We start from the raw sequence: 72,089 nt of genomic DNA, 5'->3' as shown, positions 1-72,089 counted from the left end.
TATTGTCATCTGCTCTTAGTTAATGTGTAGATAACCAAATAAAGTCAGAGTGAATACAAATGAAGGTGTTCATATATGACCTAACTGACACACATGGAACAAACTTGGGGGAAAAAAATCTACAAATGCATTGTGGCGTTCCACAGGCTGCCACACTAGAACCAGTATTGTTTTATGTTTATCTTGAAACCTGTGACAGAATCATGGAGAAACACCAATTTCCTGCTGATCTAGAGTCATTTAAATGATGTATTGTGCTGGTTAAATAGCACTTCCTGTTAGCAGCGCGAGGACAGGCGTGTTGCGATACACAACAAAGCAAAGAGACCTGATATAGAGCGGCGGGCAAGCGCACAGCAGCTCAGCGGGAGCGACCAATGGAGCACATTGTCACCGGGGAGGTGATGACGACTTTTTGGCTGCGATGTGGTCCTCCGTCATGCCAATGTGCTGGCACGCCAACAAGAAGGGATCGTAAAAATAGAACGCAGCCAAGAACGTGGCGAGCGTTGAAGCTGAAACACAACACCGCTTTCTACCCCCGAAGCTTTAAAAGCGATAGTGTTATGATACTGAATCTGTGCGTACACTAAGTATGAAATTACATTTTTGCCAAATTGAGGGTTCAGGTGCCGGTCAGGTGCACGAGGAGCGGTTAAAGGTCAGGATGTAAGCCAGACAGGAGGTATCCAAGGTCGCCGTCCAAAAAGCCAGCGAGCACCTGCCGGCCATCAGGTTCTCTCACTGCCCTTTCAGCGCTGACAGCTCTGCTTATAGACGTGAAGACAGCAGCCAAACGTCCAACTCCTTCTTGAGGCCATCATTAGCCAACCGGCCCCAAACATGTTAACACTGTGTAGTACTTAACGACTCATTCACCAAGAAAAGAACTCTGTTCATTTTGAATGCGGTTACAGATTGTTATTTTTTTTAGTTACATTCGAAAGATGGCTGCAGTAGCTGAAGTCATAAGACAAATTAGTAAGTGTTCCCTTTTCGGAACTCCCATGAGTCCACATCACAAAAGTGTTCGGCGATTAAATGTCTATAGCAGGGGTGTCAAACGTACGGCCCGAGGGCCTGATCAGGCCCGCAAACCGGTTTTATCCGGCCCGCGGGATGAGTTTGCTAAGTATAAAAATGAGCCGAAATTTTTGAATGAAAGAAACCACTGTTCTATGTGTCCACTAGATGTCGCAATAGCAATTCTTTGTATCTTTGTATATTATGCTAGATTTGTAAAAAAAAAAAAAATAAACACAGGAAAATGAGCAAACATAAATAACATCCTGTAATTTGATTTTGATATTCATTTTTTATCTTGACAGATTGAAAATTAACACCATTGGGTTGACTGATGAACATTATCACAGAATTTATTCAGTAAGTATAAATCACGACAAATAAAGATAGAATACTATTAACCGCAAAATGTAAGTGTAAAAAAAAACCCAACAACATCATTATGATTTGTACATTTTCAGAATGTGCTTGTTCTATTTTTAAACAAAGAAAACAATCTGAAGTTGTCTTTATTTTTAAGTCATCGTGCCGTGATTTTACCAGTCCGGCCCACTTAGGAGTAGACTTCTCTCCATGTGGCCCCCGAACTAAAATGAGTTTGACACCCCTGGTTTATAGCAAAGCAAGAGTGATCATCTTTTGGCCGGTAGCTTTGACAGATCAAAACACTTTATTTTTATTTTATTTTATGAGCTGTAGAATTCTAGATTTCAACCTTTCGAAATGTTCCAATATTTTAGTACCGGTACCGAGACCAAAATGTGTTTTGATACTTTTATTAATAAGGGGGAGCACAAAAATGGCATTATGGGCTTTATTTTAACAAAAAATCTGAGGGTATATTAAACCAATGTTTATTATTGCAATCAAAGAACAATTTTGGCCTTAAATAAAATAGTGAACATACAAGACAACCTGTCTTTTAGTAGTAAGTAAACAAACAAAGGCTCCTAATTTGTCTGTTGACATATGCAGTAACATATTGTGTCATTTCTCATTCTAATATTTTGTCAAAATTATGAGGGACAAGCTGTAAAAATTGATTATTAATCAACTTGTTCATTTAATGTTAATATCTGCTTATTTTCCATTTCAACATGTTCTATCTACACTTCTGTTAAAATGTAATAATCACTTATTCTTCTGTTGTTTGGATACTTTACATTAGTTTTGGATGATACTACAAATTTAGGTATCTATCCGATACCATGTAGATACAGGGTCATACATTGTTCATATTCAAAGTCCTCATGGGTCCAGGGACGTATTTCCTGAGTTTATAAACATAACATGAATTTGAATAAAAGGAAAAAAGATTTTGTGACGATGAAAAATATCAATGTAATCATAGTACAAACGTTTGTAGTATTAACTAGATACGCTACTGTATTTGGTTTACTTGGTTTTATTAGAGTGGATGTTAGGTGTAGGCATTTGTTTACATTCAGGGGTGCTAGCTTGCAACACGCTTACTCATAGTGCACGCTATTTAATTTTTTTGCACACGCTGTTTAGCACATGGTATTTGGATCTTAGTAAATCAGTCCAAAAGTGATCGTTTAATCATGTTCGTAGTTTGTATTTCTTGTTTAGCACATAGCAATACTGCTACTTTCTGGATCTGCTTATCACTATTCACTTCTAAAACTTGTAGATCATCCTCCTTATATTCAGGCTTAAAAATGTAAGGTTCTGGATCATCGTTTGTTCAAAAGTAGTCGTTGTTGTCTCTCATGAAGTCCACCATGATTAGTAATGTCGTCGATGTCGAAGGAAATAGCAAACGTTGTGATATGCGTCTGTGAAATCACAAGTTTGGACTAGAGATGTTGCCGATAAATGCTTTAAAATGTAATATTGGAAATTATCGGTATCGTTTTTTTTATTATCTGTATCGGGGTTTTTTTTTTTGTTTTTTTAAAAATTAAATCAACATAAAAAACACGAGATACACTTACAATTAGTACACCAACCCAAAAAACCTCCCTCCCCCATTTACACTCATTCACACTCATTCACACAAAAGGGTTGTTTCTTTCTGTTATTAATATTCTGGTTCCTACATTATATATCAATATATATCAATACAGTCCGTAAGCACACATGATTGTGCGTGCTGCTGGTCCACTAATGGTACTAACCTTTAACAGTTAATTTTACTCATTTTCATCAATTACTAGTTTCTATGTAACTGTTTTTATATTGTTTTACTTTCTTTTTTATTCAAGAAAATGATTTTAATTTATTTATCTTATTTTCTTTAATGAATTAAAAAAAAAAAGACCATATCTTCACCATACCTGGTTGTCCAAATTAGGCATAATAATGTGTTAATTCCACGACTGTATATATCGGTATCGGTTGATATCGGTATCGGTAATTAAGAGTTGGACAATATCGGAATATCGGATATCGGCAAAAAAAGCCATTGTCGGAAATCCCTAGTTTGGACCCAAGTGTTCTATGTTTGCTAGCAAGGTTATAATGTCAATGCAAAGATCTGCCAATCAAACCAAAAAACAAAAAAAGAAAATTCCTCTGCGACGTGTCAGCACCAGTGGGAGGACGGCTTCCAAAGTAAGGTCCGAATTACCGACTTCGTTCATCCGACCCGAGTCATCACAAGCTTGCTTTGGAACTTTTAGCAGGAAGCATCATGAAGGTCTTTTTTGAGTGGTCCAAATTCGGTGTTTTTATGATTTTTTTTGCAAAATTGTACATATTTGGGGTTCTAGCGTCAAACTCCTGAATAAATAATATCTCTGGCAGTTCATTCATACAAACTGGAGAGTCTACTGTCTTTGAGTCCTCATTGTCATTCTGCGGCAGTGTGCACATGTGCAGATACAAGCACGTTATTGCATCACAGCCCGCGGTCTATAATTGCAATTTAGAATGCAGTCATTACCTCTGCCAGGGTGGGTTTGCTTCCTCTACTTGTCTACAATGTGTGATATTCGTTCAAACGGTTCCGGGTAGTTCTCGAGCATGTCAAATTTAACTCAGAACATGTCATCACCCGCCCGATGCCGCCTTACTGGAGTGGTCCTGAAGGTTACTCCTGCCTGCAGGCCTGTGAAAATGTCACAAGGGCCCACTTCATTTTCGTCTGCGTAAATAGACATTTCCCGCCAGAGCAAACCCAGTTTCTCCCCCACCCCCGTCGCCACGTCGCACATCACACTCCTACCTGAAGGTGACTGCGTGGGGGTGCGGGTCATGAGGCTCGCGGAGGACGTCTGCCATTGACCTTTGAGTGTGTTTGAATTCCAACGACTCAAGTTCTACCACATACGTTCACATAAATCCGCCATTTTCTCAAACACCGAGTCAAATCAGCTCTGTTATTTTCCGTTTTTTTCGACTGTTTTCCGTACCTTGGAGACATCATGCCTCGTCGGTGTGTTGTCGGAGGGTGTAACAACACGAACAGGGACGGATTCAAGTTGCACCAGTGGCCCAAAGATGCGAAAGTGGCAAGAAATTGGACGTTTGTTCCGCACACTTTACCGACGAAAGCTATGCTACGACAGAGATGGCAAGAATGTGTGGATATCCTGCGACACTCAAAGCAGATGCATTTCCAACGATAAAGTCAAAGAAATCTGCCGCCAGACCCCCATTGAATCTGCCGGAGTGAGCAATTCAGGGACAAAGGACCTCGGTAGCACGGCAAGCAATGGCGGCAGTTTGTTCCCGCAGACGAGCGAGCTAAACCCCCTGGATGTCTTGGCTCACACCGTCCCTTATGCCACCGAAGATGATCAAGAGAAGAATATCGACCCTAGCTTCCCTGGCCTGCTGACATCAACTCCAAAACTGGACAGATCAGCTTTCAGGAAAAGAGCGCAGATGAGGGTATGTCTACAGAATATATTAATTGATGAAAATTGGGCTGTCTGCACTCTCAAAGTGCATGTTGTTGCCAAATGTATTTAATATGCTGTAAACCTAGTTCATAGTTGTTAGTTTCCTTTAATGCCAAACAAACACATACCAATCGTTGGTTAGAAGGCGATCGCCGAATTCGTCCTCGCTTTCTCCCGTGTCGCTGGCTGTCGTGTCGTTCGTTTCGCTTGCATACGGTTCAAACCGATATGGCTCAATAGCTTCAGTTTCTTCTTCAATTTGGTTTTCGCTACCTGCCTCCACACTACAACCATCCGTTTCAATACATGCGTAATCTGTTGAATCGCTTAAGCCGCTGAAATCCGAGTCTGAATCCGAGCTAATGTCGCTATAGTTTGCTGTTCTTTCCGCCATGTTTGTTTGTGTTGGCTTCACTATGTGACGTCACAAGAAAATGGACGGGTGTATATAACGATGGTTAAAATCAGGCACTTTGAAGCTTTTTTTAGGGATATTGCGTGATGGGTAAAATTTTGAAAAAAACTTCGAAAAATATAATAAGCCACTGGGAACTGATTTTTAATGGTATTAACAATTCTGAAATTGTGATAATGTTCCCCTTTAAAAACTAAAGTTATAACACTGAAAACTCCTCAGGAAGAGGTGCTTTAAAACATGGCTAGATAGCTAGCGGCGAAAGTCCAGCCGCAGTCAGCAGTGTTTTAGCTACTTCTAAATCAGTAATCCTCGTCTCCATGGCGACAATTGAAGTAAGTTTCTTACAAGTATCTTCCCTGCAGGACGAGGAATAGCTAAACATGCTTCACTACACACCGTAGCTCACCGGCGTCACAATGTAAACAAACGCCATTGGTGGATCTACACCTGACATCCACTGTGATGATACAAAGTACAGGAGCGTATCTAGTCAATACTACTATTACATCGATATTTTTTAGCATCACAAAAATGTATTTCTTTTTTTTAAATGTATATTACATTACATTACATACAAATTCATGTTATGTTTATAAACTCAGGAAATATGTCCCTGGACACATGAGGACTTTGAATATGACCAATGTATGATCCTGTAACTACTTGGTATCGGATTGATACCCAAATTTGTGGTATCATCCAAAACTAATGTAAGCCGTCCAAACAACAGAAGAATAAGTGATTATTACATTTTAACAGAAGTGTAGATAGCAGTGACGTGCAGTCACTAGAGGCCCCGCCTCACCTGCCATCATGGAAAGAAAAAAAATGTAAAAAGAAAAAAATATATATTAAATTGTTAAATGTATCCAGTGATTATACTATAAAGTTATTTTCCATTTAACTTCACCCGTTTTAGATAATTTTTATTCAAAATCGCTGAATTTTCACATTTGCCGTTCAAATACTGAGAAGAGACGGTGCGGTGAACAGCAGCCAGTCGAGGCACGTCACTCAGTGCCTCAACATGGACGGACTCGGCTAACTGCTGGTCTGCTGTGCAGTGAGACTGTATTGCCATATGAATTATATTATACATTTCCATAGTTTAGTTAGCTGAGGTATATAATGTACAGTGTATTTTGTCAACAACTGTATGTGTGTAACGTATTTCTTGTGCTGAGCGATCATAAAACGGCTGCAAAAGACGCACTGGCTGAGGCTCGCCTCCTGTAGAATGCACGGCAACCCCTGACGGAAGTGTTATATCAACTAAAGCCCACACTTAAACTTTCCACGTGCAAGATTGAATCTATTTAAAAAAGTTATTTCATAAGAAGCCAAAATGTGCAAAAACAATAATGTTCGTGTTGGAGGAGTTGTGAATGACTGCAGGGCCACAACATTAGGTACACCTGCTTCACAACTCCTCCAACACGAACATTATTGTTTTTGCACTTTTTGGCTTCTTATTAAATAACTTTTGTAACCTATTTTTATGGGCTTTCCTCTTTGTGATGTTAAGTTCCTGTTAGCGCTGTTATACAGTATATGCCTTGAGCTCTTATTTTGAAGGCGCTAAGAGCGGAAGTGATGTCACGTTGCGGAGGTTTTTGAAAGAAGGTAAATAAAGTGGTCCTCGTGTAAACTGGAGCCTCCGTGTTTGTTATTTTGTAGTTTCATACAGTATAGGCGACATTTATAAACCCTCGGTTACACTTTTTTAAATAGATTCAATCTTGCACGTGGAAAGTTGAAGTGAGGGCTTTAGTTGATATAACACTCCCATCAGGGGGTTAATTAATCCAGCACAACAGCGGCGCATTTATAAGTAAAGGTAAGACCATAATAACGTTTTTTTATAAAATGTGCTTTTTTGTGTGCTACAGTTTGTATGTGTAAAGTTAAAGTTAAGTTAAAGTACCAATGATTGTCACACACACACTAGGTGTGGTGAAATTTGTCCTCTGCATTTGACCCATCCCCTTATTCACCCCCTGGGAGGTGAGGGGAGCAGTGGGCAGCAGCGGCGCCGCGCCCGGGAATCATTTTTGGTGATTTAACCCCCAATTCCAACCCTTGATGCTGAGTGCCAAGCAGGGAAGAATGCTGGTATGAGCTTCTAAACATAACCTGTTAACTGCTGCCAATCAAATGGTGAATAAGATACTCTTTAGGGTTCATATTTTTGTAAATCTGACTGTGATGAAGTCAGTGCCTCACCAGCCATCAACCTCACCGTACGTCACTGGTTTAGCGGTATAGCTCGGTTGGTAGAGCGGCCGTGCCAGCAACTTGAGGGTTCCAGGTTCGATTCCCGCTTTCGCCATCCTAGTCACTGCCGTTGTGTCCTTGGGCAAGACACTTTACCCACCTGCTCCCAGTGCCACCCACACTGGTTTAAATGTAACTTAGATATTGGGTTTCACTATGTAAAGCGCTTTGAGTCCACTAGAGAAAAGCGCTATATAAATATAATTCACTTCTCACTTCACTTCACTTTGTGTAATTTAGTTGATAAAAAAATCTATTTTCTGTCACTTCTGGCGTCTTACAAAACCAGGAAGTAAACAAATAAGTTCATCACTTAGTGAGAGAGTTTAAACGTTCATAAGCCGGGGGAACAAATAGAGTTCTTTTGTGTATTTTCTACAGGTGGAATCTTTCCATTTTACTTACTTTTCCATGTTTCCTCTGTCCAGGCTGGAAGGCAAGTTCACGCCAGGCTGGCTCATTTCCGCCAAGTCCCAGCACCGTCGTCTCCAGCCTGCCCTCCGCCGCTTCTCTCCGCTTCCCCTTCAATTTCCTGCGAGACAATGGCGATGCGCATCAAAGGCCTCGGAATGTAAGAAGAAAAAAAAAAACCTAATAAAAAAAAATCACCTTTAATCTTGCTTCTTTGTACAAGTCGCCGTCTTTCACGCCGGCAAGATTCGTCTTCTAGCGTTTCCGCAAAATTGTGAGCCCGACCCTAATAAAGTTACATCACGTGAGCAAAAGTATTGAGACACAACTTCGAGCCAATCCATCAACCAATCACACGTCCTTAAAACCTTTTTGAAATTTGTAAATACAAACATTTAAAAAGTAAATTTTTATCAGTACTACCTTTACTCACTATTGACATGTGTACCGCTCAAGGAAGAAACTCGGCGAGAACCTTCATAAACAAACCCGGTTTACCCTGAAATAGTCCACAGTCTCCACTTTGCTGCAGCAGTGCCCTCAGTCTCCACTTGAATGAGCATGCTTGACAAGATACGATGAAGCCAGCGTGGTTTTCTCACAAATGCTAAAGTTAGCTTACCATTTGTTTTTATATTCCGCCGTCTCTGCTTTTTGCAGTAGCGCCCTCAGTCTCCTTGTCAGGTTCAAACACTGATGACATCTATTAAACAAGACAAGAAGCAAGGAATTAAACAGAGACAGAATTAAATTTTGCTCAATTGAGGAGAGACGTCTGGACTGTACTCTTGCCACCATGCTCTGGCGAAAGATTGTACGCCTCCTCTTTTATTTGGACTTTCCCTGATTACATGGCAACAGCTGTTTCTAAGGGACGGGGGTCGTAAACAGCCATCGCCTTTGGTTACAGAACAGTTCAAAGAAAAGGTCGTAAACAGTTCACAGAAAAGGTCGTAAAACAGTTCACAGAAAAAGTCGTAAAACAGTTCAAAGAAGAGGTCCCTGTAGGGGAGTCAGGTCCTGCTTCCTCTTCGCTTTGTAGATCTCGGGTCAAGACAATATCTTTCTGTTGATTACAATACATGAAAGAAACAGAACCCCTTCATGTTGCTTCCCATCCTACACGGTGGAGTTTTACAAGCCTTCTGCTTGGTAGGATTAAAGACAGCTTTTGTCTACTCGCCGGGAACTCATTGAAACACAAAGTTTTGTGATAACTTAGATACAATTATTCTGACACTCCTCTTGAATGAACATGCATAGAAGTAGATACGTCTCATTCTGAATGATGTGTTCAATGCGACTTGGTTTTCGAAGATTCATAAAAATGCTAAGCTACCGTGTGTTTTTATAGTCCACAGTCTCCGCTTTGCTGCAGTGGTGCCCTCAGTATCCTCTTGAATAAATATGCAGAGGAGTAAATACATTGTTGTTGACTGATGTGTTCAACGTAGCATGGTTTTTGCCGATTCCTACCAATGCTAAGGTTAGTTCATCCATATACCCAATTGTGTACCCTTTGCTGCAGTGGTGCCCTCAGTCTCCTATAGATACAATAACTATCTGCCATTATTGTTCAATTTGTCATGGTTTTCGCTGATTCCTACACATTCTAACATTAGCTTGCCATGCTTTGTTTTTATACTCCACAGTCTCTACTTTGCTGCAGCAATGCCCATAGTCTCCTTTGGAATAAAACATGTCGCCTTACTGTGATAGATAAGTGAATATAGTAGACTCAATCCGGCATTGTTGTTCAATTGTGCATGGCTATCGATTTCGTCCTCAAACCAGCTAACATTGGCTTACCCTGTAGCCTTAGCCCTGGGTGCTAATTAGTATTATTATTAGTAGTACTAGTTAGTTGGGTTGGTAGGTAGGCTGCTAGCTAACAAACAGAAAGACAAACAAACACACACTCCAATATTTCTTACATTTTAAACAAAAGCTTACGATGTTGGTGTTTTAGAGATTGGCCTTGGCGGAGGTACTTTGTCAGATGCCCTTTCGTCGCTACTTGAGTGACACAACTTGTCCCCGGGGGGCTTTTCTGGATGAGCTGCAGGACATTTTCCCAAGGAGGCCGTCCCCTATAATTGGATGTGTCAAAAGAGTCCGCCTGTTAATGTAGTGCTTCAATTTGTCTAACGATGCAGCTTGTGAGCCCGCAGCCCACCTCTCCATGTATGATCTATGACTCCCATTTCTCATGCTCATGATGAAATACCCCCTGGTGTCATTTCTTAAACACTCCACAAGATGGCAGTAGCTGCTATTGAAGCACGTTATTTAGCTCTGATTGCACTTGAAACCAAGGAGGGGCAATTAGGGCTGAAAACTGTATTTGATATAAATGTTTTGTATCGGTCGATATCGGTAATTATTGATATTTTTTATGACCTTTTGAAAAATAAGGACCAAGAGAAAAATATATTAAACATTTTCATTTCAATTGTTACTGGAGATGTCCGATAATATCGGACAGCCGATATTATCGGCCGATAAATGCTTTAAAATGTAATATCGGAAATTATCGGTATCGGTTTCAAAAAGTAAAATTGATGACTTTTTAAAACGCCGCTGTGTACACGGACGTAAGGAGAAGTACAGAGCAGTTGTGTCTCCCAGTCACACTTGCCAACCCTCCCTATTTTCCCGGGAGACTCCCGAATTTCAGTGCCCCTCCCGACAATCTCCCGGGGCAACCATTCTCCCGAATTTCTCCCGATTTCCACTCAGACAACAATATTGGAGGCGTGCCTTAAAGGCACTGCCTTTGCGTGCCGGCCCAATCACATAATATCTATGGCTTTTCACACACACAAATGAATGCAAAGCATACTTGGTCAACAGCCATACAGGTCACACTGAGGTTGGCCGTATAAACAACTTTAACACTGTTACAAATATGCGCCACACTGTGAACCCACACCAAACAAGAATGACAAACACATTTCGGGAGAACATCCGCACCGTAACACAACATAAACACAACAGAATAAATACCCAGAACCCCTTGCAGCACTAACTCTTCCAGGACGCTACAATATACACCCCCTGCTACCCTCTACCCTCCCCCCCACCTCAACCTCGCCCACCTCAACCTGCTCATGCTCTCTCAGGGAGAACATGTCCCAAATTCCAAGCTGCTGTTTTGAGGCATGTTAAAAAAAAAAAAATGCACTTTGTGACTTCAATAATAAATATGGCAGTGCCATGTTGGCATTTTTTTCCATAACTTGAGTTGATTTATTTTGGAAAACCTTGTTACATTTACCATGAATTGATTAACGTGGACCCCGACTTAAAAAAGTTGAAAAACTTAATTCGGGTGTTACCATTTAGTGGTCAATTGTACGGAATATGTACTGCACTGTGCAATCTACTAATAAAAGTCTCAATCAATCAAAACAATGTTTAATGCATCCAGCTGGGCATCACAACAAAATTCACGACTGTATATATCGGTATCGGTTGATATCGGAATCGGTAATATCGGAATATCGGATATTGGCAAAAAAGCCATTATCGGACATCATAATCTTGATATAAATGTTTTGTATCGGTCGATATCGGTAATTATTTATATTTTTATGACCTTTCGAAAAATAAGTAATAATAATAATAATAAGTACTAGTAGAAAAATATAGTAATGGATGGATGGATTTCAATTGCTACCTTCCTCTGATTAAAATCCCCTTTGCTATCAAGGTAGAAAAGAAAAGGAAATGTCAACACAAGCATGGAAAACACTCAAACAATGTCAACAAAATGATAAAATCACATCGAACACTTAACAATAACCTCTTTAGATGCTTTTTTGACAACACTTCCGACTTTAAAAGCATCGATTAAACGTATTTACAATCCATTTTTTCAACTACCCCCTGAGTCTAAGGAGAACAGGACAGAGATTTCAAGCAGAGTTCATAAGTATTCTATTTGTGCAAGCTAATACATCGTACTTATCATACCAAACAAAGTCTGGCTGGCAAAGTATGACAAAATATCGGTTTTATGTCAACAATCTCCAGCTAACTTAATACATACGTTTTGGCTTTTTGCATCCCTGTACGGTTTGTTATTGGACTGAATTTTTAATACTTTGTCTTGGCTATTTGGCCAAAAAATTGAATCAAATTCTCTAAGCCAAGGGTGTCACCCGCGAAGAGGTTTAATCCGGCCCGCAAAATGACTTTGCTAAGTATAAAAATGAGCTGCAATTTTTTTTTATTGAATAAATTGCTGTTCTAAATGTGTCCACTTGATGTCGCAATAACAATTCCAGTGGAACCCACGTCACACTGTTTAAAGATGACATGTCCGCTGACATTCAAGCGCCGCCGCTACTCCAATCAGCGCAGGTGCAAGCAGTCAGCTGCTCCTGTTGGGGCTGGCAGCAGATGGCGGCAGACTTATGCTGTAGCAACGCACTATACCTTTTTTTTTTTTATTGTAAAATATCCACTCAACTGCTAAAATAATGAAACGGTGAGAGGCATTTTATTTTATTTTTAAGGCCAAGGTACACATATTTTGTATATATTCGTATATATGTTAGATTTTTTTTATCGCTATATTAGTCTATTTATACCTGCATTGTCCTTTCCATCCTTACACTTTCCATCATTGTAACTGAGCTACTGTGTTGAACAATTTCCCTTGTGGATCATTAAAGTTTGTCTAAGTCTACGTCTAAAAACAGATATTCACTTAGTATTACTTTCTTTAAAACATTTATTCAGTATTTTTTAACTTTAGAAAGTTATATGGTTGAAAACGATGATGCCAAAAAACATAAAAAAAAGATGGGAAGTCCTCAAAGGCTTATTTTGAAAATGTAATTTTGTTTATAGATTATATGCAATCGGTTGTTGTGTTCCCTAATTTGAGTGTACATAAATGAAGGTGTGTGTTGCTGAGCCCGACCTGGACATAATCTGGACTGTACATAAATGCTTATTTTGAAAATGTAATTTTGTTTATAGATAATATGCAATATGTTGTGTTCCCTAATTTTCTGTGTACATAAATGAAGGTGTGTGTTGCTGACATAATCTGGACTGGATCTGGTTTTAAGAACCCTTTTAAACAATCTAATTTCATTGACAACCTGGTCTGGTGAAGTTAAGGTCCTTTTTAAAAAAATAAAATAAAATAAGATAAATAAATAAACTTTTTGTTGAATAAAAAAGAAAGTAAAACAATATAAAAACAATTACATAAAAAATAGTAATTAATGAAAATGTTAGTGGACCAACAGCACACACAATCATGTGTGCTTCAAGGACTGTATCCCTTGCAGACTGTATTGATGTATACCGTATTGTAGGAACCAGAAATTTAATAACAGAAAGAAACAACCCATTTTGTGTGAATGAGGGGGAGAAAAAAAAAAAGGCAAAGAGGCAAAGACTTAAGTCAACACGACCATCATCGTTTTTGTTAAAATTCCGTGCACCGCTAGCAATTGGTTAACGGCACGATGTGCACTCTGAACTCCATTGTAAAAATGTGTGTGTTCTACATTTGTTGCATTTTATTTTATGCTTAAATCTACCATGTTCACATTGGTTAAGTTTGTAGTTATGTTAGCTTTAATTCGGCTATTATGAAGTCATTTTGGATAACTGATTTGATTATAATTGTAATATTTGAATGATGATAAATGAATGTGTTGTGGCAGTTGTGGAGGTCACGAATGCGGCGGTTTGAGGAAACACGTCTTTAATGCTGAACTGCCAACATGAGAATGCTAAACAGGAAGTGCTTAAAGTTGAATGGCTTTGTAAATACACTGAGACAAAGTCTACATTCATTGTGTTCTTCATGGTGTTGGCACCATTTTTTTCCTTCAGAATTTTCAACTAACTTGAATTGTTTTGGCAAGAGGATTATTTGCAATATGTACATTTTAATAAATGTGCTTGTTCTAACCTATCTAAAGTTATCTTTATTTTTAAGTTATCATGCCATGATTTTACCAGTCCGGCCCGCGTCGGAATACATTTTGGCCCCTGAGCTAAAATGAGTTTGACACTCGTGCCCTAAGGCAGTGATTTTCAACCACTGTGCCGCGGCACACTAGTGTGCCGTGAGATACAGTCTGGTGTGCCGTGGGAGATTATCTAATGTCACCTATTTGGGGTAAAAAAAGTATTTTTTGCAAACCAGTAAAGTCTGCAAATGATGTGTTGTTGTTGAGTGTCGGTGCTGTCTACAGCTCGGCAGAGTAACCGTGTAATACTCTTCCGTATCAGTAAGTGGCAACAGGTAGCTAATTACTTTGTAGATGTCAAAAACAGCGGGAGGCAGTGTGCAGGTAAAAAGGTTTCTAATGCTTAAACCAAAAATAAACAAAAGGTGAGTGCCCCTAAGAAAGGGCATTGAAGCTTAGGGAAGGCTATGCAGAACGAGACTAAAACTGAACTGGCTACAAAGTAAACAAAAACAGAATGCTGGACGACAGCAAAGACTTACTGTGGAGCAAAGATGGCGTCCGCAATGTACATCCGAACATGACATGACAATCAACAATGTCCACGCAAAGAAGGATAAAAACAACTGAAATATCCTTGATTGCTAAAACAAAGTAGATGCGGGAAATATCGCTCAAAGGAAGACATGAAACTGCTACAGGAAAATACCAAAAAAAGAGAAAAAGCCACCAAAATAGGAGCGCAAGACAAGAACTAAAACACTACACACAGGAAAACAGCAAAAAAATCCAAATAAGTCAGGGGGTGATGTGACAGGTGGTGACAGTACACCTACTTTGAGACAAGAGCTATAGTGATGCATGCTTGGTTATGGTTTAAATTCATATCCAACAAATGCGACAACAACTTTTTTCTGTCAACCGAGTTTCGTTGTTTAATGATTTCTGCTGGTGGTGTGCCTCCAGATTTTGTCAACAAAAAAAATGTGCCTTGGCTCAAAAAAGGTTGAAAATCACTGCCCTAAGGGGACTATTTGGGGTAGCCCCTCTTTCATCTTCTATTAACAGATCCAAAAAGACATTCACTACTTTGTTGGCTGGAAGACTCGTTGTTGGAAGGCTGCGGTGCCACCTTGCCACACCCGCTTGATTAGAGATATTCTTTATTTCCTTAAATTGGAGAAAATGAGGCTGACATTGTTCGGTAGTTCTGTCAAATCTCAGGAAGGATGGGGTGATTTCCTAAAATATGTAAAAGAGACTGATGTCAAATTTAACCCTGGTGGAAAAGTAATTGAATGGTAGATAATTGATGAGCCTTTTGTCTGATTTTGTGTATTGTTGGGGACTTTTACATACCTGCCAACTTTTGAAATCAGAAAAACCTAGTAGCCAGGGTCCAGGGGCCGCAGGCCCCGGTAGGTCCAGGACAAAGTCCTGGTGGGGGGTTCAGGTTCGCCCCCCGACGCAAAATGATTATTAACATTCAGACAGGTTAAAATGTTGCTAAAACCATCACTTTTCTATCAGTCACAGTGACTTTTCAAAACAAAAATATTACAGCAAAAATCATATGGGTTGATTGACATGTTTATTCTGTAAACTAACTTCAATAGTTTGAAATTATTTTGACAGTTAATGCCAGTTATCCTGTCAACCTTTCACAAGACTTCAATTTCCATCCATCCATTTTCTACCGCTTATTCCCTTTTGGGGTCGCGGGGGGCGCTGGAGCCTATCTCAGCTACAATCGGGCGGAAGGCGGGGTACACCCTTCAATTTGTTAATTGAAAGTATAAACAGTATAAACACTTTTTACAGTAAACAAATGGTAAAACAGTACTAAACAATTCCATAAAAAAAAAAAATTGGTGTCATTATTAACTTTCTGTCCAAGCTTGTATAATCTACTGCCTTGTTCAATTGTAAAAAATATTCTGTGCCTAAAATTCACATTTCTATCACAATTATCATACTGTAAACATGGTAAGCTAACTTCATTAAAATTAATAGTCCTGTCAATAGCATGGAATTACAATTCAAATGTAGTTTTTTTGTAAGCTTTTCAAAAGAATTCAAAATATGAAAAATTAATGAAAATTAATTTAACCCATCAGACTCTTGAAAAGTGGCACATCACATCTCTAATGTAATCATTTTAACTTTTCAACAGAAATAGCACTGCAAAAATATTAAGGACATACTTCTGTATTTTGGTAGTTATGCATGTAGTTAAACATTTTCCGAAATAACTGTCCCATGTGATCAGCCAGTGCGATTGGAAGTCCATGCTCAATTATTGCCTCCGTAAATAAAACTTCGGCATTTATCACATCCAAAGAATCTGTTTGGGCGACGAAAAACGTTGAAAGTTTTCCACTTGTATCGCTAGCAACGGCATTAGACTTGTGTTTTTTTGTCCCAACGTGGTCTTTTACATCGCTAATTCCTCCGTGTCCGATCGAAAAATCTTGTCTGCACAAGGTGCAATTCGCGTAGTTTTCACCCTTTTTGGAACGGATAATTACGGATAGGCTTTTGAATATTCTTCACGGAATGACTGCAGTTTTCTTTTCGGTTTAAGACTCGTTTGCGATTTTTCTCCGGCTGATTCCATGATCGTTCGCTCGTTTGGAAACAATGGCAACTGGTGCCTCGTGCTTGGCAGCGGTGCTATAAATAGCCTCGCGCATGGCATTCGGAATGGCTCGATAGGAAGTTACGGGAAGCAGTGTTGATTGTCATTGTTGTTACGCGATTTCGTGAATAAAACTTAAAAAAAATAAATAAAATTAATTAATGAAAAAACGTATTTTTTATCACTGCAACCGTAACCCGGATATGTTGATGAAAACCGTACTAATTACGGGAAAACCGGAGTAGTTGGCAGGTATGCTTTTAGGAGTGCAGTTGTCTGTGGCTTTTGTTATGATCCGTTGTCATGTCTTGATTTATCTTGAGTAGCTTTTTATGTTTTAGTCGGTTTCCGTTCTCTACCCTTTTTCCTTTCGTTTACTTTTGGTTGCCATGGACGCTAATTCTCCACACCTGCCCGTGTTTAGTAATTCTTGCTCCCACCAGCTGTTTTGGTTAATCAGTCCTCTTTATATGTCTCAGTCACCCAGCACAAGTCGCTGGGTCAATGCTGGCTCTCCGCGACATTTACGTTTCTCCTCGTTTTCATTAGGCTTGAGTGGTTTTTCTTCCTTTAAGACTTTCTCGCTGTTCGCCCTTGGCGACTATTTTGGCTTTTTGGCTCCACGCTTTACCAGTGTCTGAGTTTTTGTATTTCTGCATCTTGCATCCAAGAGAACACAAGCATCGCAGCAATGTGTCCAGAACGTAAAAGCTTCATCTGTACTTGTTTTGACTGATGCTTGTTTTATCTTATTTTATATATACACCGGTAATTTTGGGGGGTTTCTTCTTTGGGGGAGAGAGAGAAAAAACATTTGACATGTTTTTGATTGTATTTCGGGACTGTACACGTCAAAAATCCAATAAACAAATGTTTAAAAAAAAAACAATAACCTCCTAAAAATGAAAGTGCAAAAGTAAGGAATATGCAAGAAATGGTTAATAAGGTTTAACAAGATAGTTTAAAAGGTTTAAAAAAAAACCCAATAACTTCCTAAAAATGAAAGTGCAAAAGTTAGGAATATGTAAGAAATGGTTGATAAGGTATAACAAAATAGTTTAAAATGTTTAAAAAAAAAAAAAAAAACTTCCTAAAAATTAAAGTGCAAAAGTAAGGAAAATGTAAGAAATAGTTAATAAGGTTTAACAAAATAGTTTAAAATGTTAAAAAATAAATAAAAATAACTTACTTAAAATGAAAGTGCAAAAGTAAGGAATATGTAAGAAATAGTTAAGGTTTAACAAAATAGTTTAAAATGTTAAAAAAAACAATAACTTTCTTAAAATGAAAGTGCAAAAGTAAGGAATATGTAACAAAGGCTTAATAAGGTTTAACAAATTAGTTAAAAATGTTTTTTTTTTTAAGTTAAAAAAAAACAATAACCTCCTAAAAATGAAAGTGCAAAGGTAAGGAATATGTAAGAAATGGTCAATAAGGTTGAACAAAATAGTTTAAGATGATTTAAAAAAAAAAAAAAAATCCTAAAAATGAAAGTGCAAAAGTGAGGAATATGTCAGAAATGGTTGATAAGGTATAAGAAAATAGTTTAAAAAATAAATAAATAAAATAACTTCCTAAAAATGAAAGTGCAAAAGTAAGGAATATGTAAGAAATGGTTGATAAGGTATAACAAAATAGTTAAAAAAAATTCCAAAAAAAAAAATAAAAAAAAATAACTTCCTAAAAATTAAAGTGCAAAAGTAAGGAATATGTAAGAAATAGTTAATAAGGTTGAACAAAATAGTTTAAAATGTTAAAAAAAACAATAACTTTCTTAAAATTGAAAGTGCAAAAGTAAGGATTATTCAAATGTAGTTTTTTTGTAAGCTTTTCAAAAGAATTCAAAATATGAAAAATTAATGAAAATTAATTTAACCCATCAGACTCTTGAAAAGTGGCACATCACATCTCTAATGTAATCATTTTAACTTTTCAACAGAAATAGCACTGCAAAAATATTAAGGACATACTTCTGTATTTTGGTAGTTATGCATGTAGTTAAACATTTTCCGAAATAACTGTCCCATGTGATCAGCCAGTGCGATTGGAAGTCCATGCTCAATTATTGCCTCCGTAAATAAAACTTTGGCATTTATCACATCCAAAGAATCTGTTTGGGCGACGAAAAACGTTGAAAGTTTTCCACTTGTATCGCTAGCAACGGCATTAGACTTGTGTTTTTTTGTCCCAACGTGGTCTTTTACATCGCTAATTCCTCCGTGTCCGATCGAAAAATCTTGTCTGCACAAGGTGCAATTCGCGTAGTTTTCACCCTTTTTGGAACGGATAATTACGGATAGGCTTTTGAATATTCTTCACGGAATGACTGCAGTTTTCTTTTCGGTTTAAGACTCGTTTGCGATTTTTCTCCGGCTGATTCCATGATCGTTCGCTCGTTTGGAAACAATGGCAACTGGTGCCTCGTGCTTGGCAGCGGTGCTATAAATAGCCTCGCGCATGGCATTCGGAATGGCTCGATAGGAAGTTACGGGAAGCAGTGTTGATTGTCATTGTTGTTACGCGATTTCGTGAATAAAACTTAAAAAAAATAAATAAAATTAATTAATGAAAAAACGTATTTTTTATAAAAGTAAGGAATATGTAAGAAATAGTTAAGGTTTAACAAAATAGTTTAAAATGTTAAAAAAAACAATAACTTTCTTAAAATGAAAGTGCAAAAGTAAGGAATATGTAACAAAGGCTTAATAAGGTTTAACAAATTAGTTAAAAATGTTTTTTTTTTTAAGTTAAAAAAAAACAATAACCTCCTAAAAATGAAAGTGCAAAGGTAAGGAATATGTAAGAAATGGTCAATAAGGTTGAACAAAATAGTTTAAGATGATTTAAAAAAAAAAAAAAATCCTAAAAATGAAAGTGCAAAAGTGAGGAATATGTCAGAAATGGTTGATAAGGTATAAGAAAATAGTTTAAAAAATAAATAAATAAAATAACTTCCTAAAAATGAAAGTGCAAAAGTAAGGAATATGTAAGAAATGGTTGATAAGGTATAACAAAATAGTTAAAAAAAATTCCAAAAAAAAATAAAATAAAAAATAACTTCCTAAAAATTAAAGTGCAAAAGTAAGGAATATGTAAGAAATAGTTAATAAGGTTGAACAAAATAGTTTAAAATGTTAAAAAAAACAATAACTTTCTTAAAATTGAAAGTGCAAAAGTAAGGATTATGTAAGAAAGGGTTAATAAGGTTTAACAAAACAGTTTAAAATGTTTTTAAAAAAAAGTTTAAAAAAACAACAATAACTTCCTAAAAATGAAAGTGCAAAAGTAAGGAATATGTAAGAAGTGGTTAATAAGGTTTAACAAGATAGTTAAACATGTTTATAAAAATAGAAAATAAATAACCTTCCTAAAAATAAAAGTGCAAAAGTAAAGAATATGTAAGAAATAGTAAATAAGGTTTAACAAAATAGTTTAAAATGTTAAAAAAAAAAAAAAAAAACCTTCCTAAAAATGAAAGTGCAAAAGTAAGGAATATGTAAGAAATGGTTAATAAGGTTTAACAAAATAGTGAAAATGTAAACATAGACAAACCTGAGAAGAACTATTTTCTGCAGGTTTAGTGCCAGGAAGTTACAGCTGTGCTCTAAAAGGTGAGCGCGGCTAAGGTAGCGTGATATTACCGGTCTTGGTGGGGACGAGCGCCTTGCATCATTTACAGACCACATTGGTCTGACCATGGTCTGTTTGAAAAGAAAAACAAAAAAAACCGCCTTATCGTCAAGGTGACTTTTCCTGTTTTATCCACAATTTTTACTTTCACTTCTCACTCCATGCAAATAATTAACCGTGAGACAACAAGAGGGCGCAACTAAACGTGATAGTTGATACTGTTACCTGATTGGCTGTTAGCGTGTCACTACCACCGGTCAGTGATCACTTCTGTGTGTTGCTAGGTTACCAGAGAGCGAGTGCCTTTGTTCATGTGACTTCCGGGTTTTTCCGACAAAGAAAAATCCAAATGTTTTTTCGAACACATTTTTATTGATATCGATTACGTGTCCGTCGCGATATGTTGATATTGTTTTATCTGCCAGCCGTACATCTCAGTGGCCTCGTGGTTAGAGTGTCCGCCCTGAGATCGGTAGGTCGTGAGTTCAAACCCCGGCCGAGTCAGACCAAAGACTATAAAAATGGGACCCATTACCATCAGCATCGAGGGTTGGAATTGGGGGTTAAATCACCAAAATGATTCCCGAACGTGGACCCCACTGCTGCTCACTGCTCCCCTCACCTCCCAGGAGGTGGAACAAGGGGATGGGTCAAATGCAGAGGGTAATTTTACCACACCTCGTGTAGGTGTGACTATCAGTGGTACTTTAACAACTTTAAACTGTTGCTTTTCACCATTTGGTACAAAACTTACCTTTTTTACTGTTCTTGACAGTCGCCTCATCAGCGCTATTAATGCTGACCGAGCAGTTTGTGCCTCTGCTTTGTTGAGCAACATTCTTGTTAATCCTTGACACTTTCTCATGCACCCCAAATCATTATTTCATTCTAAAAAATAAAAATAAAAAAAAATAAAAAATGTGTTTTAGATCATCCTGAGAACCAATGTCCTCTGCGGTGGACATAATTTTCCGAAATGTCCAATACTGATTAAAGGAAGAGACCAAAAGCAAAAGGTCCACCGCAGAGGACGCTGCTTCCAACTGTTCAACGTTAAAATGTGACTTCAAACATCAACTGGATAATTAATAAAGGCTTTTGTTGAAGCTGGAACAGATGATTTGGTGGTCCCTTCATTTGCTGGAGGAGAAATAGCTTTTAGTGGCACCGCACAGACTGATGCTGTTGATGCGTGCATGTACATGCTACACACACACACACACACACACACACACACACACACACACACACACACACACACACACACACACACACACACACACACACACACACAGCTAATTGCAATCAGCAAGCACCGCATGTGGAAAAAGGAAATAATCAGCGTTGGTTAGAGACGCTGTGAGTCAGATCACAGTCAATCATACTCCTTTCCTCAAACCAAGTCAGGCAAGGCTTTTTTTGTGTGTGATTGCTGCATGTGTGTGTGTGTGTGTGTGTTAACCTTCATCACGAGAATGTGATCTTATATTCTGTTTGCAGATTTGATGCTCCTCTCATGGTGTTTGAGGTTAATAAGCTGGACTGAAAGAGAGAAAAGAAAACCCCATTATTGATCCATTCATGCATCATAATTAATATTACACATCAGCTTCACAAAGGCTGCCAAATGTCATCAAATACCAGTATTATTTCTCCCCATTGACAGTTTTAAATGTTACAAGGATTAAATACATGCGAATACTGCGTATATTCCATGTGCAATGACCGCGCCGACGTCATCAATAATAGTTTGAATTATACATCATTTAAAAATGTTCATTCCATTTGATTTTTTTTTTTTTTAATGTTTTTATATTTCAGTTGCCAAGAGTCCAATGTGGACATTGCCTCACTAAGAGTGCCCTCTAGTGGCCCAGGAAGGAAAGACACTCAAACAGCAACAAGCGCTAAAGGGGAACTGCACTTTTTTTTTTTTTTTTTTGGAATATCCATCCATCCATTTCCTACTGCTTGTCCCGTTCGGGGTCGCGGAGGCCGGTGTTGGAACCTATCTCAGCTGCATTCGGGTGGAAGGCAGAGTACACCCTGGACAAGTCGCCACTTCATCACAGGGCCAACACAGATAGACAACATTCACACTCACATTCACACTCTCGGGTCAATTTATATCATTTACAATCATTATGTGAGACAAGAACACATTTTCTTTTTTTTAATGCAATCCAATGCAAATAAATAAACACTAGCAAAATTCACCTTACAAATGGAGTCGCTCTATTCTGCCTATAAAGCACTCTAAAAAAAACATCCAAACCCCCTCCAAGGTTTTATATACCCACTGTAAGTATATAAGTAATGTAGTATCATGAATATACAATAATAGCATTCATTTCACAGTTGAATCACAACGTTTGCTATTTCCTTCATGAGAGACATAAAAAAAACCCCCAAAAAAACACTTACTGAACAATGTCTGCTGTCACTGGGATGTTTGTATCTTCCCGTTTAGATGAAGAATGAATCGTTCCTCAACAAAGGGTTAAATAAAAAGGTGGGTGCAAAGAAGCGTTTTTCCTGGTCTTTCTCGCCATCTCCGGTTCTAAGTTGTATGTCAAAGTGTGCCAGCTTGTCGGAATACATCCACGTCCTTCTACTATCCAGGGTTAAACAAAAAGGTGGGTGCAAACAAGCATTTGTCCTGGTCTTTCTCGCCATCTCTGGGTCTAAGTTGTATATCAATGTGTGCCAGCTTGTCGGAATACATCCACGTCCTTCTACTATCCAGGGTTAAACAAAAAAGTGGGTGCAAACAAGCGTTTTTCCTTGTCTTTCTCGCCATCTCCGGGTCTAAGTTGTATGTCAAAGTGTGCCAGCTTGTCGGAATACATCCGCGTCCTTCTACTATCCAGGTGAGAGGCACGATTTACAATGTAGAATTCACTTTAACCAACCCGATGGCTTCTCCTTTTCAGACTTGACTCGGATACCTATTATGCAAAACTAACTTTTCTTACCTGTTGCTACCTGTTTTTGTGTATTTGGTGCTGCTTAAGTCCCAAAAGTGTTAAATCAAACCATGGCGGTGGTATTTAAAAAACACACTTCCTCTTAACGAGCCGTTTGGAATTTGCAGAATTTGTGACATTAGGGTGAAGTGAAGTGAATTATATTTATATAGCGCTTTTCTCTAGTGACTCAAAGCGCTTTACATAGTGAAAACCCAATATCTAAGCTACATTTAAACCAGTGTGGGTGGCACTGGGAGCAGGTGGGTAAAGTGTCTTGCCCGAGGACAAAACGGCAGTGACGAGGATGGCGGAAGCGGGGATCGAACCTGCAACCCTCAAGTTGATGGCACGGCCACTCTACCAACCGAGCTATACCGCCCCATTAGCGGATTATTCACATATGGTAGAGATTTACCCAAAGGGCTTATTGTAGTCAATAAGCTCCTTATTTTTCTCTTTCCTCTAGTTGTGGGGCAGACTGGCTCGTACATGCACATGCATCCTCATATCCCATACATATCTGTCAGCGGACTCGCTATGGAAGTGCTAAAAAACTACCATTAGCATCACATGTTATGTAGACCCCTTTATTTTGCAGAATGGACAAGGCAATAAAATTTGAATTGATAAGAACCAGTTAGTTTGTCTATAAATACTTAATTACCGGTACATAAAATACATGTCATTATTACAGTTCACAAAATGGTCCACTTTGTGTTGTGTGACTTAAGTGACACAAAAATGGGCATAAAAAAAGACGCCACGCTCGTTTCGTTTCCGGCCTGCTAGCGTGTGTGGAAGGTACCGTGTGGCGCAAGCAAGCTGGCCTCAGTCGATAAGGCCCGGGTGGTGAATCTGGCAGTACTCGGTTAGGCTGAAGTCGTCCACGGCGAAAGGAATGTCCTTCCACTTTTTCACCGTGGTCCTGCCGTCGGGCGTCTCCAGGGTGAAGTGTTTGATGGCCACGTTGGGCAGCAGGGCCACCTTCTTGTATAGGACCTCGTGACCCCACGCATTTCTGCAGCTGCCGTTGTTACACGTCATCATGCAGCCGAACTCCCAGTCTTCGAAAGTCCGATCCAGAACCAGCTTTTGGCCGATGTTGTACTTCTCCCTAAGACCAGAGCCTGGATGTCAACTCATAGAACGAGACAGAAACGCAATAAAACTGCATCCTTTTGAGAGACATTACTGGTAAAAGCAGCAAATGCAATGCAATTATGCCCCCTTGTGGCTCTGAGGAGTACTGGTATATGATCTTCTAGATTAGGGGTGTCAAACTCATTTTCATTGAGGGCCACATCGCAGTAATAGTTGCCTTCATAGGGCCACTTTTTAAAAAATTAATTAAATTTATGCATGCCTGTGATCAATCATCAAAAAAACAACAATCATTTGACAGCATTGATATAAATGTGTACCAATAATCAATCTCCTCATATTTTTACATTATTGCCTATGAATTTGGTTATTAGATTTTATCATGTACAAATTAATGGATACATCATACGTAAAGGTGACAAGCAAATATTCAACTGTTTATTTTTATCTTTACTAACCTATTTTTGTAATACACTATGTAATAATGTAATATTTGGCATGATTAGATAATAACGAGAGATGTCCGATAATGGCTTTTTTGCCAATATCTGATATTCCGATATTGTCCAACTCTTAATTACCGATCTCGATATCAACCGATATTGATATATACAGTCGTGGAATTAACACATTATTATGCCTAATTTAGTTGTGATGCCCCGCTGGATGCATTAAACAATGTAACAAGGTTTTCCAAAATAAATCAACTCAAGTTATGGAAAAAAATGCCAACATGGCACTGTCATATTTATTATTGAAGTCACAAAGTGCATTATTTTTTTTAATATGCCTCAAAACAGCAGCTTAGAATTTGGGACATGCTCTCCCTGAGAGACCATAAGGAGGTTGAGGTGGGCGGGTTTGAGGGGGGTGTATATTGTAGCGTCCCGGAAGAGTTAGTGCTGCTAGGGGTTCTGGGTATTTGTTCTGTTGTGTTTATGTTGTGTTACGGTGCGGATGTTCTCCCAAAATGTGTTTGTCATTCTTGTTTGGTGTGGGTCCACAGTGTGGCGCATATTTGTAACAGTGTTAAAGTTGTTTATACGGCCACCCTCAGTGTGACCTGTATGGCTATTGACCAATTTTGCCTCGCATTCACTTGTGTGTGTGAAAAGCCGTAGATATTATGTGATTGGGCCGGCACGCAAAGGCAGTGCCTTTAAGGCACGCCCCCAATATTCTGGGTGGAAATCGGGAGAAATTCGGGAGAATGGTTGCCCCGGGAGATTTTCGGGAGGGGCACTGAAATTCGGGAGTCTCCCGGGAAAATCGGGAGGGTTGGCAAGTATGACAGGGAGACGCAACTGCTCTGTACTTCTCCCTACGTCCGTGTACCACTCCGTACAGCGGCGTTTTAAAAAGTCATACATTTTACTTTTTGAAACCGATACCGATAATTTCCGATATTACATTTTAAAGCATTTATCGACCGATAATATCGGACATCTCTAATAATAAAGTTTAAAAGATGCATTTTTTTCCTGTCAAAATCGAAATAATTATTTTCATTTAGTAAAAAAATGAAGTATTTTATTAAAACATACTTTTACAATGATGTGGCGGGCCAGATCTGGCCCCCGGGCCTTGAGTTTGACATGTGTTCTAGTTGAAAAATCATAAAACAATTTGAATACTAATAATATTTAGGGAGTGACACACATGTAAGTTAAATTGAATGTTAGAAATGGTGACGTTTAATAATGTTCTGAAAGTAATATGTCTCTAGAGCAACTAAGGGTGTCTAAAGTGCAGATGGGGATTGTTTGTGATCCGTGGCACATTTTAAAAATACAATCGCAAAAAAAAAGAAGAATGTAACGAGAATAAGTTGCAATGTTGACTAATAACACAAAGATGCCATGGAAGCTGATTTTTCATTGCTCAAAAGATAATAATGAATCAAAATCAATGTTGTTATGAATTATTGACCTACTCAAGGCTCCAATTAAATCAAATATTCCGCTGTGAAATATTTTTCTGGCAAAATATTGTATATTTTGTTTGCTTAATAAAAACCAAGGGTTTTCTTTGACAAACAGGGCATGACACAAACAATTATAAAAACGTATCATCTAAAAATTGAACTTGGAATTCAAGCATTGAAAGTAAAAAAAAAATCATATATGAATTATTATTATTATTTTTTTTTTTTTTTAACAGTTTTATGAGTAAGAACCCTTTTTGGATCTCAAAGACCTTAGTGTGAATTTTTTAAATACAATTTTTTAACTTCCGTCTATCTTCTTCCGCTTACCCGAGGACGAGTCAAGGGGGCAACAGACTAAGCATAGAAGCCCAGACTTCCCTCTCCCCAGCTACTTTGTCCAGCTCCTTACGGGGGATCCCGAGGCACTTTGAAATATTGTTTTGAGAAAGTATTGCATATTTTATGTTTGTCATATAAAAACAAAGGTTATCTTTGACAAAATGGTATAAAACATAAAAATAATAAAAACTTATATTATGAAAATTGAACTAGAAATTCAAGCACTGAAAGTAAAAAAAAATATGACAGTTTTAACACTATAAAACCGAAATAATAAAAACTTGTATTCTGAAAGTTGAACAAGAAATTCAGGCACTGAAAGTGAATATATATATATATATATATATATATATATATATATATATATATATATATATATATATATATATATATATATATATATATATATATATGTATATATATATGACTTTTAACACATTTATGAGTGGGCCCTTTCTGGATCCCTGAAACAATGTGATTTTTTCTTTTTTCTTTAAAACCTGTCATAGCTCAAAAAATAATAACGAATCAAAATCAATGTTGTTATGAATGATTGACCTATTCAAGGGCCAAATTATTAAATCACTTAAAATTTTCTACTATGATTTTTTTAGGGGGGAAATGTGTTTTTTTGCCATATAAAACAGGGTTTTCCTGACAAAAAGAGCATAAAAAATATATTGAAAATGAAAAAAAAAAAACATATCGACAGATGGATCTGAAGTTGGTGAAGATATTCAAGCGTTAAAAGGAGGTCAAGGCATTTTGGATTTATGGACACAGTGTTATGTTTTCCAAATATGATTGGAAGCATAACAGTGTAGGTTGAGATGTTGATAAAAGGATATAATAATTTACGGTATCAAACGCTTTTAGCAGATCCAATAATATGGGACCTCTTTATCCAACTGAAATCATAGCTGCATCTGGTGAGCGATGTCGCCTTAAGCCAAATTGCATTGGATTTATAAGGTGGTGTCTGTCATCCATTATTTCCTGCCACCTTAGCGAGTACTGCTAGGATGCTAACTGGTCTGCGATTGGCTAAGTCAGCACTTTGAAACCTTCAACCAACTTACTTGAAGTCAGGGTTGACGTTGACGTAATGTTGATCCTCCACTAGTTGAATGTCGCTGCCGCACGCTACTGGTGCCAAACAGTTCCGACACAGGAGCTGGACGCTGGAGGCGGGGGGGAGACCGTTCTTCTTCTTACTTTGTGCAGTGCGGCTGCGACAAACCGCCTCGCTCTGAAGCTCGGCTAACTGGAGACAGAAGAAGAATTAGCAGGATTGATGGAGGAGGAGGTCAGGCGGAGGAGAAGCGGTCTCACCTTGGCCCTAAACTGCTGGGGGTCCATCTGTTGGACTTCAGCGATGGCCTTGGTGGTCAGCTCCTCCAGGTAGATGTTGAGGTGCTCGCGGCGTACTTCCGGCCCGTCTCGCTGGGCTACCAGGGAGTACTTGCTGTCTTTGGCCCGAGCGCGCCCGTTCGCCTGCTGCTGCGCGATCTCATTGGTCAGCAGGCCGTAGCGCACCACCAGGTTGCATTCCGGGATGTCCAGGCCCTCCTCGGCCACGCTGGTTGCAATGAGGAGGTTGACCTCGCCCAGGCGGAACTTCTTGATGTTGTTCTGCTGATCGTACTGCAGAAAAAAAAGTGACAACAGTAACTTTTACGAAATAGCACACGTTGAGTTTATTAAGACGATAAATCCTCTAAATTAGTCTCGGATGTTTCCGAAAAACATATATGGTAGTTTGTTTAAAAAATGTAATTGTCTTTTACATTTACAAAATAATGGACCTCAGGATCATTGAGAGCATGTACTTTTCTTTGACTTTTCTGAAAACAGGTACGTTAGTTTGTTGAAAACTTAGAATTATTTGTGAAATAGGGCAAGTGTTAGGTCTGTTTAAGAATTTTATTTGGACGTACGCTCAGTTGGCGTTCACGGACAGCATGTTCGTTTGAGCTGGGGTAGCGGGGGTGTATATTGTAGCGTCCCGGAAGAGTTAATTCTGCAAGGGGTTCTGGGTATTTGTTCTGTTGTGTCTATGTTGTGTTACGGTGCGGATGTTCTCCCGAAATGTATTTGTCATTCTTGTTTGGTGTGGGTTCACAGTGTGGCGCATATTTGTAACGGTGTTAAAGTTGTTTATACGGCCACCCTCAGTGTGACCTGTATGGCTGTTGACCAAGTATGCATGGCATTCACTTGTGTGTGTGAAAAGCCGTAAATATTATGTGACTGGGCCGGCACGCAAAGGCAGTGCCTTTAAGGTTTATTAGCGCTCTGTACTTCTCCCTACGTCCGTGTACACAGCGGCGTTTTAGAAAGTCATAAATTTTACTTTTTGAAACCGATAACGATAATTTTGAAACCGATACCGATAATTTCCGATATTAAATTTTAAAGCATTTATCGGCTGATAATAACGGCAGTCCGATATTATCGGACATCTCTATTCTCAACGTTTCCGAAATGGCTCTCATCAGTTTATTCTTTTATGTTTACGAAATGTGTTCATTGATAGTTGCTAGGTTTCTTCTTTAAGAAATAGCAAAATCAGTTTGTTGAAGACGTTGCTTTAACACTTAAATATGTTTTCACGAAAAACGTATATGTTAGGTCTGTTTAGGAATTTTCTTTGGACGTACCCTCGGTTGGCGTTCACGCACAGCATGTTCGTTTGAGCTGTAGTTGTCTTCAACTTTTACGTTAAATTCGTTAAAGACTTAAAACTAGTTTACTAAACATAGGTTTATATCACGCCTACTGAAAACTCGAAATTGTATTTGCTATTTACGGAAAAAACTAACGTAAAGTTACTAAATCAAAAAAATTTGTTGAAAACGTTAAATTGTTCTCAATGTTTCTGAAATAGCTCTCATCAGTTTATTCTTTTATGTTTATGAAATTGGTTTATTGATAGTTACTAGGTTTCTTCTTTAAGAAATAGCAAAATCAGTTTGTTGAAGACGTTGCTTTAACACTTAAATATGTTTTCACGAAAAACGTATACCGTTAGGTCTGTTTAGGAATTTTCTTTGGACGTACGCTTGGTTGGCGTTCACAGACAACATGTTGTGTTTGAGCTGTAGTCGTCTCCAACTTTTACATTAAATTAGTTAAAGACTCAAACTAGTTTACTAAACATAAGTTTATATCACATCTACTTAAAACTCAAAATTGTATTTGCTGTTTACGGAAAAAACTAACGTAAAGTTACTAAATCAAAAAAAATTGTTGAAAACGTTAAATTGTTCTCAACGTTTCTGAAATGGCTCTCATCAGTTTATTTTTTTATATTTACGAAATGTGTTCATTGAAAGTTGCTTGGTTTCTTCTCTAACAAATAACAAAATCAGTTTGTTGAAGACGTTGCACGAAAAAAGCGTACGCTAAGTTTGTTTAAGAATTTTCTTTGGACGTACGCCTGGTTGGTGTTTATAGACAGCATGTTCGTTTGAGCCCTAGTTGTCTTCAAATTTTACGTTAAATTTGTTAAAGACTTAAACTAGTTCACTAAACATAAGTTTATATAACGTCTACTGAAAACTCGAAATTGTATTTGCTGTTTACGGAAAAAACTAACGTAAAGTTACTAAATCGAAAACGTTTGTTGAAGACGTTAAATTGTTCTCAACGTATCCGAAATCAGTTTATTTTTTTATGTTTACAAAATTGGTTTATTGATAGTTGCTAGGTTTCTTCTTTAACAAATAACAAAATCATTGCTTTAACACTTAAATATGTTTTCACGAAAAAAGTGTACGTTAAGTTTGTTTAAGAATTTTCTTTGGACGTACGCTTGGTTGGTGTTTACAGACAGCATGTTTGTTTGAGCCCTCGTTGTCTTCAACTTTTACGTAAAATTTGTTAAAGACTCAAACTAGTTTACTAAACATAAGTTTATATAACGTCTACTGAAAACTCAAAATTGTATTTGTAGTTTACGGAAAAAACAAATGTAAAGTTACTAAATCAAAAACGTTTGTTAAAAACGTTAAATTGTTCTCAACGTATCTGAAATGAGTTAATTTTTTTATGTTTACGAAATTGGTTTATTGATAGTTGCTAGGTTTCTTCTTTATGAAATAGCAAAATCAGTTTGTTGAAGACGTTGCTTTAACACTTAAATATGTTTTCACGAAAAACGTATACCGTATTTTTCGGACTATAAGTCGCAGTTTTTTTCATAGTTTGGCCGGGGGTGCGACTTATACTCAGGAGCGACTTATGTGTGAAATTATTAACACATTACCGTAAAATATCAAATAATATTATTTAGATCATTCACGTAAGAGACTAGACATATAAGATTTCATGGGATTTAACGATTAGGAGTGACAGATTGTTTGGTAAGCATGTTCTATATGTTATAGTTATTTGAATGACTCTTACCATAATATGTTACGTTAACATACCAGGCACGTTCTCAGTTGGTTATTTATGCCTCATATAACGTACACTTATTCAGCCTGTTGTTCACTATTCTTTATTTATTTTAAATTGCCTTTCAAATGTCTATTCTTGGTGTTGGGTTTTATCAAATAAATTTCCCCCAAAAATGCGACTTATACTCCAGTGCGACTTATATATGTTTTCTTCCTTCTTTATTGTGCATTTTCGGCAGGTGCTACTTATACTCCAGTGCGACTTATACTCCGAAAAATACGGTACGTTAGGTCTGTTTAGGAATTTTCTTTGGACGTACGCTTGGTTGGCGTTCACAGACAACATGTTTGTTTGAGCTGTAGTCGTCTCCAACTTTTACATTAAATTCCTTAAAGACTCAAACTAGTTTACTAAACATAAGTTTATATCACGTTTACTTAAAACTCAAAATTGTATTTGTTGTTTACAGAAAAAACTAACGTAAAGTTACTAAAAAGTTTATTAAAAACGTAAAATTGTTCTCAACGTATCCGAAATCAGTTTATTTTTGTATGTTTACGAAATTGGTTTATTGATAGTTGCTAGGTTTCTTCTTTGACAAATAACAAAATAATTTCTTTAACACTTAAATATGTTTTCACGAAAAAAAGCGTACATTAAGTTTGTTTAAGAATTTTCTTTGGACGTACGCTTGGTTGGTGTTTACAGACAGCATGTTTGTTTGAGCACTAGTTGTCTTCAACTTTTACGAAGCCCAAACTGCTCCATGATGCTTCAGTGAAGACGTGTTGAAAACGTTAAATTGTTCTCAACGTTTCTGAAATGGCTCTCATCAGTTTATTTTTTTAGGTTTACGAAATGTGTTCATTGATAGTTGCTAGGTTTCTTCTTTAACAAATAACAAATTCAGTTTGTTGAAGACGTTGCACGAAAAAAGCGTACGCTAAGTTTGTTTAAGAATTTTCTTTGGACGTACGCCTGGTTGGCGTTTACAGACAGCATGTTCGTTTGAGCCCTCGTTGTCGTCAACTTTTACGTTAAATTTGTTAAAGACTCAAACTAGTTTACTAAACATAAGTTTATATCACGTCTACTGAAAACTCAAAATTGTATTTGCTGTTTACGGAAAAAACAAACGTAAAGTTACTAAATCGAAAACGTTTGTTGAAGACGTTGAATTGTTCTCAACTAGCCGAAATCAGTTTATTTTTTTATGTTTACGAAATTGGTTTATTGATAGTTGCTAGGTTTCTTCTTTAACAAATAACAAAATCATTGCTTTTACACTTAAATATGTTTTCACGAAAAAAGCGTACGTTAAGTTCGCTTAAGAATTTTCTTTGGACGTACGCTTGGTTGGTGTTTACAGACAGCATGTTTGTTTGAGCCCTAGTTGTCTTCAACTTTTACGTTAAATTTGTTAAAGACTCAAACTAGTTTACTAAACATAAGTTTACATCACGTCTACAGAAAACTCAAAATTGTATTTGCTGTGTACGGAAAAAACAAACGTAAAGTTGCTAAATCGAAAACGTTTGTTGAAGACGTTAAATTGTTCTCAACGTATCCGAAATCAGTTATTTTTGTATGTTTACGAAATTGGTTTATTGATAGTTGCTAGGTTTCTTCTTTAACAAATAACAAAATCATTGCTTTTACACCTAAATATGTTTTCACGAAAAAAGCGTACGTTAAGTTCGCTTAAGAATTTTCTTTGGACGTACGCTTGGTTGGTGTTTACAGACAGCATGTTTGTTTGAGCACTAGTTGTCTTCAACTTTTACGTTAAATTTGTTAAAGACTCAAACTAGCTAACTAAACATAAGTTTACATCACGTCTACAGAAAACTCAAAATTGTATTTGCTGTGTACGGAAAAAACAAACGTAAAGTTGCTAAATCGAAAACGTTTGTTGAAGACGTTAAATTGTTCTCAACTAGCCGAAATCAGTTATTTTTGTATGTTTACGAAATTGTTTTTTGATAGTTGCTAGGTTTCTTCTTTAACAAATAACAAAATCAGTTTGTTGAAGACGTTGCACGAAAAAAGCGTACGCTAAGTTGGTTTAATAATTTTCTTTGGACGTACGCCTGGTTGGTGTTTACAGACAGCATGTTTGTTTGAGCCCTAGTTGTCTTCAACTATTACGTTAAATTTGTTAAAGACTCAAACTCTACTGAAAACTCAAAATTGTATTTGCTGTTTACGGAAAAAACAAACGTAAAGTTGCTAAATCGAAAACGTTTGTTGAAGACGTTAAATTGTTCTCAACTAGCCGAAATCAGTTTATTTTTTATGTTTACGAAATTGGTTTATTGATAGTTGCTAAGTTTCTTCTTTGACAAATAACAAAATCATTGCTTTAACACTTAAATATGTTTTCACGAAAAAAGCGTACGCTAAGTTGGTTTGATAATTTTCTTTGGACGTACGCTTGGTTGGTGTTTACAGACAGCATGTTTGTTTGAGCCCTCGTCGTCAACTTTTACGTTAAATTTGTTAAAGACTCAAACTAATTTACTAAACATAAGTTTATATCACGTCTACTGAAAACTCAAAATTGTATTTGCTGTTTACGGAAAAAACAAATGTAAAGTTACTAAATCAAAAAAGTTTATTAAAAACGTAAAATTGTTCTCAACGTATCCGAAATCAGTTTATTTTTGTATGTTTACGAAATTGGTTTATTGATAGTTGCTAGGTTTCTTCTTTGACAAATAACAAAATAATTTCTTTAACACTTAAATATGTTTTCACGAAAAAAAGCGTACATTAAGTTCGTTTAAGAATTTTCTTTGGACGTACGCTTGGTTGGTGTTTACAGACAGCATGTTTGTTTGAGCACTAGTTGTCTTCAACTTTTACGAAGCCCAAACTGCTCCATGATGCTTCAGTGAAGACGTGAGCCCACCTGTGTCATAGAGGCGGTGCCAGTCACGAAGGCGGGCTTGACGCCAGCTTTCTGCAGGCTCTCACTGTCGAGCACCCAGTCGTTCAAACAGCCGGTGCTTCTACGCGTCTTGCTGAAGAGGATCGCTCTGGACTCCACGCTTTGACTAAAAAGCCTCAGCAGGGTTTCCTCCAGCTTGGCCATCTTGGGGTTTTCGTAGCGCGTGTCCTTCGCCAGCGTCTGCAGCTCGCCTTGGTTTTCTGCGGCGTGGGACGGCATTGACGGGTGAGGACAAGAAGCGACGAGGTGGAGGACAAAAACAGCCGACCTTTGAAGAGTTTCACCAGGAATCTGTCGGTGTCATCGATGACGGCGGTCATCTTGGCGCGGTAGAACTCCATCAAGAACATCAGAGCGTCTCTCATACGCAGCGTGTCGTTGATGAGCAGGGCGTCGTTGTATTTACGCAAGTGGACGGCGCATTGCTGCAGCACGCGGTTGTAATCCTTCACTCCTGCAGAACAACAATAGCATAGTAGATTGACCGATTGTGGGCCGGGCTGATTTTCGGCGCCGATATTTGGCATTTTCATGTATATTGGTATCAGCCTCTTTTTATCAGTATCTGCCTTTTTTCCAACTACATCAGCAGATACATGCAGCAGCCCTTTTGCCCTGCATGTAAAGAGTTACCTTTTTTTTCACGTGGCCACGCCCCCTCCCATGCTGGTTGCTTGTACAGTACGTCTCTTGTACGGAGCGTGGGTTCATTAAAGGAACGTTTCATGTTCCGTGCGTCATGGGTTGTACTTGTCAATCAAATAACGCGATAGAGATGGATGGACATGAAGATAACAGAAAAGATATCTCTGCCAAAAATCCAAACTTTGTGTGAATATTTTGACAAATAGGAGACATATTATAAGTAAAGAAGAGCAGCCAGCAGCTCATACATTCTCATACTTTCTGTAACATCCAGGAAGAAATTGTGTCAGCCAGCTTGAAAAATGTCTCAACTATAAATGTTGGCAATATTTCAGGGTTCCTCGCAAATAAACCTCACAATGTATCATATTCATAAACTGTTATAAAATTGAGTAGATGGAGAGTTTATGTGATATAGAAAAATACCATATTTTTACCAGGAGATTTCCTATATTTTGAAACCCAAATGTCGATGCTCCTCTTAGACACACGTAATAAATATGTTTGTGAACTCATTTGATGTCTTTTGGTGCTAAAGTGAAGTGAATTATATTTATATAGCGCTTTTCTCTAGTGACTCAAAGCGCTTTACATAGTGAAACCCAATATCTAAGTTACATTTAAAAGCCTACTGAAACCCACTACTACCGACCACGCAGTCTGATAATTTATATATCAATGATGAAATCTTAACATTGCAACACATGCCAATACGGCCGGGTTAGCTTACTAAAGTGCAATTTTAAATTTTGCGCGGAATATCCTGCTGAAAACGTCTCGGTATGATGACGCGCAGCGCGTGACGTCACGGATTGTAGAGTACATTTTGGGACAGCATGGTGGCCAGCTATTAAGTCGTCTGTTTTCATAGCAAAATTCCACAGTATTCTGGACATCTGTGTTGGTGAATCTTTTGCAATTTGTTCAATGAACAATGGAGACAGCAAAGAAGAAAGCTGTAGGTGGGAAGCGGTGTATTGCGGCAGGTGTAGAATGCACCCCTTGACAGCCGGTGTTTCATTGTTTACATTCCTGAAAGATGACAGTCAAGCTTTACCATTGGTCTGTGGAGAACTGGGACAACAGAGACTCTTACCAGGAGGACTTTGAGTTGGATACGCAGACGCGTAGAATTTCAGAATCTTTGATTCAATAAATAAAGGATTTGTGTGTTCTCTATATCCAACATTATGTATTATTCTAACTGATCTTTTTTGTAACACCGTTAATGAATGAAGTGTACTTTTGTAATTATTTCCCCATATTTCTGCACAATAACTCAGATATGGTAACACTAGTGAGCAGTAGAGAATATGAAGTGATTTTTTGTCTAGAACATGTTTTGCTTTATTCATTATTGACGTGTTTCTTGCTACTTTATGTTGTATATTTTTTACGTGAGATTTCCAGTTCAATTTATCATCAATCATTATACCTAGAAATTTGGTTTCATTTACTCTTTCAATTTCTATTCCGTCTATTTGTATTTGTGTTTGACTTTCTCTTCTACTGTTACCAAATAGCATTATTTTAGTTTTACTGAGATTCAACGATAGTCTGTTTTTGTCAAACCATCTTTTTAATTTGTTAATTTCTTCTGTTATTATTTGTAGTATCTTCTGTGTGTTCTCTCCTGAACAAAACGCTGTTGTATCATCCGCAAATAATACTAACTTTAAATCTTTTGTAACTTTACAAATGTCATTTATATATAGATTGAATAATTTAGGTCCTAGTATTGATCCCTGAGGTACACCACAGGATATATTTAGCGTTGTAGAGGTGTGTTCGCCTACCTTCACGAATTGTTTCCTGTTCATTAGATAACTTCTTATCCAGTTTAAGACTAACCCTCTGATGCCATGTCGTTCTAGTTTTTTGATTAAAATATTGTGATTAATTGTGTCAAATGCTTTAGTTAGATCCATAAAAACTGCTGCCGCACATTTTTTATTATCTATAGCATTGGTAATTTCTTCTGTAATTTCAATTAAAGCCATCGAAGTTGAAACATTAGCTCTGTATCCATATTGATTTTCTTCGAGTATTCTATTTTTATTTATGAAACTCTCTAATCTGTTATTGAACAGTTTTTCAATGATTTTAGAAAATTGTGGAAGTATGGAAACAGGTCTATAGTTTGTAAATTGATGTTTGTCGCCAGTCTTGTAAATTGCTGCAACTTTAGCTATTTTCATTTTGTTTGGAAATGTACCTGTTTGAAATGATAGGTTACTAATATACATTAATGGTCCAATATATATACTCTATATATATATATATATATATATATATATATATATATATATATATATATATATATATAAATATATATACTCTATTAGCCACAACACAACCAGGCTTATATTTAATATGCCACAAATTAATCCCGCATAACAAACACCTTCCCCCTCCCGTCCGTATAACCCGCCAATACAACTCAAACACCTGCACAACACACTCAATCCCACAGCCCAAAGTACCGTTCACCTCCCCAAAGTTCATACAGCACATATATTTCCCCAAAGTCCCCAAAGTTACGTACGTGACATGCACATAGCGGCAAGCACGTACGGGCAAGCGATCAAATGTTTGGAAGCCGCAGCTGCATGCGTACTCACGGTACCGTGTCTGCGTATCCAACTCAAGGTCCTCCTGGTAAGAGTCTCGGTTGTCCCAGTTCTCCACAGGCCAATGGTAAAGCTTGACTGTCATCTTCCGGGAATGTAAACAATGAAACACCGGCCGTGTTTGTGTTGCTGCAGTCGGCCGCAATACACCGCTTCCCACCTACAGCTTTCTTCTTTGCTGTCTCCATTGTTCATTGAACAAATTGCAAAAGATTCACCAACACAGATGTCCAGATTACTGTGGAATTTTGCGATGAAAACAGACGACTTAATAGCTGGCCACCACGCTCTCCCAAAATGTCCTCTACAATCCGTGACGTCACGCGCTGACGTCATCATACCGAGGCGTTTTCAGCAGGATATTTCGCGCAAAATGTAAAATTTCACTTTAGTAAGCTAACCCGGCCGTATTGGCATGTGTTGCAATGTTAAGATTTCATCATTGATGTATAAACTATCAGACTGCGTGGTCGATAGTAGTGGGTTTCAGTAGGCCTTTAAATAATGCCTCTGATTAGTGAGCGACCAAACACTTATCAGAGACAGGTGAACATAATGAGCAACCATGGCAACCAAAACAAACTCAGGAGGTGCACAAACAGGAACTAAAGGAGTCCAAAACTAACAGAAAACACAAAAACATGATCCGGACCAAGGATCATGACAACAGGAGTAAGCAGAAGGCCATAGATCAGATCTGGATATGGGGTCATCTGTTTCCTCTGCACAATAGGCACAAAAACCTTATTTATTGTGGTTATTTTTAGCATTATTTTCGGAAACAGGAAACAAACCAAAACAAAAACCGGTACAGACTTTGATTTACCTAAAATGCACGGATGGTTGCTTTGTCTATAGCGCAGGGTGACATAATTACTTCCAACAATAACTGCTTTGACAAACTCATTTATGAATAACACAAAATAGAAAGGCACTTGTTCCAGGACCTATTTCAATCATTTTCTGAAAACGTTATCAAAATCTGTCCATAGTATGTTGCTAATACAAACCCTGGCAAAAACATAAACTCATTTCCAGCAATGAGAAAGTTATTTAATATCCAAATCGGCACACCGGAAAAAAGTTACATTCTTCTTACTGGGTTGCGTAATTCAATAGACCTCATGATCGAGTTACGCAACCGGTTGCTTTTTTCGAGGAAGCTGCAAAATTTGACAACGCTCCCTTTGAATTTCTCTGGCTCTGGCTCGTCGCAATTACCGCTGTCTTGTTGTGTGTGACAGTGTCAGTAAGAGCGTGCAGTGAGACAATCTGACGGAGTGAGCCGGCCAATCATCATCCCCGCCCCTTCTCTCTGCATGCAGTGGAACATCCATCCATCCATCCATTTACTACCGCTCGTCCCTTTCGAATTGCGGGGGGTGCTGGAGCCTATCTCAACTGCATACGGGCGGAAGGCGGGGTACACCCTGGACAAGTCGCCACCTCATCACAGGGCCAACACAGATAGACAGACAACATTCACACTCACATTCACACACTAGGGCCAATTTAGTGTTGCCAATCAACCAGGTGCATGTTTTTGGAGGTGGGAGGAAGCCGGAGTACCCGGAGGGAACCCACGCAGTCACGGGGAGAACATGCAAACTCCACACAGAAAGATCTCGAGCGCAGGATCGAACCCAAGACCTTCGTAATGTAGAGGTCGAAATATGACACCTTGCACTTCATTCAACCCCACTGTGGTAACGAGCCACTTCACATTGTGAGTAACGGCAATGATGGGAACAGTAAATAATTGCATGACTCGTTACTGCAAAAAACAACGCAGTTACTACCAACACTGTTACTGACGTGTACTAGCCATGTTTGGCTAACTTTTACTGAAAATAAATATCGGCTCCAAATATCGGTGATCGGCCTCGGAAAAAACATATCCGTCGATATCAAAAACTAACCTCTCTTTTCCAGCTGGACCACGTCTGATTCGTATTCTTGCGTGCCCAATTTTCTCAGCAGGATGTCCGTGGGGGGATCCATGAAGATGTGGATCTGCTGCATGATCTCCTTCAGGTGATCTCCAAAGGGATCCTACGCAAGAAGTTAGACATGCAGTATATACATGGCGCTCTCTAAATGTATGGACATCCCGGAAGGCAATTTGTTTTCAATCCTACCTCGGGTCTTTTTTCCACAATGTCAAAGGTCCTTAAGGGTCTTGGTACTTTCATGTTAAGTTCCCAAGTGGACTTGTCGGCTGAAACGATGACAGAGTCCAAGTTGGCGCACAGCTGTGAGGGAAAGACATCATGGCTTCAACAACTAAATTCAAGCTTTATTGTCATATACTTAAGACACATTTATAGAGTCAGATACAACACTATACAATTATTTAAGTACATTAAAGGCCTACTGAAACCCACTACTACCGACCACGCAGTCTGATAGTTTATATATCAATGATGAAATCTTAACATTGCAACACATGCCAATACGGCCGGGTTAGCTTACTAAAGTGCAATTTTAAATTTTGCGCGAAATATCCTGCTGAAAACGTCTCGGTATGATGACGCCTACGCGTGACGTCACGGATTGTAGAGGACATTTTGGGACAGCATGGTGGCCAGCTATTAAGTCGTCTGTTTTCATCGCAAAATTCCACAGTATTCTGGACATCTGTGTTGGTGAATCTTTTGCAATTTGTTCAATGAACAATGGAGACAGCAAAGAAGAAAGCTGTAGGTGGGAAGCGGTGTATTGAGGCAGGTGTTGTGCCGGATGACGCACCCCCGCCGTAGAATGCACCCCCTGACTGTTGTGCCGGATAACACAGCCGGTGTTTCATTGTTTACATTCCTGAAAGATGACAGTCAAGCTTTACCATTGGCCTGTGGAGAACTGGGACAACAGAGACTCTTACCAGGAGAACTTTGAGTTGGATACGCAGACGCGGTAGCGTGAGTACGCATGCAGCTGCGGCTTCCAAACATTTGATCGCTTGCCCGTACGTGCGTGCCGCTATGTGCATGTCACGTACGTAACTATGGGGACTTTGGGGAAATATATGTGCTGTATGAACTTTGGGGAGGTGAACGGTACTTTGGGCTGTGGGATTGAGTGTGTTGTGCAGGTGTTTGAGTTGTATTGGCGGGTTATATGGATGGGAGGGGGGAGGTGTTTGTTATGCGGGATTCATTTGTGGCATATTAAATATAAACCTGGTTGTGTTGTGGCTAATAGAGTATATATATGTCTTGTGTATATTTACTGTTTTAGTCATTCCCAGCTGAATATCAGGTCCCACCCGCCTCTCACAGCAACTTCCCTATCTGAATCGCTCCCACTGCCCTCTAGTCCTTCACTCTCACTTTCCTCATCCACGAATCTTTCATCCTCGTTTAAATTAATGGGGAAATCGTCGCTTTCTCGGTCCAAATCGCTCTCGCTGCTGGTGGCCATGATTGTAAACAATGTGCAGATGTGAGGAGCTCCACAACCTGTGACGTCACGCGCATATCGTCTGCTACTTTCGGTACAGGCAAGGCTTTTTTATCAGCGACCAAAAGTTGCGAACTTTATCGTTGATGTTCTCTAATAAATCCTTTCAGCAAAAATATGGCAATATCGCGAAATGATCAAGTATGACACATAGAATGGACCTGCTATCCCCGTTTAAATAAGAAAATCGCATTTCAGTAGGCCTTTAAAAGACTTAATTATGTAAAAACTAAGGGTGTCTCAATCCAAGCTCTTTCTCTTTGGCACTCATCGAACGTGGACGCTTTCCCATTTCTCCTGCTTTCTTCTTTGTTTGGTCTTGTCTTAACTTTCTTGGAGTGAGAGGGGTTGGGATATTATAAGCATCTGCTTCATCCAACCCCTTTTCAAGCCTTGCATAAATGTCCCTGCCAAAATGTTTAAAAAAAAAAAGTGTGTGTTGTTATACTGTGCAGGTTTGAAATAAATAATTCAATCAAATCAAAAACTTTCTTGGAGCCTTTTTTGCACTGCTCTCCAAAATCTGAACAACGGAACTGATCAACTTACCTCTCAACGAAATTGACAAGATCTCGGGTTCAGGGGAACCTGCCTGTCCTGACGGAACGGTTGTTGCTGGACACACGACAGACTCTTGAGAGAAGTGGAGTGCTGTGTGCCTGGCGACCCTTTCAGTCCAGGACGATGAACATATGTATCTACCGTATTTTTCGGACTATAAGTCGCAGTTTTTTTCATAGTTTGGCCGGGCTCCAGTGCGATTTATATATGTTTTTTTCCTTCTTTGTTATGCATTTTCGGCAGGTGCGACTTATACTCCGGTGCGACTTACACTCCGAAAAATACGGTATTTATTTGGAACCATGATAACACGACATCTGCGTTGCTGTGGTGTTTGGACAAACTGGAAGATGCTGGTAGCCGTTCAAAGTACACTAAAGCTGCCACCAGTGATCGGAGGACGCGTGCAGAACTCTGGGCAGTCTATGACTTTTTGTGATTTTGAAATAAATCGCAAACTGGACAACATCTTGGGGACGCCGTCTGCTCTGCATGGCAAATTAAGATGAATTTGAGGACCGGAAATAGACAACTGGAGCGAAAAGTTTGAGTTTAAACGCAAGCATTCTAATCTGGATTGTTTTCCCTGGCTGCAAGCGACGTGACAAGGTTGTCGCCTCGAGAGTTCACTAGGGGACAGTGCAGCAAAGACACAACAAACTCTTTCCCTGTCTCTCATGGACACACACCTCTCTTGTTGTTGTTGACTTTTGACTGGCTGTGTTAGCGCATTTGAGACAGCACCAAGGTCGCAAAACAGAGACACTCAGCAGGTTTATACACACACACACACACACACACACACACACACACACACACACACACACACACACACACACACACACACACACACACACACACACACATGCATTCAGGGAAAATACACACCAGACACACATGTACCCCACCCCTTCGACGCTTCACCCCCTGTGGTAAGATAGAAAACGGAGCGGCTTTGGGCCGGATGCCCGCCCACTTGTTGCAAGTCTGGAGTTGTATGCCGTAATATGTACATGTGCTCTGTGATTTTTCTGGTTTATAACGAAACACACACCCCAGGAGTTTAGTTTGGGACTAGCGTTTGTTTCCTCCTCTTTCCCTCATGTTTACCATTTTTCCACCTTTTACGGGGTGCCACCCTAGGAGCGACCCATCAGTGTTCCTGTTCTGTCACCCTGTACAATGTATATCTGCTCTTGAACGGATCTGTGTTATGTGGAGGGGGCGTGGTCGGCGCACCTGCTGCAGGAGTGGGGTGTGTAAGGAGCGGCCTCGAAGCACAGCTGGCAGGTGATTGGATTACCCAGTTGGGGATGATCATCCAATCACCTGCCATGCTTATCAGCAGCAGCCGGGCCGAGACATACAGAGGGAGTTGGAGCAAGCGGACACATACACGCAAGACCACGCCTAGACGAGAGAGAGAGAAAAAGCCAAAAGAGACTGAAAAGTCGCCGAGCAGAGTGCTGACTTGGTGTGTGTAGCCAAAATAAAACATTGTTCAAACCAGACTCCCGGGCTCCCAAGAAGGTCTATTGCGGTCAGGAGAACCCACAAGAGGGAAACCTCCACAGTTGTACTTTTCATGTACAATGACAATAAAGTGCTATAATATCCTATCCCACTGATACTGGCCTGATACCAGCAACAACAACAAAAACAAGTATGGTATGATATCGGCTTGCATGTAAAATGTCCGATACAGGCAGTCCAGTGAACATCTAAAGGTCATCCAATAAGCACACAAGGTTGGTCTTTTCTTTTTTAGTCAAAAGGTAAACATGGCAACTACACAACAGCTAAGCATACAATAGCAGACAACGTAATAATAACTGAACAATATTGGAGTCTGAAACAGCACATTTGTTATTATAAACAAGTACCAAATAATTATAGTTGTGTATTACTTACACATACAAAGTCTCCAAGGCAGAAGCGTATTAGAAAGTATCCAGTAACAAAGGTGTCCGCATCATTGAACTTACTGCTTCATGAACTTAGTGAATTATTGTGGCTACCAAGTGTTACTAAAAAACAATTATAACTCCAATTCAACTTAAAGACAGCGTAAGTCCCTTTTGGTCCTGGGTATGACGTTAAACTACATCCAGGCATGAGATGGGAGGTTGTGTGTGGGGTTAGTGAGTCCTAACTAACGTCTATAAAATGCACACAAAGAACCGTTTGCACCTTCTCTTGTGACTGGCGGGCGGTCAGCGCCATAAAGCTGAGCGGGTCCCTGGGTAATTGGGGCGCGGACAACCAACAGGACAGACTAAGTTCAACAGCCCAGTAAGGCAATTAGTCTAGGAGAAGGATCTCTGATATAAAATACCCCTTCCAACCCGCACCAAGCCAGCGTGGAAGGTGTAGGCTAATAACCAGCATGAAAAGTACGCCAAGAAGACGGCCCGCAGTCTCCAGCAGTTCCAGAGGGAACAGTGCAGTGGCAGGGAGCAGCTAGAGATCGTTCACTATGGCAGAAACATGCTGAGGCTTTCGTCCAGCAGTGGACTGACAACGGCTGATGATGAAGTCCCTTCTTGAGGATTCTTAATTAATAGGTTAGTATTTTTTTATACCTAACATTGTTCTGTTTGACTAATTTCACTTGATCAAACCTTTTCTAGCGGATAGGTCAGATTAATATCGGTACTAAAAGACTGGAGGTGTTTAGGGCCCGGTAGCGGGCCAGAAGGAAGACCCAGGACACATTGGGGGGACTACATCTCCCAGCTGGCCTGAGAACGCCTCGAGATCCCGCGGGAGGAGCTAGACTAAGAGGCTGGGGAGAGGGAAGTCAGAGCTTCCCTGATTAGGCTGCTGCCCCCGCGACTCGACCTCGGATAAGCGTAAGAAGATGGATGGATGGATGGATATTGGTCCCATATTGGTATCGTGTCGGAAGACAAAGAGTTGTATGGAGACACCTCTAAAACTATGAGAATTTTCAAAATATTTTACTATACAAATAAATGTACTTTATTGCTTATTATTGGTTGTAATAACTATTTGAAAATTCACATTTTGATCTCTCAACAACTAAATTAGAGTACATTTACAAGACTATTTTGTCAAATGTATTTTAATTAGAGATGTCCGATAATGGCTTTTTTGCCGATATACGATATTCCGATATTGTCCAACTCTTAATTACCGATTCCGATATCAACCGATACCGATGTATACAGTCGTGGAATTAACACATTATTATGCTTAATTTTGTTGTGAGGCCCCGCTGGATGCATTAAACAATGTAACAAGGTTTTCCAAAATAAATCAACTCAAATTATGGAAAAAAAAATGCCAACATAGCACTGCCATATTTATTAACATGCCTCAAAACAGCAGCTTGGAATTTGGGACATGCTTTCCCTGAGACAGCATGAGGAGGTTAAGGTGGGCAGGGTTGGGGGAGGGGTGAAGGAGGGCGGGGGAGGTTGAGGTGGGGGAGGGGTAGCGGGGGGTGTATATTGTAGCGTCCCGGAAGAGTTAGTGCTGCAAGGGGTTCTGAGCATTTGTTCTGTTGTGTTTATGTTGTGTTACGGTGCGGATGTTCTCCCGAAATGTGTTTGTCATTCTTGTTTGGTGTGGGTTCACAGTGTGGCGCATATTTGTAACAGTGTTAAAGTTGTTTATACGCCCACCCTCGGTGTGACCTGTATGGCTGTTGACCGAGTATGCGTGGCATTCACTTGTGTGTGTGAAAAGCCGTAGATATTATGTGACTGGGCCGGCACGCAAAGGCAGTGCCTTTAAGGTTTATTGGTGCTCTGTACTTCTCCCTATGTCCGTGTACATAGCGGCGTTCTAAAAAGTCATCAATTTTACTTTTTGAAACCGATACCGATAATTTTCGATATTACATTTTAAAGCATTTATCGGCCGATAATATCGGCAGTTCGATATTATCAGACATCTCTCATTTTAATACTTGTTATTCATAATTAATAAATCAATTCTATTAAAAAATAAAAATATAATATATAAAAAATTTAAAATGTTCACTTTTTTTTCTAGATTTGTAATAGAGATATAGTGGCAAAATAAATTAAGCTCTATTTCAGAATATATAATTTTTGATAATCATTGTTTTATGAAGCAATATATAGAGTTAATAAGTGGTAGAGAGAAGAGGTGGTGGTGACCTTGAGTACATGCAGCACTGCTTTGTCCAGACTCTTTACCCCGGCCACGCCTGGCGACGCCGTGAGTCCAAGAATCTGAGGCAGCGTTTCTTCAGCGAGCGTCTTCTTGTGCAGGTAGTCCATCATGATATGGTTGTAGACCATCTTCTTCTGGGTGTGGTGGCACTCGTCCACAATCAGCAGGGAGATCTCTGCAAGGCAGCCTGAACTTGAGTCGCCATGGCGGCGTGGACCTCACGAAGGTATAGTGACTCACCTGACAGCTCCACGCGCTTCTCCTCCTCCGTGCTGACCAGAGCGTTGTGTAAGAGCTGCGCCGTGCAAATCACCACGTCAGAGTCGCGCAGCACCTTGCCGAAGAAATCTTTCTCGATGCTTACGCCGCTCACCGCCACCACCTTGTAGGACGACGCCAGGGCGGGAGCGAACTCTTTGCTGTAGTGTTGGTCCACCAAGTGGATCTGTACAGGAACACGAGTGATTTTTGAAAATATAATGTACAAATAACTGTTTTACTATGTCACAGCAAGACCCTGTTGATTTTTACAATATAATTTACAAATAACTTTTACTATGTCACAGCAAGACCCTGTTGATTTTTAAGATATAATGCACAGCGAATTGTTTTGCTATGTCACATCAATGACACTATTGATCTTTACAATTTAATGTACAACTGGCTGTTTTACCATGTTACAACAAGGACACTATTGATTTTTACATTATAATGTACAGCTAACTGTTTTACTGTGTCATAGCAAGAACCCTGTTGATTTAAAAAAAATAATATAATGTACAAACCCCGTTTCCATATGAGTTGGGAAATTGTGTTTGATGTAAATATAAACGGAATACAATGATTTGCAAATCCTTTTCAACCCATATTCAATTGAATGCACTACAAAGACAAGATATTTGATGTGCAAACTCATAAACTTTTTTTTTTTTTTGCAAATTATCATTAACTTTAGAATTTCATGGCTGCAACACATGCCAAAGTAGTTGGGAAAGGGCATGTTCACCACTGTGTTACATGGCCTTTCCTTTTAACAACACTCAGTAAACGTTTGGGAACTGAGGAGACACATTTTTTAAGCTTCTCAGGTGGAATTCTTTCTCATTCTTGCTTGACGTACAGCTTAAGTTGTTCAACAGTCTGGGGGTCTGCGTTGTGGTATTTTAGGCTTCATAATGTGCCACACATTTTCAATGGGAGACAGGTCTGGACTACAGGCAGGCCAGTCTAGTACCCGCACTCTTTTACTATGAAGCCACGTTGATGTAACACGTGGCTTGGCATTGTCTTGCTGAAATAAGCAGGGGCGTCCATGGTAACGTTGCTTGGATGGCAACATATGTTGCTCCAAAACCTGTATGTACCTTTCAGCATTAATGGCGCCTTCACAGATGTGTAAGTTACCCATGTCTTGGGCACTAATACACCCCCATACCATCACCGATGCTGGCTTTTCAACTTTGCGCCCATAACAATCCGGATGGTTCTTTTCCTCTTTGGTCCGGAGGACACGACGTCCACAGTTTCCAAAAACAATTTGAAATGTGGACTCGTCAGACCACAGAACACTTTTCCACTTTGTATCAGTCCATCTTTGATGAGCTCAGGCCCAGCGAAGCCGACGGCGTTTCTGGGTGTTGTTGATAAACGGTTCTCGCCTTGCATAGGAGAGTTTTAACTTAACAACTGTACCGGTAGTTACTGACAGTGGGTTTCTGAAATGTTCCTGAGCCCAGTGGTGATATCCTTTACACACTGATGTTGCTTGTTGATGTAGTACAGCCTGAGGGATCGAAGGTCACGGGCTTAGCTGCTTACGTGCAGTGATTTCTCCAGATTCTCTGAACCCTTTGATGATATTACGGACCGTAGATGGTGAAATCCCTAAATTCCTTGCAATAACTGGTTGAGAAAGGTTTTTCTTAAACTATTCAACAATTTGCTCAAGCATTTGTTGACAAAGTGGTGACCCTCGCCCCATCCTTGTTTGTGAATGACTGAGCATTTCATGGAATCTACTTTTATACCCAATCATGGCACCCACCTGTTCCCAATTTGCCTGTTCACCTGTGGGATGTTCCAAATAAGTGTTTGATGAGCATTCCTCAACTTTATCAGTATTTATTGCCACCTTTCCCAACTTCTTTGTCACGTGTTGCTGGCATAAAATTCTAAAGTTAATGATTAATTGCAAAAAAAATATTTTTTATCAGTTTGAACATCAAGTATGTTGTCTTTGTAGCATATTTAACTGAATATGGGTTGAAAAGGATTTGCAAATCATTGTATTCCGTTTAAATTTACATCTAACACAATTTCCCAACTCATATGGAAACGGGGTTTGTACAACGCGCTGTTTTACTATGTCACAGCAAGAACTACCCTGCGATGAGGTGGCGACTTGTCCAGGGTGTACCCCGCCTTCCGCCTGAATGCAGCTGAGATAGGCTCCAGCACCCCCCGCGACCCCAAAAGGGACAAGCGGTAGAAAATGGATGGATGGATGGATGGATGGATGGAAAGCAAGAACTAGAGATGTCCGATAATGGCTTTTTTACCGATATCCGATATTCCGATATTGTCCAACTCTTAATTACCGATACCGATATCAACCGATACCGATATATACAGTCGTGGAATTAACACATTATTTTGCCTAATTTTGTTGTGATGCCCCGCTGGATGCATTAAACAATGTAACAAGGTTTTCCAAAATAAATCAACTGAAGTTATGGAAAAAAATGCCAACATGGCACTGCCATATTTATTATTGAAGTCACAAAGTGCATTATTTTTTTTTACATGCCTCAAAACAATAACAGCGCAATACTTTTTCATAACATGATCACTACTGCCTAGTTTCTCTTGTTATATTCTTATTTTACTGTTATATTTTTATTCTCGTTGTTGCTTTATATTTTTAGTCTTATTGTAATATTTTTCTATTCTGTTTCCATTTATACCCCCATTATTTACTTTTTACTTTTTAAATTCGATCCCAATTCTGTACACTGCTGCTGGAATTTTAATTTTCCTGAGGGGACTTTCCTGAAGGAATCAAAAAAGTACTATCTATCTATCTATCCAAATAGCAGCTTGGAATTTGGGACATGCTCTCCTAGAGAGACTATGAGGAGGTTGAGGTGGGCGGGGTTGGGGTGGGTGGGGGTACGGGATAGCAGGGGGGTAGCGTCCCGGAAGAGTTAGTACTGCAAGGGATTCTGGGTTCTGTTGTGTTTATGTTGTGTTACGGTGCGGATGTTCTCCCGAAATGTGTTTGTTATTCTTGTTTGGTGTGGGTTCACAGTGTGGCGCATATTTGTAACAGTGTTAAAGTTGTTTATACGGCCACCCTCAGTGTGACCTGTATGGCTGTTGACCAAGTATGCCTTGCATTAATTCGTGATGAGAACAGCCGGTAGATATTATGTGACTCGGACGGCACGCACGCAAAGGAAATGCCTTTAAGGTTTATTGGCACTCTGTACCTCTTCCTACGTCCGTGTACACAGCGGCGTTTTAAAACGTCATACATTTTACTTTTAGAAACCGATACCGATAATTATGAAACCGATAATTTCCGATATTACATTTTAAGGCATTTATCGGCCGATAATATCGGCAGCCCAATATGATCGGACATCCCTAGCAAGAACACTATTGATTTTTCCCATATAATGTCCAAAAAGGTGATTTTACTGTCTCAGCAAAGAACACTATTGATTTTTACAAACTATTGTACAACTAGCTGTTTTACCATGTCACAACAAGGAGACTATTGATTTTTACACTATAATGTACAAGTAGCTGTTTTGTGTCACAGCACGAACACTATTGATTTTTACAAACTAATGTACAACTAGATGTTTCACCATGTCTCAACAAGAACACTATTGATTTTTACATTAAAATGTACAGCTAACTGTTTTACTGTGTCATAGCAAGAACCCTGTTGATTTTTAAAAATATATAATGTACAACGCGCTGTTTTACTATGTCACAGCAAGAACACTATTGATTTTTCCCAACAAGCTGATTTTACCATGTCTCAGCAAAGAACACTATTGATTTTTACAAACTATTGTACAACTAGCTGTTTCACCATGTCACAACAAGAACACTATTGATTTTTACATTATAATGTACAGCTAACTGTTTTACTGTGTTATAGCAAGAACACTATTGATTTTTCCCAACGAGCTGGTTTTACCATGTCTCAGCAAAGAACACTATTGATTTTTACAAACTATTGTACTACTAGCTGTTTTACCATGTCACAACAAGGACACTATTGATTTTTACACTATAATGTACAAGTAGCTGTTTTGTGTCACAGCACGAACACTATTGATTTTTAACAACTATTGTACAACTAGCTGTTTTACCATGTCACAACAAGGATACTGTTGATTTTACATTATAATGTACAGCTAACTGTTTCACTGTGTCATAGCAAGAACCCTGTTGATTTTTTTAAATATGATGTACAACTAGCTGTTTTACTACGTCACAGCAAGAACACTGTTCATTTATCCCGTATGACTCACGTTTTTTCTTTGGATCCTTAAAAAAAAAAAGGCAGAGCCCTCCTGTTATATACAGCAGTGTTTTTCAACCACAGTGCAGATACAGTCTGGTGTGTCGTGGGAGATTATCTAATTTCACCTATTTGGGTTAAAAATATTTTTTGCAAACCAGTAATTGTTGTTGAGTGTCGGTGCTGTCTAGAGCTCGGCAGAGTAACCGTGTAATACTCTTCCATATCAGTAGGTGGCAGCCGGTAGCTAATTGCTTTGTAGATGTCGGAAACAGCGGGAGGCAGTGTGCAGGTAAAAAGGTGTCTAATGCTTAAACCAAAAATAAACAAGAGGTGAGTGCCCCTAAGAAAAGTAATTGAAGCTTAGGGAAGACTATGCAGAACAAAACTAAAACTGAACTGGCTGCAAAGTAAACAAAAACAGAATGCTGGACGACAGCAAAGACTTACTGTGGAGCAAAGACGACGTCCACAAAGTACATCCGAACATGACATAACAATCAACAATGTCCCCACAAAGAAGGATAAAAACAACTAAAATCTTCTTGATTGCTAAAACAAAGTAGATGCGGGAAATATGGCTCAAAGGAAGACATGAAACTGCTACAGGAAAATACCAAAAAAAAGAGAAAAAGCCATTAAAATAGGAGCGCAAAACTGCACACAGGAAAACAGCAATAAACTCCAAATAAGTCAGGGGGTGATGTGACAGGTCGTGACGGTACACCTACTTTGAGACAAGAGCTATATTGATGCATGCTTGGTTATGTTTTAAAGTCATATCCAACAATTGCGAGAACTGAGTTTTGTTTTTTAATGATGTCTGCTGGTGGTGTGCCTCTGGATCTTTTCAACGCAAAAAATGTGCCTTGGCTCAAAAAAGGTTGAAAAACACTGATATAGAGGATCTTGGACTCCTGTTTCTGATTTAATTCCTTAAAAACCAGTAGAGTGTTCTTAACATATAGAGCAGTGGTGTCCAAACCTTTTGGCTCGGGGGCAAAAAAAAAATTGGCCGGGGGCCAAAAGCTTACTCCAGGTAAAGCACTCCTTCTCAAACAGATGGGTTAGGGTAGGGGTGGGGGGTGCGTGTGACCTCAAGGAACATGCTTTTTGTGCCCTACCAGAATGAGGATGTATTCCGCACGTTTCTCTTACACTTAATACGAGACGCACCGGCCAACGAACCCCCCACACATGTTATACCGTCGGAAAGGGGCTGTTTGCGCCGATAGTGGTACTTTAAATTGGGACCATTTCGTGTTACCATGGAAACGCTAATCACAAATAAACGGGGAAAAAATGGGTCACTAGAATGGGTACGCACCTTTTATAATAGCTGATATTTCCAGCAGAACGCTCCAAAAAGGCAAAACTATCTCCTTTTTTTTTTTTTTCAAGATGGCGCTGCTGTTGGCAGGAGCTCTGTGCTCTTGTGTCATCCTTTTGAGTTTCCCTCTTGTTTTCATGTGTTATTATATATTAGGGGTGTAACGGTACACAAACATTTCGGTTCGGTACGTACCTCGGTTTAGAGGTCACGGTTCGGTTCATTTTCGGTACAGTAAATGATAAATAAATGATAAATGGGTTATACTTGTATAGCGCTTTTCTACCTTCAAGGTACTCAAAGCGCTTTTACACTATTTCCACATTCACCCATTCACACACACATTCACACACTGATGGCGGGAGCTGCCATGCAAGGCGCTAACCAGCAGCCATCAGGAGCAAGGGGTGAAGTGTCTTGCCCAAGGACACAACGGATGTGACTAGGATGGTAGAAGGTGGGGATTGAACCCCAGTAACCAGCAACACTCCGATTGCTGGCACGGCCACTCTACCAACTTCGCCACGCCGTCCCTTAATAAAACAACAACATGTACATTTTTTGGTTATTTTTTTAACAAATTTGCAATATCTTTCACCAAAAATATTTTTCTTAGTGGAATATTTGATGTGAAGTAATGGGAACCTTGGATAGGTCAATAATTCATAATAACATTGATTTTGATTCAATATTATGTTTTGAGCAATGACAGTTTGAAAAAAAAAAAAAAACAGCTTTGTTTTATTAGTCAACATTGCAACTTTTTCTAAATTACATTTAACCTTTAAGCTTTTTTATTTCACTTTTGTTATGTTTTTGCTTATTTTAATTAGACTGACCATACGTCCTCTTTTGCGGAGCTGTCAGGGCGGAGTTTCTTATATGCCTCAAATGTCTGGCATTTTGAGTATTGTTTACACAACGAGCATTACGCTACTTAATATGTCCGTGTGGAAACTCGTTCGGTACACCTCTGCACCCAACCGAAACCCCCGTACCGAAACGGTTTGATACAAATACACGTACCGTTACACCCCTAATAAATATATACCGGTATATATTTCTTGGCCTTTTGGTTCGGGACCCTTTGGGACATTGACTAGGTGTGGCACTTTCGTGACTTCTGCGGTGCTTTTTTGTGGACTTCTGGATCTGCCTCCCGGGAGCCTTTTGGCCATGGAGACCAGCTGCTGGGTTTCTGCCACACCAGAGTCCGTTAGAAGAGACTGGAGGAGATGCAGATGAAGAGACAGGGCTGCGGAGCTAGCGCTGAGCGCCGGAACGGACAGGTTTCACAATGTCTTGGCTGAATGAGCAGGTATCGGACACCTCAGTCTCCTTAGACAAGTGGTTCTTAACCTGGGTTTGATTGAACCCTAGGGGTTCGGTGAGTCAGGCTCAGGGGTTCGGCGGAGGTCAAGACACACCCGACTCATCGTGTAAATAAAAACTTCTCCCTATCGCCGTATTACGGATACGGCAACAGCAGAAGTCAGACTGATTTGCAGGTGTGTAATTTGTTGTGAGTTTATGCACTGTGTTGGTTTTGTTCTTTGAACAAGGTGATGTTCATGCACGGTTCATTTTGTGCACCAATAAAACATGGTAACACTTTAGTATGGGGAACATATTCACCATTAATTAGTTGCTTATTAACATGCAAATTAGTAACATATTGGCTCTTAACTAGTCATTATTAAGTACTTATTAATGCTTTATTCGGCATGGCCTTATTATAACCCTAACCCTCTAACCCTGGCCCTAACCCTAACCCTAACCCGAACCCTAACCCAAACCCGAACCCTAACCAAATAACTCTAAATTATGTATTTGTTACTTAGAATATGTTCCCCTATTGTCCAAAAAACTGTAAATTAAGTCTTTGTTACTTAGAATATGTTCCCCATACTAAAGTGTTACCAAAAACATAATAACTTTGTCTTGAATTTGAAAAAAAAGGAGGGTTCGGTGAATGCGCATATGAAACTGGTGGGGTTTGGTACCTCCAACAAGGTTAAGAACTACTGATTTAGACGCATCCTCGCTCATCCATGCGGACTGGACACTGGCCGAGTTAGTGGGCGGCCGAGAGTGGAGTCGGCTTTGCTTTGTTGGGTCTGCTCCTGTCTCTGGCCATGCTCCCTCCACCCCAGCAGACGATGGCGTGGAACACCGCAGAGGCCACCACAGTGTATATGTTTCTTTTACTTTTCATTCATAGCTGCATGTAAAAGATGCTGGTTGCATCAGCTCTGCTCTTTTAATGTATTTAATGTCCTTTGTGTTCTTTAATGTTTGATGTTTCCCTCTTACACACATGTAAGAGGGATATGTGTGCTATGGCTATGAGTTGTTTTTTCCCTTGGCCTCAGTCTGGACCCCCTTTACAGGGGCCCAGGCTTAGAACTATTTTTTTTTTCTCATCCCCCCCATTGTTTACTTGTATCTCACCTGTTTTGTAAGGGGCGCCGGAAGTTGGCAGATCCGTCAGCGATCCTGTTCTGTCTCCCTGTAATGTTTGTCTGCTCTTGAATGGGATTGTGCTGAAATTTTTAATTCCCCCTCGGGGATTAATAAAGTATTTCTGATTCTGATTCTGTAGCTCAGCACTCTATGCGACACTTGTTAACTGTTAGCATGCTAGCATGTTACCATTAGCTTGCAAACATTTTTAGCTACTTTTGCTACTGTTTAGCCCAGAGTCATACAACTTGGTATGTGACACTTGTTAACTGTTAGCATGCAAACGATAGCATGCTAGTAAGCTAACTTAGGCTTGCTAACTTTTTCATCTATTTTTACACTTTTTTTTCTATTTCCGCAGCCATACACCTTTGAGTCGTATAACTTGGTATATGAAACATGCTGACTGTTATCATGCTATCGTTAGCACACATGCTAAGTGTTAGCATTTTTATGTAAACATGTTACTGTTTTAGGCTAACTCTGTGGCTCTTTGTGTACAGTTACACCTAAAAACTCACGGATTCAGACACTCGGCACCATCTAATAAGTATAGCGGCTTCCGGCGAGGGCAGCACGGTGGAAAAGGGGTTAGTGCATCTGCCTCACAATACGAAGGTCCTGAGTAGTCTTGGATTCAATCCCAGGCTCGGGATCTTTCTGTGTGGAGTTTGCATGTTCTCCCCGTGACTGCGTGGGTTCCCTCCGGGTACTCCGGCTTCCTCCCACCTCCAAAAACATGCACCTGGGGATAGGCTGATTGGCAACACTAGATTGGCCCTAGTGTGTGAATGTGAGTGTGAATGTTGTCTGTCTATCTGTGTTGGCCCTGCGATGAGGTGGCGACTTGTCCAGGGTGTACTCCGCCTTCCGCCCGATTGTAGCTGAGATAGGCTCCAGCGCCCCCCGCGACCCCGAAGGGAATAAGCGGTAGAAAATGGATGGATGGATGGGCTTCCGGCGACCCCCGGCCAGAGGCCCATCAAAATTTCCGCGAGAATTTTCTAGTTTATATTATTACATTTGAAGTGTGGTGTTTTGTATTTACCATGTTTACCAGGACCACCACTTTCCCCTGCGGCCTCGTTTCCAGGTGCTTCTCGGCCACGTAGACGGCGGCACGCGTCTTCCCAGCTCCCGTCGGCAGCCAGATGATGGTGTTTTCTCCTCGCAGAGCCCTCTGGACCACCTCCTCCTGGTACGCGTACAGTCTACAGTCCGACATCCTGCACTGGACTATGATGAAATTAGCTTGTTTGCAAAATGTAACCATCCGGAAGGTAGCATAAGCATGTTTTAAGTACAAAGTTGTATGACTCTGAGGTGTTTAAGTACAAATGTGGCTTAAAAAGTTGCTAGTATGTTAACATTAGGTTGATTGATTGATTGAAACTTGTATTAGTAGATTGCACAGTACAGTACATATTCTGTACAATTGACCACTAAATGGTAACACCCGAATAAGTTTTTCAACTTGTTTAAGTCGGGGTCCACGTTTGAGTTTGAGTTTGAGTTTGAGTTTGAGTTTATTTCGAACATGCAAGTATACAACATGATACATCACAATCTCCAGTTTCTCTTTTCAACATGTTCGAAAAGGAGTAGGAAGAAGCAAAGCTTATTTAATCCTACCCCTTTTCTTTTACATAACAGTTGCTAAAACTTTTGTTCACTTCCTGTTCTCAATTTATTCACAATATACTCCATAAGTAATCACAATAAAATAAGTAAATAAATAATAATTGGTGAAGTAAGTTACATTTCATATGTTGAGATAAGTAAGATTATTTTGTGAGTGAAAGAATGAAAGAATGGATGAGTTAAATAAATTCAGAATGTTTATCATGGTTCTTCTTCTTTGTACTTTGTAAACACTTTAAGTTTGAAGAGTTTCTTGAAGTGGATCATATTAGTACATTGTTTGATTGCTTTGCTTAATCCATTCCATAATTTAATTCCACATACTGATATACTGAAGGTCTTAAGTGTTGTACGTGCATACAAATGTTTTAAATTACATTTCTCTCTAAGATTATATTTCTCCTCTTTTTTTGAGAAGAATTGTTGTATATTCTTGGGTAGCAGGTTATAGTTTGCTTTGTGTATAATTTTAGCTGTTTGCAAATTCACTATGTCGTAGAATTTCAGAATCTTTGATTCAATAAATAAAGGATTTGTGTGTTCTCTATATCCAACATTATGTATTATTCTAACTGATCTTTTTTGTAACACCGTTAATGAATGAAGTGTACTTTTGTAATTATTTCCCCATATTTCTGCACAATAACTCAGATATGGTAACACTAGTGAGCAGTAGAGAATATGAAGTGATTTTTTGTCTAGAACATGTTTTGCTTTATTCATTATTGACGTGTTTCTTGCTACTTTATGTTGTATATTTTTTACGTGAGATTTCCAGTTCAATTTATCATCAATCATTATACCTAGAAATTTGATTTTATTTACTCTTTCAATTTCTATTCCGTCTATTTGTATTTGTGTTTGACTTTCTCTTCTACTGTTACCAAATAGCATTATTTTAGTTTTACTGAGATTCAACGATAGTCTGTTTTTGTCAAACCATCTTTTTAATTTGTTAATTTCTTCTGTTATTATTTGTAGTATCTTCTGTGTGTTCTCTCCTGAACAAAACGCTGTTGTATCATCCGCAAATAATACTAACTTTAAATCTTTTGTAACTTTACAAATGTCATTTATATATAGATTGAATAATTTAGGTCCTAGTATTGATCCCTGAGGTACACCACAGGATATATTTAGCGCTGTAGAGGTGTGTTCGCCTACCTTCACGTATTGTTTCCTGTTCATTAGATAACTTCTTATCCAGTTTAAGACTAACCCTCTGATGCCATATCGTTCTAGTTTTTTGATTAAAATATTGTGATTAATTGTGTCAAATGCTTTAGTTAGATCCATAAAAACTGCTGCCGCACATTTTTTATTATCTATAGCATTGGTAATTTCTTCTGTAATTTCAATTAAAGCCATCGAAGTTGAAACATTAGCTCTGTATCCATATTGATTTTCTTCGAGTATTCTATTTTTATTTATGAAACTCTCTAATCTGTTATTGAACAGTTTTTCAATGATTTTAGAAAATTGTGGAAGTAAGGAAACAGGTCTATAGTTTGTAAATTGATGTTTGTCGCCAGTCTTGTAAATTGGTGCAACTTTAGCTATTTACATTTTGTTTGGAAATGTACCTGTTTGAAATGATAGGTTACTAATATACATTAATGGTCCTGAGATCTCATCAATAACCTTTTTTATCGTTTCCATATCAATTTCATTACAATCAGTTGAAGTCTTGGATTTACATTTTTTCACGATTGTAACTATTTCCTCCTGTGTCACATTACTGAGGAACATGGAGTTGGGATTTTGCTCTATGGTATCATTATAGTCCTCAATTGAAACTGGGTCTGGAATCCTTTCTTCCAATTTTGGTCCAATATTTACAAAATAATTATTGAAGCTTTCAACTACTTCCTTTATGTTGTCATTTTTTTTTATTTCCGTCTAAGAAGTATTGAGGGTAGTCCCTCTTAGTGCCATTTTTAATAATGCTATTGAGGATGCCCCATGTTGCTCTCATATTAGTTTTGTTCCTGTCCAATACTTCACTGTAATATTCTTTTCTACATAATCGTAGTATGTATGTTAACTTGTTTTTATACTTTTTGTACTTAATTTCTGCCTCTGTAGTTCTTTGTGCTATACATTTCCTATATAGTGTATTCTTCTTCTTACAAGCATGTTTTAATCCTTTTGTCATCCATGGTTGATTATTCTTCCTTGCTTATTACTGAGTTGTATCCATGGACAATGTTTGTCATAAAGTATTATGAACTTGTTTAAGAAATGTTCATATGCTTCATCAACCTCAATTTCATTGTAGACATTGTCCCAATCTTGCTTTTGTGGCTCAATTTTGAAAGCAATCATCCTCTTCTCTGTGCACAGTCTTCGAAATGTCCTTTTGTCGTCCATGTTCTTCTTGTAGTTTCCATCATATATTGTAAAAACTGGCAGATGATCACTAACATCGGTTATAAGTAGTCCACTTGTAGTGTTATTATCAAAATCATTGGTAAAATTATTATCAATAAGCGTGGCACAGTGTCCTGTAATTCTGCTTGGCTTTGTGATTTTAGGATATAAACTGATACTGTACATTGTATCAATGAAGTCATCAATAGACTTTTGCTTGTTAGGGTTCAATAAGTCAATATTAAAGTCACCACATAAGAAAATTATTATTTACCCATTGTACTTGTAAGTAGCCTTGATCCATTCTTCAAATGTTTCTATACTTGACTAGGTGATCTATATATACAACTGATGAATATGTTTTTGCTTTTTTCCTGACATATTTCAATTGTTATACATTCTAAAATATTATCTATAGCAAATGACATGTACCACTTTGTAGTGCAGGTTCTTCATCACGTACACAGCTACTCCTCCTCAATTTTTGTTGGTTCTGTTGATGTATTTTAGTTCATATCCTTCCAGGTCAAAATCTATTCCTTTTTTATCATCAATCCATGTTTCCGTGACAGCAATCACTTTGAAGGGTTCGTTGATGTGTTCCAAAAAGTTCTTAATATTGTTGTAGTTTGCATACAAGCTTCTGCTATTAAAATGAATAATTGACAATTTGTTATCACATTTAATGTTACTGTTATATTGATCATCCGTATAATAAAAACAATTATTACTGAAGTGGGAGAAAAAATTTGGATCTGGATCTATATCATTTTCCAAATCCTGGTTTTTGTGATCTGTGTTGCAGAAATTTTTTAGTTCCATATTTTCTTGTTCAACAATCTTTGATGTTGTTTCAATAATCCTTCTAAGTGTAGGTGGATGCAATCCTGAATCTAGGTCCTCTTGTTTAGTCGTCCCTTGGAACATAGTAGTGTTGATGCTGAATTTAGGTGCTTGTTTTCTGTCAGAGTCCATTATCATCGTTGTTGTGGAAGCTGTGTAAACTTTAAAAATTGTCCAGGTCCTTGATGTCATGGACAGCAAGTACTCTTGCTTCTGGACCTCCATTCAGGTTGATGTAGATTTTACATTTGGCGCTCCAAGTTCCCTGGATTTTTCCCTGCTTTCTCAAGTTGCGTGCTTTCTTGGCGATTCCAGCATTACGTTTTGTGAGATGCTCATTCATGTACACATTTGTTATGACAGTTATTTAAACATAACTCCTAAACCACACATACAAAATGGCTAATAATGCCTGGAGAAATGTATCTTTGTGAGTTTTACTGGGGAAAACAAATATTTTGTAAGGTTTGTAAAGACACAAGTAACTTTTTTTTTTACTCAATATGACAGTATAACTGTCATACAAAATTTGAAAGTTAAATTAACATAACTCCAAAACCAAACATGCATTATGTCTAAAAATGCCTGTAATATTGTATCCATGTGAGTTTTATCAGAATCAGGTATTTTGGTAAGGTTTACAAATACAAAAAATAGGTTTTACTCATAATGACAGTATAACTGCCACACTCAATATGACAGTTATTTAAACATAACTCCTAAACCAAACATGCAAAATGGCTAATAATGCCTGGAGATATGTATCTTTGTGAGTTTTACTGGGGAAAACATATTTTGTAAAATTTGTATTGACACAAGTTACTTTTTTTTTTATTCATGTGTGTGAATGTGAGTGTGAATGTTGTCTGTCTATCTGTGTTGGCCCTGCGATGAGGTGGCGACTTGTCCAGGGTGTACCCCGCCTTCCGCGACCGGTCGCGGGGGGCGCTGAAGCGGTAGAAAATGGATGGATGGATGACAGTATAACTGCCATATTCAATATGACAGTTATGTAAACAAAACTCCTAAACCGCACATGCAAAATGGCTAATAATGCCTGGAGAAATGTATCTTTGTGAGTTTTACTGGAAAAAAAATTGTAATGTTTGTAAAGACACAAGTTACTTTTTTTTAACTCAATATGACAGTATAACTGTCATCCTAAATGTGAAAGTTTTATAAACATAACTCCAAAACCAAACATGCATTATGTCTAAAAATGCCTGTAAAATTATATCCATCTGAGTTTTACTAAAATCAGTTGTTTTTGTAAGGTTTACAAATACAAAATATTAGTTTTACTCATAATGACAGTATACTGTCACAATCAATCTGACAAAATGGCTAATAATGCCTGGATGAATGTATCTTTGTGAGTTTTACTGGAAACAATATTTTGTAAGGTTTGTAAAGACACAAGTTAGTTTTTTTACTCAATTTAACAGTATAGCTGTAATACTATATATGAAAGTTATATAAACATAACTCCAAAACCAAACATGCAATCCGTCTAAAAATGCCTGTAATTTTGAATATATGTGAGTTTTATCAAAATCAGGTATTTTGGTAAGGTAAAATTAGGTTTTACTCATAATGACAGTATAACTGCCACACTCAATATGACAGTTTTTTAAACATAACTCCTAAAACACAAATGCAAAATGACTAATAATGCCTGGAGAAATATATCTTTGTGAATTTTAATGGTAAAACAAATATTTTTTAAGGTTTGTAAAGACACAAATTAGTTTTTTTTTACTCAATATGATGGTATACTGTCATACTAAATATGAAAGTTATATAAACTGGTTTATATAACTGGTAATTATATTATTATTAATTGGTATGTCAGACTTAGCTTTGTCGTGGTTTAACTCTTATTTTACTGACAGGATGCAATGCGTCTCCCATAATAATGTGACCTCGGACTATGTTAAGGTAACGTGCGGAGTTCCTCAGGGTTCGGTTCTTGGCCCTGCACTCTTTAGTATTTACATGCTGCCGCTAGGCGACATCATATGCAAATACGGTGTTAGCTTTCATTGTTATGCTGATGACACCCAACTCTACATGCCCCTAAAGCTGACCAACATGCCGGATTGTAGTCAGCTGGAGGCGTGTCTTAATGAAATTAAACAATGGATGTCCGCTAACTTCTTGCAACTCAACGCCAAGAAAACGGAAATGCTGATTATCGGTCCTGCTAAACACCGACATTTATTTAATAATACCACCTTAACATTTGACAACCAAACAATTACACAAGGCGAATCAGTAAAGAATCTGGGTATTATGAATCACACATTAAGAGTGTTACTAAAACGGCCTTCTTTCATCTCCGTAATATCGCTAAAATCCGTTCTATTTTATCCACTAGCGACGCTGAGATCATTATTCATGCGTTCGTTACGTCTCGTCTCGACTACTGTAACGTATTATTTTCGGGTCTCCCTATGTCTAGCATTAAAAAATTACAGTTGGTACAAAATGCGGCTGCTAGACTTTTGACAAGAACAAGAAAGTTTGATCATATTACGCCTATACTGGCTCACCTGCACTGGCTTCCTGTGCACTTAAGATGTGACTTTAAGGTTTTACTACTTACGTATAAAATACTACACGGTCTAGCTCCGTCCTATCTTGTCGATTGCATTGTACCATATGTCCCGGCAAGAAATCTGCGTTCAAAGAACTCCGGCTTATTAGTGATTCCCAGAGCCCAAAAAAAGTCTGCGGGCTATAGAGCGTTTTCTATTCGGGCTCCAGTACTATGGAATGCCCTCCCGGTAACAATTAGAGATGCTACCTCAGTAGAAGCATTTAAGTCCCATCTTAAAACTCATTTGTATACTCTAGCCTTTAAATAGCCCCCCTGTTAGACCAGTTGATCTGCCGTTTCTTTTCTTTTCTCCTCTGCTCCCCTTTTCCTTGAGGGGGGGGGGGGGGGGGGCACAGGTCCGGTGGCCATGGATGAAGTGCTGGCTGTCCAGAGTCGGGACCCGGGGTGGACCGCTCGCCTGTGCATCGGCTGGGAACATCTCTGCGCTGCTGACCCGTCTCCGCTCGGGATGGTGTCCTGCTGGCCCCACTATGGACTGGACTCTTACTATTATGTTGGATCCACTATGGACTGGACTCTCACAATATTATGTCAGACCCACTCGACATCCATTGCTTTCGGTCTCCCCTAGAGGGGGGGGGGGGTACCCACATATGCGGTCCTCTCCAAGGTTTCTCATAGTCATTCACATCGACGTCCCACTGGGGTGAGTTTTTCCTTGCCCTTATGTGGGCTTTGTACCGAGGATGTCGTTGTGGCTTGTGCAGTCCTTTGAGACACTTGTGATTTAGGGCTATATAAATAAAGATTGATTGATTGATTGAATGAAACATAACTCCAAAACCAAACATGTTTTATATCTAAAAATTCCTGTAATATTGTATCTATATGTTTTACCAGAATCAGGTATTTTGGTAAGGTTTACAAATACAAAAAAATAGGTTTTACTCATAATGACAATATAACTGCCACACTCAACATGACAGTTATTTAAACATAATTCCTAAACTTAACATGATACATGGCTAATAATGCCTGGAGAAATGTATCTTTGTGAGTTTTACTGGAAAAAATAATTTGTAAGGTTTATAAAGACACAAGTTAGTTGTTTTTTTTACTCAATATGATGGTATAACCGTCATACTAAATATGAAAGTTATATAAACATAACTCCAAAACCAAACTTGCAATCCGTCTAAAAATGTCTGTAATATTGAATCTATGTGATTTTTACCAGAATCAGGTATTTTGGTAAGGATTACAAATACAAAAAATAGGTTTTACTCACTATGACAGTATACTGTCACATTCAATCTGACAGTTATGTAAACATAATTCCTAAACCACACATGCACAATGGCTAAAAATAACTGGAGAAATGTATCTTTGTGAGTTTTACAGGGAAAAATATTTTGTAAGTTTTGTAAAGACACAAGTTAGTTTTTTTTACTCAATATGACAGTATGACTGTCATACTACATGTAAAAAATATATAAACATAACCCCAAAACCAAACTTGCAATCCATCTAAAAATGTCTTTAGTATTGAATCCATGTGGGTTTTACCAGAATCAGGTATTTTGGTAAGGTTGACAAATAAAAAAATTAGGTTTTACTGATAGTGACATTTATTATTTAAACATAACTCATAAACGACACATGAAAATGGCTATTAAACCTGGAGAAATGTATCTTTTTTAGTTTTACTAGAATAATGATCTTTTGTAAGGTTTGCAAAGACACAAGTTAGTCTTTTTTACTCAATATGACGGTATAACTGTCAAACTAAATAAAAAAGTTATATAAACATAACTCCAAAACCAAACTCGAAAACCAAACATGCAATCCATTTAAAAATGCCTGTAATATTGAATATATGTGAGTTTTATCAGAATCAGGTATTTTGGTAAGGTTTACAATACAAAAATTAGGTTTTACTCATAATGACAGTATAACAGCCACGCTCAATATGACAGTTATTTAAACATAACTCCTAAAATACACATGCAAAATGACTAATAATGCGTGGAAAAATGTATCTTTGTGTATTTTACTTGAAAAAAATAATTTGTAAGGTTTGTAAAGATACCTTTTTTTTTTTTTACTCAATATGATGGCATAACTGTCATACTAAATATGAAAGTTATATAAACATAACTCCAAAACCAAACACGCAATTCGTAAAAAAAAATGGCTGTAATATTAAATATATGTGAGTTTTACTAGAATCAAGTATTTTGGTAAGGTTTACAAATACAAAAATTAGGTTTTACTCATAATGACAGTATAACTGCCAAATTTAATATGACGGTTATGTAAACATAACTCCTAAACCACACATGCAAAATGGCTAAAAATGCCTGGAGAAATGTATCTTTGTGAGTTTTACTGGAAAAAAAAAATATGTTGTAAGGTTTGTAAAGACACAAGTTAGTTTTTTAACTCAAAAAGACAGTATAACTGTCATACTAAATGGAAAAGTTATATAAACATAACTCAAAAACCAAACATGCATTATGTTTAAAAATGCCTGAAATGATGTATCCATGTGAGTTTTACTAGAACAGTTGTTTTTGTAAGTTTTGCAAATATAAAATTATGGTTTTACTCACTATGACAGTGTACTGTCACATTCGATCTGACAGTTATTTAAACATAACTCCTAAACCAAACATTCAAAATGACTAATAATGCCTTGAGAAATGTATCTCTGTGAATTATTCTGGAAAAAAATATTTTGTAAGGTTTGTAAAAACACAAGTTAGTTTTTTTTTTTCAGTTTTTTTACTCAATATGACAGCAGTATAATGTCATAGTGAGTAAAACAAAATAACTTGTGTCTTTACAAACCATACAATTTTTTTTTTTCCAGTAAAACTCACAAAGATACATTTTTCCAGGCATTATTAGCCATTTTGCATGTGTGGTTTAGGAGTTATATTTAAAAAAACTGTCATATGTGGCAGTTATACTGTCATTATGAGTAAAACCTTATTTTTGTATTGGTAAACATTAACAAAATACCCGATTCTAGTAAAACTCACATAGATTCAATATTACAGGCATTTTTAGACGGATTGCATGTTTGGTTTTGAAGTTTTGTTTATATAACTTTTAAATTTAGTAAGACAGTTATACCATCATATTGAGTAAAAAAAAACTAACTTGTGTCTATACAAACCTTACAAAATATTTGTTTTCAGTAAAACTCACAAAAATAATTTTTTCTAGGCATTATTAGCCATTTTGTGGTTTAGAATTTATGTTTATATAACTGTCAGATTGAATGTGACAGTATACTGTCATAGTGAGTAAAACCACAATTTTGTATTTGCAAACCTTACAAAAACAACTGATTCTACTAAAACTCACATGGATACAATATTATAAGCATTTTTAGACATAATGGATGTTTGGTTTTGGAGTTATGTTTATATAACTGTCAGATTGAATGTGACAGTATACTGTCACAGTGAGTAAAACCAATATTTTGTATTTCCAAACCTTAAAAAAAGAACTGATTCTAGTAAAACTCACATGGATACAATGTTACAGGCATTTTTAGACATAATGCATGTTTGGTTTTGGAATTATGTTTATATAAATTTTACATTTAGTATGACAGTTATACTGTCATATGGAGTAAAAAACAACTAACTTGTGTCTTTACAAACCTTACAAAAACTTTTTTTTTTCCAGTAAAACTCACAAAGATGCATTTCTCATGTCATTATTAGCCATTTAGCATGTTTGGTTTAGGAGTTATGTTTAAATAACTGTCATTTTGAACGTGGCAGTTATACTGTCATTATAAGTAAAACCTTATTTTTGTATTTGTAAACTTTACCAAAATACCTGATTCCTGTAAAAATCACATAGATTCAATATTACAGGCATTTTTAGACTCATTGCATGTTTGGTTTTGAAGTTATGTTTATTTAACTTTCAAATTTAGTAAGACAGTTATACCATCATATTGAGTAAAAACAAACTAACTTGTGTCTATACAAACCTTACAAAATATTTGTTTCCAGTAAAACTCACAAAAATACATTTCTCCAGTTATTATTAGCCATTTTGCATCTGTGGTTTAGAATTCATGTTTAAATAACAGTCAGATTGAATGTGACAGTATACTGTCATAGTGAGTAAAACCAAAATGTTGTATTTGCAAACCTTACAAAAACAACTGATTCTACTAAAACTCACATGGATACAATATTATAAGCTTTTTAGGACATAATGCATGTTTGGTTTAGGAATTATGTTGAAAAACACTTTTTTTTGCTTTTTTCGCATTATATCAGGATTTTAAGGACATCACTGTCATATTGAGTAAAAAACTATTTTTTGTAATTGCAAGCCTTAAAAAAGCATATGTTTCGAGTAAAACTCACAAGGATGCATTGTTTTAGGCTTTATTAGCCTTTTTGCATGTGTGGTTAGGAAGTTATGTTTAAATAACTGTCAAATTGAATAGAGAAGTTATACTGTCATTATGAGTAAAACCTAATTTTTGTATTTGTAAACCGTACCAAATTACCTGATTCTGGTAAACATATTGCATGTTTAGTTTTGGAATTATGTGAATTTCATATTTAGTATGAAAGTTATACAGTCATATTGAATTAAAAAAACTAACTTGCAACTTTGCAAACATTACAAAATATATTTTTCCTAGTAAAAAACTACTTTTTGTAATTGCAAGCCTTAAAAAAAGCATATGTTCGAGTAAAACTCACAAGGATGCATTGTTTTAGGCATTATTAGCATTTTTGCATGTGTAGTTAGGAAGTTAAGTTTAAATAACTGTCATTTTGAACGTGGCAGTTATGCGTCATTATGAGTAAAACCTAATTGTTGTATTTGTAAACCTTACCAAAATACCTGATTCTAATAAAACTCACATAGATTCAATATTACAGGCATTTATAGACGGATTGCTTGTTTGGTTTTGGAGTTATGTTTTTATAACTTTAATATTTAGTATGACATTCATATTAAGTAAAAAAAACTACTAACTTGTGTCTTTACAAACCTTACAAAATATTTTTTTCCCCCAGTAAAACTCATAAAGATATAATTCTCCAGGCATTATTAACCAATTTGCATGTGTGGTTTAGGAGTTATGTTTAAATAACTGTCAAAGTGAATGTGACAGTATACTGTCATAGTGACTAAAATCAGTATTTTGTATATGCAAAACTTACAAAAACAACTGATTCTAATAAAACTCACATGGATACAATATTACAGGCATTTTTTAGACATAATGCATGTTTGGTTTTGGAGTTATATTTATATAACTTTCACATTTAGTATGACAGTATTACTGTCATATTGAGTAAAAAAAACCTATTTTTTCAGGCATTAATAACCATTTTGCATGAGTGGTTTAGGAGTTATGTTTACATAACTGTCATATTGAATGTGGCAGTTATACTGTCATTATGAGTAAAACTTATTTTTGTATATGTAAACCTTACCAAAATACCTGATTCTGGTTAAACTCACATAGATACAATATAACAGTAATTTTCAGACATAATGCATGTTTGGTTTTGGAGTTATGTTTATATAACTTTTATATTTAGTATGACAGTTATACCATCATATTGAGTAAAAAAAACAACTAACTTGTGTCTTTATAAACATTGAAAATTCTTTTTTTCCAGTAAAAGTCACAAAGATTCCTTTTCCCTAGGCATTATTAGCCATCTAGCATGTGTGGTTTAGGAGTTAAAAAACTATTTTTTCAGGCATTAATAACCATTTTGCATGAGTGGTTTAGGAGTTATGTTTACATAACTGTCATATTGCATGTGGCAGTTATACTGTCATTATGAGTAAAACTTAATTTTTGTATTTGTAAACCTTACCAAAATACCTGATTGTAGTAAAACTCCCATACATACAATATTACAAGCATTTTTAGACATAATGCATGTTTGGTTTTGGAATTATGTTTATATAACTTTCATATTCAGTATGACAGTTGTACTGTCATATTGAGTAAAAAAAAACTAGCTTGTGTTTTTACAAAACTTACAAAATATTTTTTTTCCAGTAAAATTCAAAGAGATACATTTTTCCAGGCATTATTAGTCATTTTCCATGTGTGGTTTAGGAGTTATGTTTAAATAACTGTCAGATTGAATGTGACAGTATACTGTCATAGTGAGTAAAACCAATATTTTGTATTTGCAAACCTTACAAAAACAACTGATTCTAGTAAAACTCACATGGATACAATATTACAGGCATTTTTAGACATAATGCATGTTTGGTTTTGGAGTTATAATTATATAACTTTTACATTTAGTATGGCAACAATACTGTCATATTGAGTAAAAAAAATAAATAACTTGTGTCTTTACAAACCTTACAAAATATTTTTTTTTCCAGTAAAACTCACAAAGATACATTTTTCCAGGTTTTATTAGCCATTTTGCATGTGAGGTTTAGGAGTTATATTTAAATAACTGTCATATTGCGTGTGGCAGTTATACTGTCATTATGAGTAAAACCAAATTTTTGTATTTGTAAACCTTAACAAAATACCTGATTCTAGTAAAACTCACATAGATTCAATAGTACAGGCATTTTTAGATGGATTGCATGTTTGGTTTTGGAATTATGTTTATATTCCATCCATCCATTTTCTACCGCTTATTCCCTTTGGGGTCGCGGGGGGCGCTGGAGCCTATCTCAGCTACAATCGGGCGGAAGGCGGGGTACACCCTGGACAAGTCGCCACCTCATCAATATGACAGTTATGTAAACATAACTCCTAAACCACTCATGCAAAATGGTTATTAATGCCTGAAAAAATAGTTTTTTTTTTATTCAATATGACAGTAATACTGTCATACTAAATGTGAAAGTTATATAAATATAACTCCAAAACCAAACATGCATTATGTCTAAAAAATGCCTGTAATATTGTATCCATGTGAGTTTTATTAGAATCAGTTGTTTTTGTAAGTTTTGCATATACAAAATACTGATTTTAGTCACTATGACAGTATACTGTCACATTATGTTTATAAAACTTTCAAATTTAGTAAGACAGTTATACCATCATATTGAGTAAAACAAAACTAACTTGTGTCTATACAAACCTTACAAAATATTTTTTTTTCCAGAAAACTCACAAAAATACATTTCTCCAGGCATTATTAGCCATTTTGCATCTGTGGTTTGGAAATTATGTTTAAATAACAGTCAGATTGAATGTGACAGATACTGTCATAGTGAGTAAAACCAAAATTTTGTATTTGCAAACCTTACAAAAACAACTGATTCTACTAAAACTCACATGGATACAATATTATAGGCATTTTTAGACATAATGCATGTTTGGTTTTGGAGTTATGTTTATATTACTTTTACATTTAGTATGACAGTTATACTGTCATATGGAGTAAAAAAACTTGTGTCTTTACAAACCTTACAAAATATGTGTTTCCCCATTTAAACTCACAAAGGTACATTTCTCCAGGCATTATTAGCCATTTAGCATGTGTGGTTTAGGAGTTATGTTTAAATAACTGTCAGATTGAATGTGACAGTATACTGTCATAGTGAGTAAAACCAATATTTTATATTTGCAAACCTTACAAAAACAACTAATTCTAGTTAAACTCACATGAATACAATATTACAGGCATTTTTAGACATAATGCATGTTTGGTTTTGGAGATATGTTTATAATTTTTTTTTACTTTTAGTATGACAGTTATACTGTCATATTGAGTACAAAAAAAAAGTTGTGTCTTTACAAACCTTACAAAACATTTTTTTTTTCCCTGTAAAAGTTAAAAATATACATTTCTCCAGGCATTATTAGCCATTTTGCATGTGTTGTTTAGGAGTTATGTTTAAATATTTGTCATATTGAGTGTGGCAGTTATACATTATGAGTCAACCCTAATTTTTGTATTTGTAAACCTTACCAAAATACCTGATTCTAGTAAAACAAACATAGATTCATTGGTTTTGGAGTTATGTTTATATAACTTTCATATTTAGTATGACAGTTATATCATCATATTGAGTAAAAAAACTAACTTGTGTCTTTATAAACCTTACAAATTAGTTTTTTCCAGTAAAACTCACAAAGATACATTTTTCCAGGCATTATTAACCATTTTGCATGTGTGGTATAGGAGTTATGTTTACATAACTGTCATATTGAACGTGGCAGTTATACTGTCATTATGAGTAAAACCAAATTTTAAAAACCTTACCAAAATACCTGATTCTGGTAAAACTCACATAGATACAATAGTACAGGCATTTTTAGACAAAAGCATGTTTGGTTTTGGAGTTATGTTTATATACATTTTTCCAGGCATTATTAGCCATTTATCATGTTTAGTTTAGGAGTTATGTTTAAATAACTGGCATATCAAATAATGCAGTTATACTGTCATTATGAGTAAAACCAAAGTATTTGTAAACCTTACCAAAATACCTGATTCTGGTAAAACTCACATAGATTCAATATTACAGGCAGTTTAAGACAGATTGCAAGTTTGGTTTATGAGTTTGGTTTTGGAAATATGTTTATATAACTTTCGTATTTAATTTGACAGTTATACCATCATATTGAGTAAAAAAAATAACTTTTTTCTTTACAAACCTTACAAAATATTTGTTTCTAGTAAAACTCACAAAGATACATTTCTCCAGGCATTATTAGCCATTTAGCATGTTTGGTTTAGGAGTTATGTTTAAATAACTGTTATTTTGAATATGGTAGTTATACTGTCATTATGAGTAAAACCCAATTTTTGTATTTGTAAACCTTACCAAAATACCTGATTGTGGTAAAACTCACATAGATTCAATATTACATGCATTTTTAGACGTATTGCAAGTTTGGTTTTGGAGTTATGTTTATTTAACTTTCATATTTAGTATGAGAGTTATACGGCGTGGCGCAGTGGAAGAATGGCCGTGCGCGACCCGAGGGTCCCTGGTTCAATCCCCACCTAGTACCAACCTCGTCATGTCCGTTGTGTCCTGAGCAAGACACTTCACCCTTGCTCCTGATGGGTGCTGGTTAGCGCCTTGCATGGCAGCTCCCTCCATCAGTGTGTGAGTGTGTGTGTGAATGGGTAAATGTGGAAGTAGTGTCAAAGCGCTTTGAGTACCTTGAAGGTAGAAAAGCGCTATACAAGTACAACCCATTTATCATTTATATTTAGTATGAAAGTTATACCAGTAAAAAAAACTAATTTGTATCTTTACAAACCTTACAAAATATTGTTTTCCAGTAAAATTCACAAATATACCTCTCTCTAGGCATTATTAGTCATTTTGCATTTGTGTTTTAGGAGTTATGTTTAATTAACTGTCATATTGAGTGTGGCAGTTATACTGTCACTATGAGTAAAACCTAATTTTTGTATTCGTAAACCTTTTCAAAATACCTGATTCTGATAAAACTCACATATATTCAATATTACAGGCATTTTTAGCTGGATTGCATATTTGGTTTTGGAGTTGTTTTTATATAACTTTCATATATAGTATGACAGCTATACTGTTAAATTGTGTAAAAAAAACCCCAACTAACTTGTGTCTTTACAAACCTTACAAAATATTTTTTTCCAGTAAAACTCACAAAGAAACATTCTTCAAGGCAATATTAGCCATTTTGTCAGATTGATTGTGACAGTATACTGTCATTATGAGTAAAACTAATATTTTGTATTTGTAAACCTTACAAAAACAACTGATTCTAGTAAAACTCACATGGATACAAAATTATAGACATTTTTAGACATAATGCATGTTTGGTAGCAGTCAATGTGGCAGTTATACTGTCATTATGAGTAAAACCTAATTTTTGTATTTGTCAACCTTACCAAAATACCTGATTCTGGTAAAACTCACATAGATACAATATTACAGGCATTTTTAGACATAATCCATGTTTGGTTTTGGAGTTATATTTATATAATTATTTCATATTTAGTATGGCAGTTATACCATCATATTAAAAAAAATAAAAAAATAGAAAAATAAAAAAATAAAAAAATAAAAAAATAAAAAATAAAAAAAACAAAAACTAACTTGTGTCTTTATAAACCTTACAAATTATGTTTTTCCCAGTAAAACTCACAATGATACATTTCTCCAGGCATTATTAGCCATTTATCATGTTTGGTTTAGGAGTTATGTTTAAATAACTGTCATATCAAATATTGCAGTTATACTGTCATTATGAGTAAAACCCAAGTTTTGTATTTATAAACCTAACCAAAATACCTGATTCTGGTAAAACTCACATAGATTCAATATAACAGGCAGTTTAAGACAGATTGCAAGTTTGGTTTAGGAGTTTGGTTTTGGAATTATGTTTATGTAACTTTCATATTTAGTATGACAGTTATACCATCATATTGAGTAAAAAAAACTAACTTTTGTCTTTACAAACCTTACAAAATATTTATTTCTAGTAAAAATCACAAAGATACATTTCTCCAGGCATTATTAGCTATTTAAAATGTTTGGTTTAGTACTTAAGTTTAAATAACTGTTATTTTGAATATAGCAGTTATACTGTCATTATGAGTAAAACCCAATTTTTGTATTTGTAAACCTTACCAAAATACCTGATTCTGGTAAAACTCACATAGATTCAATATTGCATGCATTTTTAGACGTATTGCAAATTTGGTTTTGGAGTTATGTTTATTTAACTTTCATATTTAGTATGACAGTTATACTGTCATATTAAGTAAAAAAAACTAACTTGTGTCTTTACAAACCTTACAAAATATTTTTTTTTCCCCAGGAAAACTCACAAAGATACATTTCTCCAGGCATTATTAGCCATTTTGCATTTGTGGTTTAGGAGTTACAGTATGTTTAAATAAGTGTTAGATTGAATGTGACAGTATACTGTCATAGTGAGTAAAACCTAGATTTTGTATTTGTAAACCTTACCAAAACACCTGATTCTGGTAAAAATCACATAGATACAA

General features: G+C 37.4%; 1 protein-coding gene across 1 annotated transcript; it reads right to left on the bottom strand.

Moving 5' to 3' along the window:
* Positions 1–23,759: 23,759 nt before the first annotated feature.
* Positions 23,760–55,079, bottom strand: LOC133620385 (ATP-dependent RNA helicase DHX58-like). Its single transcript, XM_061981847.2, has 10 exons — positions 54,727–55,079; positions 45,589–45,793; positions 45,333–45,523; positions 39,303–39,416; positions 39,084–39,216; positions 34,158–34,343; positions 33,851–34,089; positions 27,871–28,182; positions 27,618–27,802; positions 23,760–24,285 (listed from the first exon to the last, which is right to left on the bottom strand). The coding sequence occupies exons 1-10, from the start codon at positions 54,949–54,951 to the stop codon at positions 24,000–24,002; spliced, it is 2,076 nt and encodes a 691-aa protein (XP_061837831.1). The 5' UTR covers positions 54,952–55,079; the 3' UTR covers positions 23,760–23,999.
* Positions 55,080–72,089: the final 17,010 nt, after the last annotated feature.

This window comes from Nerophis lumbriciformis, linkage group LG24 (assembly GCF_033978685.3).
Source record: "Nerophis lumbriciformis linkage group LG24, RoL_Nlum_v2.1, whole genome shotgun sequence".
NCBI lineage: Eukaryota > Metazoa > Chordata > Actinopteri > Syngnathiformes > Syngnathidae > Nerophis > Nerophis lumbriciformis.
This window is presented reverse-complemented; position numbering and strand designations above follow the sequence as displayed.

What these genes read in the sequence shown, in the direction of transcription:
- LOC133620385 (XM_061981847.2), bottom strand. Translation starts at nt 54,951, where the DNA reads ATGGTTACATTTTGCAAACAAGCTAATTTCATCATAGTCCAGTGCAGG. An exon ending in TTGTGGAAAAAAGACCCGAG is followed by an intron (nt 39,217 to 39,302) that starts GTAGGATTGAAA and finishes CTTCTTGCGTAG; the next exon opens with GATCCCTTTGGAGATCACCT. An exon ending in GGTCCAGCTGGAAAAGAGAG is followed by an intron (nt 34,344 to 39,083) that starts GTTAGTTTTTGA and finishes GTTGTTCTGCAG; the next exon opens with GAGTGAAGGATTACAACCGC.